The sequence below is a fragment of the Hemicordylus capensis genome, chromosome 2, assembly GCF_027244095.1.
Source record: "Hemicordylus capensis ecotype Gifberg chromosome 2, rHemCap1.1.pri, whole genome shotgun sequence".
In the NCBI taxonomy this organism is placed as follows: Eukaryota; Metazoa; Chordata; class Lepidosauria; order Squamata; family Cordylidae; genus Hemicordylus; species Hemicordylus capensis.
This window is the reverse complement of record NC_069658.1, coordinates 338,038,384-338,109,443: the sequence shown is the minus strand read 5'-3', so window position 1 is coordinate 338,109,443 and position 71,060 is coordinate 338,038,384. Positions and strand designations below refer to the sequence as shown.

At 43.0% G+C, this 71,060-nt stretch overlaps 3 protein-coding genes and 1 long non-coding RNA gene across 9 annotated transcripts in view; 2 read left to right on the top strand and 2 right to left on the bottom strand.

Annotated features, from left to right (window-relative positions):
• Positions 1–3,009, bottom strand: part of LOC128342864 (uncharacterized) — a 14,289-nt gene extending 11,280 nt beyond the window's left edge. Inside the window, exons 1-2 of the mRNA XM_053290908.1 lie at positions 2,570–3,009; positions 1,628–1,747 (exon numbers count right to left, since the gene is read on the bottom strand). Of these exons, the coding sequence (XP_053146883.1) occupies positions 1,628–1,646 (19 nt within the window). The 5' untranslated portion in view covers positions 1,647–1,747; positions 2,570–3,009. The remainder of the gene's footprint in view (positions 1–1,627; positions 1,748–2,569) is intronic.
• The window catches only part of LOC128342865 (uncharacterized), a 19,620-nt gene extending 14,001 nt beyond the window's left edge, over positions 1–5,619 (top strand). Inside the window, exon 4 of one of the 2 annotated variants that reach the window (XR_008315214.1) lies at positions 5,429–5,619. This is a non-coding gene — a long non-coding RNA (uncharacterized LOC128342865). Of the gene's footprint in view, positions 1–2,202; positions 2,424–5,428 lie in introns of those variants that run through there. The other variant, XR_008315215.1, reaches the window with a different exon arrangement.
• A 5,736-nt stretch (positions 5,620–11,355) lies between these two features.
• On the bottom strand, positions 11,356–41,781 carry FAM114A2 (family with sequence similarity 114 member A2). 3 transcript variants are annotated; one of them, XM_053290907.1, is made up of 14 exons: positions 41,359–41,778; positions 38,064–38,263; positions 34,858–34,957; positions 34,367–34,462; positions 28,611–28,726; positions 27,733–27,867; positions 27,387–27,545; positions 26,777–26,900; positions 21,486–21,565; positions 18,163–18,282; positions 17,624–17,763; positions 16,148–16,220; positions 15,420–15,473; positions 11,356–13,919 (listed from the first exon to the last, which is right to left on the bottom strand). In XM_053290907.1, exons 2-14 carry the CDS (start codon positions 38,247–38,249, stop codon positions 13,821–13,823), a joined length of 1,482 nt encoding a protein of 493 aa, XP_053146882.1. In that variant the 5' UTR covers positions 38,250–38,263; positions 41,359–41,778; the 3' UTR covers positions 11,356–13,820. The 3 variants fall into 3 exon arrangements, 1 of the variants encoding a protein (XP_053146882.1); XR_008315211.1 differs by lacking the exon at positions 11,356–13,919 and adding an exon at positions 16,808–16,914 and having other exon boundaries at positions 15,419–15,473; positions 41,359–41,781; XR_008315212.1 differs by lacking the exon at positions 11,356–13,919 and adding an exon at positions 16,808–16,876 and having other exon boundaries at positions 15,419–15,473; positions 41,359–41,780.
• A 14,664-nt stretch (positions 41,782–56,445) lies between these two features.
• MFAP3 (microfibril associated protein 3) lies at positions 56,446–63,266 on the top strand. 3 transcript variants are annotated; one of them, XR_008317254.1, is made up of 4 exons: positions 56,446–56,773; positions 57,176–57,608; positions 58,263–59,172; positions 62,272–63,266. XR_008317254.1 is itself a non-coding variant. In XM_053300625.1 (3 exons), the coding sequence occupies exons 2-3, from the start codon at positions 57,326–57,328 to the stop codon at positions 59,018–59,020; spliced, it is 1,041 nt and encodes a 346-aa protein (XP_053156600.1). In that variant the 5' UTR covers positions 56,446–56,773; positions 57,176–57,325; the 3' UTR covers positions 59,021–63,266. The 3 variants fall into 3 exon arrangements, 2 of the variants coding, with proteins under 2 accessions (XP_053156600.1, XP_053156601.1); XM_053300625.1 differs by having other exon boundaries at positions 58,263–63,266; XM_053300626.1 differs by having other exon boundaries at positions 56,772–56,911; positions 58,263–63,266.
• The last annotated feature ends 7,794 nt before the right edge of the window (positions 63,267–71,060 follow it).

The window sequence follows — 71,060 nt, the reverse complement described above, 5'->3', positions numbered from 1 at the left end:
ACCTGGTGTACTGATTGGCTGCCCTGAAGTTCATCAGCCTGTCAGTCACGACAAGGGTTCACTCCCTCTTAACTCTTTAGAGGGAGGAGAGGCTGATCACTACACTTGCCTTCCCCACCCACCCCTGGCAATAAAACAAAACCTTTCAAACTCTAGGTCAAAAGGTGGACAAACCTTTTGTCAAGGATGCCATACTTTAAGTCCAAAATGTAAGATAGTACCACTCTACATGCATTATAGGGCATAGCATCCCACTCATTCCCCTGTTCCTTGCTGTGGTTTTTCCTCTAGTCTATTGACAAGGACTGCAATAGCAGCATAGCGCAGGAGAGGCATGTCTTATATGCAGGAATGCAGCAGGCCCTTTCCTTCCAGTCTAGGGATGCTATAAGGTCCTGCTGCAGGTGCCACCCAGACTGGCCACGCTTACTTCACTGGATATGTAATCTACCAGCAGAAAAAGCAAGCAAGAACTTCCATTGTCAATTTGCCTGAAAATTCCCACCCTCTGAAGTTCTCTGTTTCCAGGAAGGTTACCATCTCTGATTATCTCTAGCTGCTTTAATTTATGAATGGCATTTCATGCTATAATGAGAGGTGATGTGATTTCACAAAATGGCACATTACTCATTGGAACAGAAATCTGAATGGTGCAAGAGCGCAAGGAGTATGTCAGATTCTGCTCCTGCACTTCATGACACCCAAAATACTAATATTTCGATAGAAACTAGAATTTAGAAGTAATAATACTTCTAATAGGGAAGAAACGCTCCAAGAGAGGAACTGTTAGCGGAGACTTGACTTTTGATACAAGATTGTTCTGAAGACCAGATGTTAATTCCTCCCTCCTTCTCCTTATATATGTTTAAGTAAGTTAGCAGTAGGATGAGCAATATTGAAGTGTATTTATTGCTGAGGACTGGTCAAATGATTGACCCTATCTCTGTTTCCAAAGGCATGTAGCATCCATGATTCTGGCACATCAAGCTCCACTTTCTACTGAAAGTAATATTCATGGCAAATACATTGGAAAGAGCATACAAATTTGAGTGGCTAACATGATACACAGCATTACAGCTCTGTAACACTGTGCCCTGAGGCAGCTGCAGACTTCTAAGGCAGCCTCAATGCTGTTCAGAAGCATCCATTGCAGAAGCAGCGGTTCCACAGATTTCCCTATTGTCATGAATGGAGAAACCTGCAGAAGCACCATTTCCACCACAATGTTTGCTTCTGAACAGTGTCAGGGCTGCCTTAGAAGTCTGCAGCAGCCCCAGGATACAGGGTTACAGAGCCATAATGCTGTGCATCGTGTTAGACAACATTAACAGAAAAAGAGGTAGCCTATGATTTTTGAGTGAGGAATTCAGTGTTACAACTGCAACTGAATTTCAGAATTTTTCTGTTATTGAGATACATGTGATCAGGTGTGGTCAGAAATCCAGACTTATGTACATAATCAGTTATATGAACAATACTGATAAAGTTAAAATAAAACCATACTGCAGTACAGAAGCATGTAGAATCTGGTGTTGATGATGACAGAGACTTTCTTATGGGAATAGCTTAGTTGAGATGGTGGGGGTGAGGGTGTTTTCCATAAAGATACAAAGCAAAAGCAACTTGCCTTTTAAGATTGAAGACATCCTTCAGTCGTTTTCCAGACCTTGCCTAAAAATTCAGAAGATCCTAATATTCCTAGGCCAGTACAGCGCAAGTCACTTATGTATTAGCAAGACTCACAAACCTGGAGGAGAAGGTGGAAATACATGTGAAAAGGACATTAGAGACAGGGAGGTTTCTGTGTGGAAGATGAATCTGACCCACTATGTTTGGAGCAAGCAACTTTTATGTTGTTTGCCTTGGAAAGGTAGATACAAGACTAATCGGTTTTCAAAACTATGCAAACAATCTGGTTTTGCCTGTTGGCATTTGGCTGTCTCACCTGCAGCCTCACACTCTACTATTACTACAACGACAATGACAAAGTTCATCAAAGTTCTCAAAGCAGTTTACATAGAAAAATAAATAAAACATAAATAAGAGGGTCCACACACACCTCACAGTCAGCAGCCTAATAATCAACAAAGGCAGGATACATAGCTCTGGGCAAGCAAATTATATGTAAGGTCAGAGTGGGACAAACTGGCTTTATTCATTTTATTACTTAATTTGTAAACATTCTGGGTTTCTTCCCCTTAGGGATCAATTAACCAAAACAAAAAGGTCACCAACAAAACCACTGCAGAGAAAATGAAGTGCATAAAGTCAGCACAAAGTTGTTGATCTGCATGTGCTTATGAAAATTTGTCAGGCTGTAACATTTGCTTCTATAGGATTGCCTCTGGCAAAATCTTAGTCCCTCATGGCAACAGCCTCTCTCACTCCTCTTAAAAGCTGAAGGGCCTAAGCCAACAGCAAAATGCCAGCTCCTGAGTTCCATGTGTAATCCACCCAATCCAGAATCTCAGTTCAACAGGCAAAAATCCAAAGTGCATATCCAGCCAAGCAAGAAGCTGGGCCGTAAATTCTCTAAAAGGAAGAGAGTGATAAAAGAAAGCAACCTTACCTGGTTGGGAAGAAAGACAAGCAACCTTCCAGATGCTCGACGGATCAACGGAGATGCAGTTCTTGCGTTTTTATTTCCACTGTCTCTACTCAGTTATGCACTGAAAGAGAAGAAAAACTGGTTTGAACACACTGCCCAAGGGTGTGCTTCCAACTTACGTAATCCTTGCTCAGGCATGCCTGATTTTTGAACCCTATCTCTAACAGAAAGTTAGGCCAGGCCAGAGTTCTCTCTCCCTATTGTTGGAGATGCAGCTCCTGTTGGCATCAGCTCTTAGAACCAGCAACTCTATTGACCAATAGGAGCACTAGGGCTAGAGCTAGCGAGCAAGGGAATCCCTTCTCTCTATGTTTTCTCTACTCTGCCTCCTCTTTGTCAGACAGATAGTATCAGGTTTCATTCTCTCACCTGCAGAGAGAAACTTGCTTATTCTCCCTTCCCCTATTCCTCTATCTAGTTAGCAGCAAGGCACATAGGCCTTATCTGTCTCCCTGATGGATTTCCTAAATACACAGCCTTATTTAGAACTTTAACTCCATGTCTCCGGACAATATTAATTAGCAGTGCTCTCCTTGCCTGTGCACTACTGCTGCAGCTAGGGTAAAGAAATCTCCTCTCCAAGCTCTTTAGCACCTATCACCCCACAATGGGAACCAGGCCATTGAATCAAATGGGGGCTAGTTGAGCACACTGCTCTGGGTAATATTAGTTATAGGTCAACTGTCCTTGTTTCTTAGGCTTATAGTTTTTCAGCTTTCTCAGTGGGCTTTTGGAAGCTCATCTGTTTCTGTGAATTCTCTTTCAGCTCACCCATGGGAGGTCTCCAACCTTCCATGGTTGGAGAGTGGTGCCTAACCAGCTCCAAGTGGTCTTGGAGGAAACTTACCAGTGTTTCTGGATCTCTAGACCAGTGTTTCTCAACTGCCGGCCCGCAGACCGGTGCCAGTCCACAAAGCATTGGGTACTGGTCCGTGAGGCATCACTAATAAAAACCACCACCCCCCAAAAAAATTTAGGGCTGCCACCAGGACCTCTCCAGAGCTCATTTCCAGGCAGCTTTTGCTGTTGAAGCGAAATGAACATCATCCAACAGCAAGGGCTGCCTGCTTAGAAATGAGATCTGCAGAGCTCGCTCGGGCTCTGTGGATCCCGGGCAGTGTGGATCCAGGGCACTGCCCCCTTTGAATGTGACATCATGCACGGGGGTGAGCTCTGAGACCCACAGAGCCCAGGAGAGTTCTCTGGAGCTCATTTCTAGGCAGACAGCCCGTGCTGCTGGATAATGTTTATTTCACTTCCTCAAAATCAGGCAGGCAGTAATGGGCTGGATGAGGGAAATCCGTAATTTGAGTTCATTACTGTCATTCAGGAGAGCCCTTAAAACTTATCTGTTTTAAATTGTTTTAAATGGTTGCCCTGGTTTTCCAGGGGTTTTAGCTGTTTGTATGATTAATTGGTTTCATTTTGTTTTTATAGTTTTGATTTTAATTGTTAACTGGTTTTAATTGTTTTTATCCTGCTGTAAACCGCCCTGAGCCATTTTGCGAGGGTGTTATATAAATCGAATATAAATAAATAAATAAATAAAACAAAATAAAATAAACTGAAGCTGAATCCAAGCAAGTGCTCATTGTTGGAGGCCGTAATCTGCAAGATAGGATAGAACTTCCTGTTCTGAATGAGGTTACACTCCCCCAAGACGAATAGTTTTGTAGCTTGGGAGTGCTCTTGGACCTGGGTCTCACCCTGGTGCTTCAGGTTGAGGTTGTGGCCAAGAGTGCTTTTTACCAGCTGCAATTGTTCAACAATTCTGCCCGTTGCTTGAGCAGAACGACCTGAAAACAGTAGTACACCAGCTGGTAACCTCCAGATTGGACTACTGCAATGTGCTCTGTGTAAGGCTGCCTTTGTATGTAGTACGGAAACTTCAGTTAGTTTAAATTGCGGCAGCCAGATTGGTCTCTGTGGTATCCCAGAGAGACCACATTATGCCTGTTCTTAAACAGTTGCGCTGGCTGCCAATATGTGTCCAGGCAAGGTACAACGTGCTGGTTATTACCTTTAAAGCCCTGAATGGCTTAGGTCCGAGTTACCTGAGAGAGTGCCTTTCTCTACAAGAGCGCTCCCCATGGATATAAGAGGATTATCTTCCTTGTAAGCCTCCAGGAGAGCCTTAAAGACCCACCTTTTTAGCCTGGCCTTTAATGATATCTAGTTTTAATTTTAATTTGGTTTAAATGTATGTTTTTAAAAATTGTTGTATGATATATTTTTTATTTTAATGCAGACTGCCCTGAGCCACTTTAGGAAGGGCAGTATATAAATTGAATAAATCATAAATAAATGTTGGCACATGAACACTGGTGTTGTGCACATGCACTTTATCATTAAACTGTCCTCTGGGAACCACCATTCCCAGCACCATTTATGTCTGTGAAACATTTGGAAATTTAACTGGCTCCCCCCTGCTAAAATGCACATGGCCCCAAAACAAGAGGGAGTTTTAGATCTTTGAGGGAGATCAGCTACATAAAATGTTTGCAAGCAAACATAAAGGAGAATTGACCCACACTGAGAGACGAAGCTCACCAAACAAAAGCCTTCTGGTCAGGCGGCCTGCATAGTTCACAGCAATGAAGGAGAGGTTATAAGATAAGGAGCTAACACACTCAATAACTCCTGCTTATGTCCCTACTAAGCAGTTGGCTTTGTAATTCATGTAGTTTCACAGCAATCAGTGAGAGTTTCAGCTAGAGTGAATGGGTTAATATTAAAGAACTTTTGCACATGCATCTTCAGAGCACCCTGGTTAGTCTGTATGCCGATTGTGTACCTGACAAAGCTCTTTTCACATTCCAGGCTGGAAAAGAAATTCTAGGGGAAATTATGCATGATTCATCATAGGACCAAGCAGTATGAACTGTAAAGACTCATATTTGATATGAAGTAACAACAAACTTTGGGATATAGAGGACAAATACACACTTTCTGTGGCACATGGCTGCTGTGATAAACACATAAAGCACGAAGGGAAGATGCATGTTTCAAAACCTGAAGGAGACATATAGCGCATGCCCACTATATGTTGAACATGCCTGTTTGAGGAGGTCTGCTGTTTATTAGCATCACCCACCCACCCACCCACCCAACCATAATCATAATGCTGTGATTGAGGAGGAAAGGCTGAAGAGCACCTTCAAGTCACCTGGTCAAATCCATGACCAAAAAGTAAATGAACGACACTCGCTGGTTTTTCACATATGTAAAGATCTCTTATTTCAGCCTAGTTATAACCAGTGTTTACTGCCAATGTTCAGCATTACAGGTAGTATTTTATCAGATTTATTTATGGATTTGATTTCCTGCTTTTTGACCCATAAGGTGACTTATATAAAAGACGGTGGTTTAATTTATGTGTCTTCTCACACATAATGTTGTGAAATACATGTTGTTGTGTATGCCATCAGTTACCAGTCAGTTAGTTCCTGGGGCACAGAGGTTGTTTCTGATTGTGAGCCTTTGTTCCTGTGTCCCAACTAGTTTCACCAATTCCAGACTGGTGTTTGCAAACAGAGGATTCAATTGGAGTTTGATGAGAAACTTCAGACAACTACCACCATCCCGATGAGCCATTGTGAACACATCTGCTTCTAACGTTCAGTTTATAAGAACAGCAGCAGGTGGCAAAAGGAACATCAGAATCTGGGGAAGCATTCGACACCATCTTCTGACTGTCACTCTGAGACCCAGTCCAGAGTAGCAGTGACATCTTCCGGTGTTACCTGGCAACGTACTTCTAGAGAGAACTCTTTCCTGGGTTTGCTGCAGTACCTAAGGACAACACCCAGGGGCTTTAATTCCCACCCTTCCCCCACCAGGGTGCTATTTATCTTAGGATCAGCCTCCATTGAAAGGCGGCGTATCAAACTTTTAAAATAAATAAATAAGTTGACTGTTCATCCTCAGCACATTCTTCAGCTGTTTATCCTCAGAAAAAAATAGAATCGATTCATGACTTTAAAAAGAGCCTCTTTGCTCTGTTAACAGGGGTAGATTTTTGCACTGCTGATCTGAGAAAGATGTAAAGTTGTGCTTTTGCTGAAACACCCAAGGAGCAAGTTTGGGCTTGCTGTTGTTATTTTATTGATCAATTATATTTGTACACCCGCCCAAACCTGTGTCTCTGGGTGGTTTACAACATAATAAAACAAATCAGAACAAAAATTAAAATATTAAAACAATTTAAAAGCACAAGTCTGGTTAAAAAGCTTGGCTGAATAAATGTGTCTTTAGAGATCTATTAAAAGTTGTTAGAGATGAGGAAGCATTTCAACTTTATTTCCATTATTTCCCCATTATTTCAGCAGGGAGTGCATTCCAAGGTTTGGGGGAGCAACAGACTGTCTTCTGTCAATGAGCTGATGGCAACTTTGAGAGGAGAGCTGGTTTTGTGGTAGCAAGCATGACTTGTCCCCATAGCTAAGCAGGGTCTGCCCTGGTTGTATATGAATGGGAGACTTGATGTGTGAACACTGCAAAATAATCTCCTCAGGGGACGGAGCCACTCTGGGAAGAGCAGAAGGTTTCAAGTTCCCTCCCTGGCTTCTCCAAGATAAGGCTGAGAGAGATTCCTGCCTGCAACCTTGGAGAAGCCGCTGCCAGTCTGTGAAGATAATACTGAGCTAGATAGACCAATGGTCTGACTCAGTATATGGCAGTTTCCTATGTTCCTAACTGTAGACTAATTTCTCCAGATGATCTCAATGGGCTATGGGGCTCATCATGAAAAAGGCATTATCTTGAATAACCTGGGCCTAAGCTGTTTAGGACTTTATAGGTTATAACCAGTACCTTGTATTTATCCTGGAAACATATTGATGGCCAGTTCTTTTAATACAAAAATAATATTTAATATTGATTCTTTTAATATAGGAATAATATGGTCTGTTCAAGATGGCCCGGAGACCAACCTGGCTGCCACATTTCATACCAACTGCAGTTCCCAGACTACATACAAAGGCTGCCCCGCATAAGAGTGCATTGCAGTAGTTGTCTGGAGGTTACCAGCATATGTACCATTGTTCTAAGGTCGTTTATGTCAAGAAACAGATGCAGCTGGCGTATCAGCTGAAGCTTATTACACATCTAGGATTATCTTACTTCAGAGGACATTTGTATTTGCATTATTTTCAAAATTAGAACTCTTGTTTTCTGAAAATGGGTCATGCTTGTAAGATGTATGGACCTAATGGTGCAGTGGGGAAATGACTTGATTAGCAAGCCAGAGGCTGCTGGTTGAAATCCCCACTGGTATGTTTCCCAGACTATGGGAAACACCTATACCGGGCAGCAGTGATATAGGAAAGATGCTGAAAGGCATCATCTCATACTGCGCAGCAGATGGCAATGGTAAACCACTCTTGTCTTCTACCAAAGACAACCACAGGGCTCTGTGATCACCAGGAGTCAACACTGACTCGACAGCACACTTTACCTTTACAGTAAAATCAGTCTTCTTGCTAGGGCATAAGTAGTAAGCAAAACCAGTTCACAGAGGCTTTTTCTTTCAGTGAAACAGAACTGAAGCCAAACCTAACATCTCCTGGTTGCCTTGAATCTGAACTGGAACCAAACTCTTAAACATAAAAGTCCACTTCAGATGTTAAAAAGAGGGCAGGCAGGGTGGGGGGGGTGATGTACTCATAAGCAGTGTCCCAAGAACACAACCACAAGCCCTAGCCCAGTGCCAACACCTCAGTCCTGCACTGCTCATGTTTACAGTGTTTGCCTGAAGAGACAAATGCTTTAAGCACAAACTGATGAGTTCCATGATTGGAAGCACTGTCAGTACTGGAGGTGGGGCTTCAGAGCATGTTCTGAGCATGCTGTTCTTGCATATAGTGCATGCGCGTACACCCTTTTTAAATGTCTGGAGCAGGCTAAAGTGGAAACTGATTCAAAACCAATTAAATGATCAAGCCCTCGGAAGATTGCTTTTAGGGATGGGAGATATCCTTTCTGATCCAGCTGTATTAGCAGAACTATATTGCCCAGGGCGTCATTTGAAGAAGAAGAAAAAAGAGGAGGAATAGGCAGGACCTAGGAGTAGTAGTTCTGCTACTCACATGGATGCTTACATAGGCTATTGTTGTCGAGCAACAAGACCTCACTATGGAGAAGTCTTGAACTAATGCTGGAAGCTCCTTGTGGTCCCTTCACCCTGCAGCAGTTGTTCCTGCTACAATTTATCCCATATGGGAATTGTTTATTTCTTGCTCAGTTACTGTGACTTCTTGAAAGGAACAATAAAGCCCTAAGTAATTAGGGATTACAGGAAGGATGTGAGACTGCCTATGGAAGAAGACCAATCTGAAAGAGTATGTCTGTGTCGTGATGTTTATTAATTGAGTTAAACACACTATAATCACTTTTAGACCCCATGCCAAACTTTTTCTCCTCTGGCTTTTGTCCCAGAACAGAATCATTGCATGTTGTTTGCTTATTTCTTAGGTCTGTAACTTCATGATACAGATGCTATTTATTGGAGTAAATACAATATAGACAAAGTAATTATGCCTTCTATCTTCCTGCCAGTCTTGGTGAAAATCACCACTGAAACTGCCATTAGACTCAATCAGAGAACTCTCATAGGCACCTATGGGAGCTTCTCTCCCAGGAATAGCAGTACCTTTGAGGGGAAGCAGTTTTTACCAGTGGCGTGATGGGAAGGGGTTAGATATAACCCCTGCCTTTCTCAGCTTTTTAAAACTTGTTTTTAAATTGTTCTGATTATTTAATTGTTGTTTTATGCTGTTTTTAATCGTTAATCATTGTTTTTATGCTTTATAATTTTTGTTTTAATTATTAACTGATTTTAATGGTGTTTTAATGTAAACTGCCCTGAGCCTTTTGGAAGGGCGGTATAAAAGATGTAATAATAAATGAATGAATGAATGAATGAATGAATGAATGAATGAATGAATGAATAAATTATACCTTTCCTATGTGTCAAAGCCCCAATGCTGATCAGAGTTCCATACTTTTTAACCATAAAAACCAAACAAAAAGTTAGAGCTAATGATGCATCTAACACATGCATTTAGATCCTAAAAGAGCCAAAGGCCAAAGGAAGAATCAGTTCCTTAACTTTAGTTCTCTACCTCAGAACAACCATATAGCGCACTGCTGTAGTATGAGTGCAGGGGAAGGGGGGCATAAAACAACACTTGTTATTTTCTTACAGACTTAAATCAACTGAGAGCCTGTTATTGTTCTGTATGACATGTTCTTAAACCAGTTCATACGGGTTGAAACCTGACTGAAATCCTGAGCAAAATGTATGAAAGAAAAACATTAAGTAAGAGTTGCACAAATAAACAAAGGTGTTTGTTTTGGCTACTGAAGGAAATACTGCAAAACATATTATAGAGGCTATGTATATTGAACAGTTAAAGGTAAAGTGTGCTGTTGAGTCAATGTTGATTCCTGGCGACCACAGAGCCCTGTGGTTGTCTTTGGTAGAATACAGGAGGCGTTTACCACTGTCATCTCCCATGCAGTATGAGATGATGCCTTTCAGCATCTTCCTATACTGCTGCTGCCCAATAAAGGTGTTTCCCATCATCTGGCAAACGTATCAGCAGGGAATCGAACCAGCAACCTCTGGCTTGCTAATCAAGTCATTTCTCTACTGCGCCATTAGGTCCATACATCCATCTATTAACGCTAAGGAGGAAATGAGAGCCGTGATGAAATTTATTTGCCAGTAAAAAGCAAATAAAGGGCTAATTTTGGAGAGCCAGTAGTTTTGGAGAGCCACTCATTTCCCCCTCTCTCCTGTCCTTGGATTGGTTACTTCAGCTATAGTTACTGTATTTAATCTTAAGTATTTCCAACTGCTTGAAATAGAGCATTGATAATCATGTTTGGACATTGAAATGCCTTTGCTTGATTTTGGAAGATCTATTTTTTTCTAGTTCACACATTTAAGAGGTCTTCAAAGCTTATACAGTGTGTGTGTGTGTGTGTGTGTGTGTGTGTGTGTGTGTGTGAAAGAAACAAATATAGGTGATCCACTAGTAGACATATATTTACATGTGTGACACACTCTCTTGTGAAATCTTCTAGAACATGTTATGGGACAGTCCCTTTGTGGTTGGGAACAGGTTCAAAAACAGGAAACAGATGGTAGGAATCAAGAAACACTTTTCACAATGGAAGGAAATAAACATTGAGGTACTTCAAACAGGTGAATTAGGGTCAGTGATATTTAGCTAGTTCATACATTGTCTGGAGTAACGTATGAAAGGCAAATGACATGAAGTTATGCAGGACTGTGAAATCCCAAGGAGGCTGATGAAAGCTCCAAAGCTGAGCAAATGGGCAAGAAAATGTCAGATTAGACTCAATGGAAGTGAAAAATTAATTATTTCTCAGGACCTTGGGACTGTGAGTGAGTGTGTGTTTAATAGTGCAGTACTCTTCAGTCTTGTTTACAATCCTATCATAGTTGTTTTCAGGAAGCGTTCTACAAAAGCTACCAATTTCTGCAAAGTTCTCCAATTACAGGCTGCATAGAACAGAATTAGTGGTGCATATATGCTCTCATTCTCCTCTCTCTCAGTCATGCAGAACTGCCAGTCTACAAAGCACAACAGAACTGTTCCTTGATCCTTCACAGGAGTAGTAATTCTGTGCATGGAAGAAAGCTTAGGGCACTCCTGAGTGAGAAGTGTGGTCAGTGTTTTCCTGACCCATCCTGGATGAAGCACAAGTGGCCCAAGACAGTGGGTGGACATCCTTGCCTTTATAACATTACAGAACAACTTTTATTCTTATTATATAACATAGTGCAGATTTCACAAACATCATACATATTCAAAATATATTTTGCTAGAAAAAGTATCTTTCAAGAAGAACAGACTATACCTAAAGCTAAAGATACTAATTTTGTCCTGATGTATGTTTGTTGCCACAATTTGAGTGTGTCATTCCAACAATGTTTTTCTTGGTGAAGTATGCTACTAACGAGATTTAGCAATTACAGCAGTTTGAAGTGACGTTAAAACAGTACAACAAACCCATTCTACGTAAGACAGTTGCAAGTTCTCTCTTTAATGACAGATAACTGAAATCTGACTACATTCAAACATTTCCCCCTGCAGTTCAAGCAGAAGTTTCAGTCTGCAGCTGGAAAAACTAACTGATGAAGAGATAACACTCATAAGCCACAGGGGGGAAAGTCCTGCAGTAGTTAAAATAAAATAGTACAAAATAGCAGTTCTGTTATAAAAGCAAAGAATAAGTCTGTCTTAGAATCCTTGGGATGTCCATGAGGGAGCAAATCTATATCTGGAAGTATAGACGTGGCTTCCACCTTCTGAATAGTTCTCTCCACAGAACAGAGCAGGGGATTTTGCCCATTTGAAGCATGACTAAGAGAAGCACAAAAACACTACCTCAGCACCACACACGTGCCTGCATTAGATTCCTACAGTATATCAAAAAGCTCTGAATTACTCACTCGAATGGAACCAATCATCTTTTAGATACTTTTTATTTCTTGCTAGAGAGTTAGGCATTCAAATGTGTTGGGCAAGTCAACATTTCTGCTCTTTCCACATGAAATGTATCTACATAAATTTATTTATTCCATGTTCGTCACTGAAATACTGTCATCTGAGAGAAACGTTCTTAGGAATCGCAGTTTATCTCCAAGCTTTCAGTAACAGACATAAAAGGCTAGGGTCATAAGAGGTCAACCAAGCCTTTAAGGTCATCTCTTTTTAATTTGCAGTCTCCTGTGCACGTTTACTTGGAAGTAAACAATAAGGGTATTCACACACGCAGCCTAACCCAGGCTAGGGCAGTCCAGCCTTGGTTAGGCTGTGCACATGAAGCACCGGGAGCAAGGTCACTCCTGGGTGCTGCACCACCAAGCCCTACTTTCAAACCTGGCATTTAGTCGAGGTTAAGCAAACTTGTGGTCCACTTAACTGCGACTGGCGATCATCTGGGCAATCACTGCTGAATAAAACAGCTCCCCACCCTACTGCCATTTCCAGCAGTGAGCCGGGGAGAAGGAACAGCCGGACGAGCCAGTGGGGAAGGAACAGCCACCACACTTGTGTCCTGAGGCACCTGGGAAATGGAGGGAGGGATCCTCCCGCTCCCAGGGTCTCCCTCTGCCACACCACTGCTCGTGTGGGTGTATGGTGCGTCAGAGGGGAGGACGGAGACTGCTTGCCTGTAGGGATGTGCACAAACCGGTTTGGAGGTCCTTTTCTGGACCTTTTCCAGGGTCCGGAGGTCCTTTTCCGGGGGTTACCCTTAAGGGACCGGGAGGGTGCTCTAACCCACTCACCCACCCCCTGCCACATTTGCCCTGCCGGCACTGTCTCCAAAAGCTGGCGCCGTCTCCAAAATGTGTATGCATGTTGGGCACTTCCAGTTTGATACTGACCGGGGCGGCAAGGAGGTATGCTGCCACCCCACACCAGCTGTTTTGGAGACTTGGCTGGCAGGGGAGATGTGGGGGGGGGGAGAGCACTCTCCCTGCCCCTTAAAGGTACCCCCCCACACACTGAACTGGCCCAGCACCGGTTCGTGCACATCTTTACTTGCCTGCCGGGGGAGGCAGATGAACACCTGCGCCCGCCTGTCCTCCCCGGCGAGGTCGTGTGCACAACCCCTATATCTGATGGGGATTACTTTCATGTCACTGAGCACTGGATCATAAACTTAGGGAGCTTCTTATTTAATGTCTTCCAGGAGATCAAACTATTTTTTGTTTTGCAATAACTTCATCCTAGACAGATAAATATTTAACAAGATATCCTTTCATAGGGTATATGGACAATTTCGCTATGCAGTGAACTATGTCATTAGTTTCTCTAGGGTTAGGTTCTATTAGTGGAGCTGTACCACCCTGTCTTCTGGATCCAATAATTTTCTTAGAATTTACTTCATTATCAGAGAACAAGCAGCGGAAATAGAAACAACATTACTCAGCAAACTGATAAAGCCAATTTACAGTCCACAAGTCCACTTGTGAACTTGCTGTTCTGTCTATATTTCCATCCCTTCTCACAAACATCTAAGTCATGGCCATTTAGCCTCTTACTACTGTTCAGTGAAATACTAGCAGTCAAAGCTTTTGCCTCTTATTACGTGCTTCTATCCTTTTGCTGAACAAGAGAACCATCCTGCAGGTAAACTTGGAGTCTGCTCTAGTACAGTCCAAACTGATTTATTACTGTGTTAACTCTGTCTGAGCTTGGATGTGGGAGATCTGCAAAACTGGCAGGAGGAGCTGGAAGGCATCTTGGATATAAGAGGCACTGTTTGAAGCCTGTGAACAAAAACAAAAAGGTCAGTCATACTGCCTCTTCCTTTGGAGCACCTGTTCACCCACGGGATACTGTTTGCTCCTTCTCTTACCACCAGCAGCCTAATTTGTCATAAGACAATGGGATGATATTTTCCTGGCCCACCTGGCTAAAAGGGGGATATGGACAACTCCATGTCCTACAAGTGAGCAGGACTGTTCATCTGAATGGCAGCTCTACACGTGACCCAGATACTTTTTGGCCATGTGTAGAGCAACTTCTGGGTCATGTGTAGAGCTGCTGTTTAGACTGACAGCCTCCCAAGCAATAAAGAAACATGCCAGAAGTCTGTTGGGACATCCATGAAATACACCATGATGGGTGTGCTCTCACTGCATCCTCCTCCTAATCACGTGGGCCGAGGAAATAGCCAAACCAGCTAATTGACAATAGGCAAGTGAGGAGGACTGGGACACAGCTATATAGTTTGCAGAAACCCTTTAATGTTAATCCATTAACATGCCTCCCCACTTTTTTGAAACCAAAAATTCACACTTTCAACTTTCTCTTACAACATTGAGAGCTAGAACCTTTCTCACTTAAGAAAAGCAAGTTGTTCTGGTAAGAACTAATTCACCTACTTTCCTTTCACTATACTCTTAATTAATTACCATGCTCACAAGTTAGCCCACTTCAGCCTTAAACATTCACACGTCCACCATCTTGAACTGGGGTGGATGACATCATCACAAATGCCGTTGAGGTGTCCCCACAACAGTACCAAATCTGGTCCAAATTGGTTCCCACTTGCACCTCAAACGTTCACACACCTGTCATCTTCAACGGGGTAGATGCCATCATCACGAGCTATGCTGTAGAGGTGTCCCTTCCAAATTTGGTTCAAATTAGTTAGGTGGTTCAAAAGTTCGCCAGCTTATGCCTCAAATGTTAACGTGTCCACCATCTTGAATTGGGGTGGATAACATCATCACAAACTATGCCAGTGAGGTGTCCCTATATGTCCCTCCAACTGCACCCGATTTGGTTCTTATTGGTCCAGGCATTGTGAAGTTGGTAGGGACACACACACACACACTCACACAGAGTCACGTGATCTCATAAGTTTACTTTCCTTAAGGAAAGTAGGCTAATGATAATAAAATGGAGATATTAAAGGTTTATGATGAAGTCACAGATTTTGTGCCAATAATCCAGGTTAAAGTTCATACTGGAACTTCATACAGTCTGAATATACAGCTGCAAAATCATCTTACCATTCCATCTTCATCTAATCAACACAATATTGTGTGATGCAATGTATAATTATGTTGGTAATGAGATTTCAGAAACAGGTTTTCAACAATATAATATTAACCAGATGCTACTGTCTCATAATAATAAACACACCATATCTCCCAAATTCATAATCATCTCTCCATATAGAGACTTCAGTCAGATGCTTCAAAGTCATAGCCAGTAAAGATCCAGATTCTAGCATGAGTTAAAATATGGAAGAATGTTACCTCTAAAAATACTCCTGTGATTAAAGGGTTAAGGACATCAGCCTTCTCTTCAACCTGAAAAGATTAGATATTTTAATAACATTTTTTTAAAAACCCACTTGAAAGGCATCTGGCCTACAGTTCTATCCAATTCAATATAGTTCCACTGATTTCTATCAGTGAAGAACCTCTCTCATATGGTCTAAACATGCAGCTCTATAGAAGCACTCTATACCAAGCATGTGCCACATGCACACTGGAGTCGAATTCTCAGCTAAGCTGTAAAAACTAGGTGCAGTACTGGAACAACAAGTTATTTGACAGTGAAAGGATAAAAGGTCAACAAACTGACGATGGAGGGAAGCGCTACTCAGGGGTGGGTGGTGGCAGGCAGACATGGCTCATAATGTGTGGTCAATGTGAGCTTCGGTTTGGGGGGGGGGAGAAGAGGGAGGGAGAAAGAAAGCAAGTCCCTCAAATCAAGTGGACATTTTTCACAGACATCATCACATCCTCTTTCTTTGACAAATACGTTCAGTAAGGGAAAGAAAAGTGAAATTCAGCCTTGAACTGATTTAGTTGCAGCCATAAGGGCTTACAGGATGCTCCCCATCTTTTAAAAACCAACACATCCAGTAACATATATCAAAAGCAGGTCATGTTTCTGAGTCACTACAGAAAGCTGTGGTTGCATCATTCTCTCTTTTTCTTTTTTTTACACAATAAGCCTTTCAAACTTGATCTCTTACCCCTGCAGCTGTTAAGCTCGTAGCAAAGTCTTTAGACAGAGAGGACAGTTCTTTGCACAGCACAATGGTTATTCTAGAAAAGAATAAAGGATGCCCAGTAAACACAACCCATAAAGGAAAACCTCTGCCCCTCAGTCAATGTTTTTGAATCTTGTTCATAACAACAAAAATTATTCCATGTATGAAGCTTCTTTTTACAAAAAGAAATGGAGTGATCAATCACTGGCAAGCTCACAAGTCTGTAAGAGGCAGACTGCTGAGAAAATAGGAATGCCTTGAATAATCTGCATGAACTGTATAAAACATATCCACAAATGATATTTCACACAGGCGGTGACTTTCCCCCAAGAATTTCCCACTTGTTTTTACTAGGGATGCTTTACAACAATCTTTTTCAAAAACCCTACGCTTAATCCTTTCCACATAAACTCTTGCTCAGCTTTCATAGAAGCCCTGGACACCAAAGGTGATTCCAGGGCGTAGCACATTGGCCAGGACCTGGCTGTCCACCCCTGCAATGTGCCGAGGGCCAAATTAGATATCAAATGCAAGTGCAAGCAATGTTAACTTGATGGTATTTTTAAACCTGGAAAGGCTGCATTCAGAGGGACAACTGGAATTTTGCAGGGAGAGGAAATGGATGACCCCTTCCCTGCTCACCTTTTCACTGCTCCAAAGTTCCTCCCCAGCAGAGCTTTTACATCTGTGGAGTTTCAACTGTGCATTTCCCTGTATTTGAAACACATGGGGGTGGAGGAGAAAATATGCTTCTGGAGGTCAATAAGGATCAGAAACAGGGGGGGCCTGCTGCTTTAAGAGCAGGGGAGGATGCACTTACCCTTCCCTCTGCTCTTCCCCCACCAGTGCTCCATCCCCCCCCCCCAATGTTAATCAGGGCAGCAGCATACCTCCCTGCTGCCCTGTTGACCGGATACAAGTGAAAGTTTTTGACGCACCTGCACACACCGGCACATCGGATACTTCTGGCTGTATCCGGTCAACAGGACGACAGGGAGGTACGCTGCCGCCCCAATTAACTTTGGGGAAAAGGAATGCCGGCAGAGGAAGAGCAGAGGGAAGGGTAAGTGCACCCTCCCCTGCTCTTAAAGCAGCACACACACACAAATCATTGAAACACCCCAACCTTGTTCCGTGTACATCCCTAGCACACAGGAGGGGAAGAAGCAGCCAGGGGTATACATTTTAACAAAAACCATAGCAGGTTAGAAAACGCTTCTCTCTGTTCCCCTCTCCATCCTGTCTGCACTGGTCTTCTGCTCCAGCTACATTTGGCGAAAAGAGATATTTTTTTTAAAAAAATTACTATTACTGAGCACCACATGTAGTTTGGTCTGTCTGATTTGTCTCTTTTTACTATCACAATCACCAAGGAAATCTGTATAGTTGTATCAAAGTCAGGAAATAGTTTTATAAACTTTACATAGGAGTAAAGTATCAAAGAAGAATCAGTCTTACTGTGAAAGTGCTTTGGCTCGGTCTATGGCTAACACCTCTTGTTTCTGGCCATGAAGAACCAATGCTGCAGTTTTGTGGAACATTTCAATGGCATAGGCAGTCAATTCAGCCAGGCTTCTAATGGCAAATGTGTGAATATCCTGCAAAAGTCAGGAAAAAAATTCCATTCTACTGACTTAAAAAATAGCTATTCCTATCCTGTTTCATCCTGAAGACTTCATGCAGAGTTTATAACTGCAAGGACAAAGCAACTTGCTATCAACTCACAACTTAATTATTTAAGTACATAAGAACAGCCCTGCTGGATCAGGCCCAGGACCCATCTAGTCCAGCATCCTGTTTCACACAGTGGCCCACCAGATGCTGCTGGAAGCCCACAGGCAGGAGTTGAGGGCATGCCCTCTCTCCTGCTGTTACTCCCCTGCAACTGGTACTCAGAGGCATCCTCAGACTAGTAGCTGTTGATAGACCTCTCCCCCATGAAGTTATCTAAACCCCTTGTGTACATCCACATTTAGACTTCCTTTAGTTAAAATTACCTCCACTGATGTTTTATCCTCTTGTTCGGCATCCCCTGAGCCCTCTTGTTTGTGGCCGTCTGCTTCTTTTGCAGTATGCACACTGAGGTTCTTAGCCAATTCATGAGCAGAGTTCCTTGCCTGTCCAAGAGGTAGTAGAGGTACACCAGCAAATTATTTAAAACAAAGAGGCTGATCCTGCTCATACTGCACATGGAAGAAATTCAAATATCTTTGGAGTAACCCATCACTGTCCCCATTTCGTGAAGAGAAGCAGAATGAACAAGTTCTGGTTATTTATTTATTTAGAGACTTCGATAGTGGGCGGTATACAAATATGCTAAATAAATAAATATAAGTTGCAAGCCTGCTGACCATTACACAGAGTTACAAAGAAACCAGTTTCTCTGCATGAACAGCTCTCTTGCCTTGGAGCTTCAACAGAAGTCAATTCTGAAATATTTCAAGACACTAAAACTTTATTATTACTACTTCCAGCAAAAACCCAGTGTCCATGGGTGAGGGTTTTGCCCTCGTAGTAACAGTGTCCCTGCCCAATGCTTTACTTTTCCCCAAAGGAGTAAGGGGCAAGTCTTCACTGAGGCATGAGAAAGTAAAAGGCATGCTCTTAGAAGGTGACTCCAACCATTAAGAATCAAGCCTACTTCCATCTGTATGACCCCAATCGTTTCTGCTTCTTGGTCATTATAGTGAAGTGTTGGGAAATAGCGTGTATAGTTGTTGGTGTTGTATAGTTGTAGTTGTATATAATAGTTTGTTTGTATTGGACAGAGGCAAGCTGTTCATAGGAACATAGGAAGCTGTCATATACTGAATCAGACTATAGGTCCATCTAGCTCAGTATTGTCTTCACAGACTGGCAGCGGCTTCTCCAAGGTTGCAGGCAGGAATCTCTCTCAGCCCTATCTTGGAGAAAACAGGGAGGGAACTGGGAACCTAGATGCTCTTCCCAGAGCAGCTCCATCCCCTGAGGGGAAGATCTTGCAGTGCTCACAAATCAAGTCTCCCTTTCATATGCAACCAGGGTGGACCCTGCTTAGCTAAGGGGACAAGTCATGCTTGCTACCACAAGACCAGCTCTCCTCTCTGATTCGGTGTCAGAATCAGAGAGGAGATTCAGAATCATCTGTTTAATGATTCGGTTTTCAACCTGAGAGATTAGTGTGAGTCATGTGTACAACTGCACGCTCTTTGAGTTACTGTTTCTTGCCCTAGGCTTTAGAACGGGCCGGGCTATAGAACAAAGGATGAGTTTTTGCTTATAGATACAGGTATAGAACTGTAATTTTAATAATTATCATAATGTGTTGTAATGGTTACTGATGCTAAGGAAAACAGACTGGGCTGGGCTATAACATTCAGTACCTTAAAAGACAATTCTTTCCCTTTAGCACTTAATTTGAAGATTGCCTACAACTAGGAGCTGGCCCCAAAGAGGCTTTTCCATTCTGTTCTGGACTATAGTGCCACTCAGTGGCTCTGCAAGATACTGCAAGGTTTTGGGAAGAGCTCATTTACTGCACTTTAACTGATGGCTGAATTAACAAGAGAGGAGAGCTGGTCTTGTGGTAGCAAGCATGACTTGTCCCCTTAGCTAAGCAGAGTCCACCCTAGTTGCATATGAATGGGAGACTAGAAGCGTGAGCACTGGAAGATATTCCCTCTAGGGGATGGAGCCTCTCTTGGAAGAACAGAAGGTTTCAAGGTCCCTCCCTGGCTTCTCCAAGATAGGAGAAGATTTTTTTTATTGAACCAACAAACTACCAAAGCATACAGCACGTTGCCAAAGCACAATTATATACAAAGTGGTTGTTTGTACATGATATATCTACAAAGATTTACACACAAGGATTTAGAAACCCACAAGGTTATGAAGTATATGCAGGTAGTACTGTAACTCGGGGGTGGGGGATTTCAAGGCACATCAGGTAATGGGGGGGGGGGGTTACGTCCAACGTCCATTTCCACAATTTGTCCCATTGCTGTTTAGAAGAGATACTCTTGTCTTTTTGCACATAACCATACAAACTTTTCCAGAAGAGATTTGTTGTCTCATCTGCGTGAACCTCTTGGTCGCATCTTCCCTCCCTATTCCTTTGCACGAGCATTGCATAAATGACATACAGGTTTACTAACTTGATTACAAGAAGGGGAACATTCCAATTCCCTAGTATGAGTGCACCCGTTCCGTCCCGTTTCCTTGAAGGTTTCTTTCTGGGACCTCGAAAAGAGGTTCTATCGCTCAAACCCGAGGTTAGTTCTTCCCAAGTCTGTTTTTCCAAATCAGGCCACTCTAACAGCTTACTTACTCCTTGCCACACTCTTTTGGCTACCACACACTCTTTTAAGAAATGTGAGTGGGTTTCCCTGAATGTTTTGCCTAGCTCACTAGCTTTCTGTTTGCAGGTGATTTTAGGGCACTCTTGCTGGTCCTCTGGGAGCCATGGCTTAGCCGCATTAAGTGGTAGTACTTGATGGTATAAGCGCCACCTTGTTTCCCATAAATGGAAAGGGACTTTTTTCTCTTTAAAGAGAGCGATAGGGTGATCGGATTGCAACAAGTACTGTGAAGTGCGGTGTTTGTAGCGTTTACGTTCTAAATCAGGTTTTAAGAAACCCACTTCTAGAATCTCTCCATAAATTGTTTTCCTTAGCTGCTTAACTGAGGAGGATCCTTTAAATCAGGGTTTCTCAACGTGTGGGTCCCCAGATGTTATTGGACTTCAACTCCCATAATCCCCAGCCCCAGTGGCCTTTGGTTGGGAATTATGGGAGTTGAAGTCCAATTACATCTGGGGACCCACATGTTGAGAAACCCTGCTTTAAATAGATCCGGTTCAACCTTCCATTTTTAAAGTGTGAATAACAAATCTCTCAAGTAGTCCGGGTGTTCTCTTTTTAATACTTGTGTGATATTACCATTGAAAGATCCTTTCCCCCACCATGCTATGCCCCATGCTGACTTGTGCCAATGCAGAGCGAAAAGCGAGACCCAGGTTTTTTGCAGGAGGTTGGACATATTATGGACATTCACGAAAATCCAGATAGGGCTGAGAGAGATTCCTGCCTGCAACCTTGGAGAAGCCGCTGCCAGTCTGTGCAGACAATACTGAGCTAGATAGACCAATGGTCTGACTCAGTATATGGCAGCTTCCTATGTAACTGCAACTACAAGTGATGACGTACTTTTTACATTCTATCACACAAGACCTATAAGGTGATAAATATCACAGGAGTGGAATTTAGAGGCCTGGTCTCCTGAAAGCAGAATGGGGCACAGGAACAGAAGTACACAGAAGATGGCAAAACAAAGATTAACTCGCCTGGGTCAGTTTTTCTGGCTTTGTAGAGACCTGCAGTTGTGAAAACAGATCCAATACTTCTTTTGTGAAGTCTTCCTCTTCTGAAAACAAGGGAGAGATGAGGAATGCTTTGCACCATTTTACATAGAAGAGCTATTTAGCTGTGTTTGATTCCTAGGACAGTTTACCCATCTGCCTTCCAGAGGCTATGGCTACTCTGTGGCCAAGAGAATGGGTCTATGCATGGGGATGCCTGTAGTGCCATGGGGCACCGATAGCAGCAGTGCTGCGAATGCCACTGTGGTGCAGCAAGGATGAAGGCCTTTGCAATGCAATGCTAATACCACCTTGGAGTAAATAAGGCCTTATTCAAAGCCTTTAATGGCCTTTTCTTTGCTAGGCAAAAAGGCAAAATTGTACTAGCAGGGACTATACAGTACAGGCAAGCCTTCACCCCACCTCAATGGTAGTAGCAGCTGAAAAACTACAACTGAGAATCTGTCTCCATTATATCAGGGGGTGGGCTGGAGGTGAAGGTCCATCAAACAGAAGGGCAGTTTTCCAGTAGTAAGAATATCTGCACTTTCTATCAGAAAATAATACATGGTATTTTAAATATATTAAATATTTCATATTAAAAATATGCTTCAGCTCACATTCGGCTCTAAATTAAATAATTTAATAAAGATAATAAAGGCCATGTATTATTATCTAAATAATAAATGTTATCTTAGTTTTTGACTAACATTCAGTGAACAGTTCATATCAGTAAGTGTTACATGCGTGACATTTGTTCATATGCAGATCTGTATTTATATACTAAACTCAGGGGCTGAGATTCAAAAAGCTATTTTATGTGAACCCAAGGATCTAGTTGGGTTTTTACTTTTGGGGGAGGGGGGGTTACGATTGCAAGCTCCCCATGCTCATTCACCAGGGATCAAGAAATGCTGGTTAAGTTCACCAGCCAAAGTATTTTACTTATCAGATGGTTTCTTGAGCTGTGTTGATACATTACCTGTTAGGGTCGTCTCCTCCGCCTCACCCTGCCACTCGTCAGGCATTTTTCACGTGTCATGAACAAATAGACTAGTGGATTGTCTGAGTCCTGTCAATCACAGACTGCTTTTGCATATTCTCTTGCTTTCAAAAGCAGTTTTCCATGTGGTGTAGGGACTGCTGCTTGAACAATACATGTCCAAATTCTCTTTGGGTGTATGGAGCTAACTGCATAGTTCTTTAGATCCATTCCTCAGCACCTACTGCATATTTGGTAACATGGAAGTGGCCAACCAGCGTATTAATTAAAAATAATACCGAAGTGACTGTTCCAACACAGGGTTATAATGAACAGTTTTCCCTTTTACAATTTCAGATTTCCATCATGAGGAAGGAAATGCCTTTGTTTTCTATAATGTAGTTTCTTGCCAAACAGAATCCAGTAACAGTAGAAAAGATGCTCTCCAGAAGCATCTGCCTGTATAGTGACTTCGAGTATTTAAAAAGTTTTAAAAGCCAACTATTTGTCCATTATACAAGCAGTTCCATATGCACACGCCACAGAAAGAGCTGCTAGATGTTCATAAATATCTAGACCAGTTCAAGGAAGGCTAGAAGCCAAGTTCAGTATAAGGAAAAACCCTTGCTAGACCATTTGGATAAACAAAGATTTTTTTTAAAACCCACTAAACTCTGAGGCAGGTCTCACAATCAGTGAGACCCGCTTTTGCGGGGAGAGCGGGCTAAGCCCGCTCTCCCTGCACACCATCCCAGCAGGAGCCCTGGGCAGCCAGATTGGCCACCCACACAATTGCCGGCTCCGTGACAGAGCCGGTGGGGACTGGGGAGCTCGGGGGCCACACAGCCCCCGGAAGCTCCAGTATGCCCTGCACGAGTGCGCAGGGCATACTGGGGAGACCCCCGGAGCTGGGAGGCGGCTTTTTGCCTCCCCTCCGGGGGTCTCCTCGTGAGTAGCCATGGTGCAGAGCCAAGGCTACTCACGATCAGAAAGCCCGGATTTGCGGAGTGCTTGCTCTGCAAACCTGGGCTAAGGGGAGGGCTTAAAAAGTGAGCTAGCCGCTTGTAAGCCACCGGGCTCCCCTGCGAGTCCGGTGGTTTACGCAATCAGCCAAAATCGGGCTAGGCTCTCCTAGCCTGCTTTTGGCTGATCGTGAGAATAGCCCCATTGTATGTTTGATGCAAGGAAAGCTCTGGCAGCAGGGTGCTCTCTCCTGAGCAGGCCCTTTACAATAGGGACCAGAAGGTGGCAGCCAGTAAGCTGCCTCCAACATGTGTGGAAGGAAGGAGCTGGGGTCAATGCTCCTTTCCCTCCCTCCATGGCGCTATTGATGTTGCTGTCTTAAATTAGGCATAATTTAGCCATTGCACTTAAGAGAAGTTTTTTGGTGGGGGGACACCACTACCACCAGTCATTGCTGAGCAATTACACACTTGTTCCCCATTCTCCCAACCCCTTGCTGGCTCAATCCTTGCTAGTTCAAGCAGCGAGAGAACAACCGAAAAGTGATGCAACTTCTGCTGCCCTAATTCAGAATGGAAATGACGGCAGGGCACACAAAGGGAAAGAAAGCATTACTCCCAAGCCCTCCACTCTACAAGTAATTTTTATTGTGATGGCACTGCTTAATACAGGTGGAAGGGGCAAGGTGAGGAAACAGTGTGCAAGCTGTTAATTGTATAATCAGAGAGAGTGTGGCAAATATTATAAATGCTTCTTTGAGGGAGGGCAGGATGCCTCCTTGTCCTGAGGAGGCTATTGTTAGAGCTTATTTGAAGAAACCTGCATTGGATCCCTTGGAATTGGCTAGTTACAGACCTGTTTCTAATCTTCCATGGTTGGGCAAGGTGATTGAGCGGGTAGCGGCCTCTCAGTTCCAGGCACTTTTGAATGATACAGATTATCTAGACCAATTTCAAACTGGCTTTTGGGCAGACTATGGGGTTGAGACTGCCTTGGTTGGCCTGCTGGATGATCTCCAATTGGCTATCGACAGAGCGAATGTGACTCTGCTGATCCTTTTTGATCTCTTCGTGGCCTTCAATGCCAGAACCATGGTATCCTTCTGGGTTGCCTGAAGGAGGTGGGACTGGGTGGCACTGTTTTACAGTGGTTCTATTGCTAGCTCTCTGGCAGATTCCAAATGACGTCACTTGAAGACTGTTGCTCTGCAAAGTGAGAACTTTAAGTATTGAGTTCCACAAGGATACATACTGTCTCCAGTGCTCTTTAACATTAACATGAAACCGCTGGGAGAGATCGAGGGATTTAGTGCCAGGTTTTATCAATATGCTGATGACACCTAGATCTATTTCTCCTTATCAGCATCATCAGGAAATGGCAAAACCTCCCTAAATGCCTGCTTGGAGGCAGTAATGGGTTGGATGAGGGATAATAAACTGAAGCTGAATCCAAGTAAGATGGAGGTACTGACTGTGGAGGGTCAGGACTCAAGAGATGGTTTAGATCTGTCAGTTCTGGATGGGGTTACACTCCCCCTGAAAGATCAGGTATGTAACTTGGGAGTGTTCCTGGATTCAAAACTCTCTGGTTTCTCAGGTTGAGGCAGTGGCCAGGAGCACTTTTTATCAGCTTCAGCTGATATGCCCACTATACCCATTTCTCAAGGTAAATGACCTTAAAACAGTAGTACATATGCTGGTAAGCTCTAGGCTTGACTACTGCAATGCACTCTACGTGAGGCTGCCTTTATAGATAGTCTGGAAGCTATAATTGGTACAGAATGTGGCAGCCAGACTGTTCTCTGAGCCCACTCTATGAGCCCATTCTCACAACCAGGAAAAAGAGAGTAGGAGGTAGTATAGTCAGGGATTCATATTCACATGAACCCACAGGAATCCCTCCAATCCAGCTTGCTCAAATCTAGATAATCCAGATCCTCTATCATGCTCTTAATCCAGGTAGGACAAAAAGTGAGCGCTCCTACCACAATGTCTGGGTGTGTTTGCCTTTGGTAGCAGCTTTCCGGAAGCAGAAGCAATGTTTGTAATAGAGTACTGTGGCTACAGGGGTGGCATCTGAACATCTGCTCTGCAAAGCACACTATGATCCTTTATTTGCAATGCTTCAGTAGGACTGGTCCCACCTCCTGCCTCTTGTGGCCAATCAGGGGACAACTGATGATGTAATGAGGATTCCCAGGCTCCTGGTAGTGCAACACATGGTGGGATAACTAGGACCCAGCTCCCAATTAAAAAAATGGAGACCACAGCTGCCATGTTTGTCTGAGTGCTGGACTTATAGACCCAAATGGAGGTTCTGCTCATCTGTGGAGACCGGGGTAGGAGCTTTTTATGCATACCCCCCCACACACTTACCCCCCATATGATTGTGTGGAAAGGCTCTATAACTAATAGTATTGTAAAAAGTAACCAATGTATCATCTCTTTTGCTTCATGTATCTCCTGTGCTCCAACATAAGATCTATCCAGGCTAATTTCCTCCTTCTGAAGGACTTGAATTGTAAGGGCCATTTTCCCTTCTACAACAGGAGCACTGGATGAAATTCCTCCATGGAACCAACCAATGTGATTCCTGCACAGGGCAACTAGGCTCCTCTGCAGGAGTTGCACAGGATTCCTGTGGTCCCCACATTCCCACAGATTAAGTCCAACACCATGCATTTAAAGTTTAGCAATTACAGATTCAGAGGAACTCTCTGCTAGTGACTAAGGCAACAGAACATAGTTCAAAACAAGAGAACTAGACAGTCAAGGGATCAAGTGTGGTATAGTAGCTAGAGTGTTGGGTATGAGTCAGAGAGACCTGCTTTCAAATCCCTGTTTAGTTATGCAGTCCACTGGTGGCTTTGCACTAGCCATTCTCTCTTAATCCTAACCTACCTCAAAGGGTTGCTCTGAGGAAATAAAACTGGGATAACTCCATCTATGCTACCCTGAACTCCTTGATGAAAGGATCAGATACAACTATAATAAGGGAAAATAAGAATAGCAATAACTATTAATAAGGATTTTGACTGAATGCATAATCTTGCCAAGAGCATCCATAAAACATAGCCTACTAAAGGTGGAAGTGCATCAAGTACTCACTCAATTAATGTCATGTCATTCCTCTAAGGATTTCAGAGAACTGGCCACTGTCAGAAAGAGAATAATGGCCAAATAGATCACTAATCTGACTCACTAGCTTGCTCTTATGAGCAATATCTATCCCTCATGTGTTACTGTGGCAACCTCACTAACCACAGAGCAAATTAACATTCAATTACGTTAAAAGCCTGCATTTACCCTTTCAAGCTGGTTCTCATAATTACCCTTTTTTTCTTCCTCTTCATCATCATAAAATTCAGTCAATGAAAATGCTTCTTTGAGCTGTTCCAGTTCTGCCTTTAAAGTTTCAAACTCATCTCCAGAAAGCGCACTTATAACTGACTTTACCTAGTGGAGGGAAAGAAAGCCACAAAAAGAACTGTAAACCCACAGGCAGAAATGCTTTATACTGAGCATGAAAAGGTTGGTAACAGAAAAAATGAGAGGCCAATGAGTGAAATCAATTCTCTTTTTGAGAAAGGGAGCACTGAGTTTGCATGCACTCTCTTCCCCAGTGTGGGAATCAGAGTATCAAACCTGCTCCATTTCCATAGATCTTTCCTATCAATAGCCCAGTCAGTCACAGCAACAATGGTGGAGAAAGCTCTTACTTCACACACACACACACACACACACACACACACACAACACAAAGGGGAAAGAATCTGCAGCCTCCCAAAAGAATTGGGAGGTTGATTTTCCTTTTACTTGGTTTTCATTTACTGTGCATGATGCTTGCATGGAATCTATAAAGGACTTATCCCCCAGAGTTTATACAGATACCTAGCCTTATTCCTCCACAACGGTAAAAAGGAAATTGCTCAAGGCCATTACCTTTGATTCACTTTCTCTGGAGAGCATCTCTAAGGCTTCCAAATGAGAAAGACCCTGAAACTCATCAAAGAGTAGTCCGTAATGGGCTTTCTTCTCTGTAGTCATGGAAACCTCAGTAGCTGTCCGCTGCTCCTCTTTCTCCTTTGCTTCTCGTAAGATCTACAAACAGAAAAATCAAGGCATTAAAACTACTGCTTAAAAAACAGGAGACACAAAGAAAAGATTCATGCCTGGAATATTTTCTGTCCTACTATCAGAAATTGTAAGGACTGATCATTTGTCATTTAACATAACCAGGGGGAAACCACCCTCAGCTCATGTGTGGGAGCTTGAAGGGAACCAGTACCTGAGAAAGTGTGGCGTTTCTGCTCATCAGGCCTTTAGTTTTCTTAAATCCAGGGTCACCTTCAGCTATCACATCCATGGTCTTCTTGCCAATGAATTCTAATGCATCCAAACCTCCGCTAATAACTGTCTTCCCCTAGAAAACACATCTGCACATTTTAAGGAAAGGCAAGTACAACTCAAAATTAACCTTGAAAAAGAATGCCTAAATTTGTGTCAGAAATAACACACATATTGGAAGTTATGGCGGACAAACATCTGAAGGACAGGATGGCCTTTCCTCACTATTGCTATGAAATAATTGTCTCAGTGCAATTTCCAGGTATCCTGCCCCCTCTCCACTTCAGCCACTCACACCACATCCCTCAACAATGGCTCTTCAGGCTGTAGGAAGAACAACTGCATGAATTCTATCTTCTGTGAGTACTGCTGTGGATGCTAGCCATTGTATTTTACTGTCTCTTTAAGTGTTTCATTGTGAGCCACTCTGAATACATTATTATGCAGAAAGGCTAATCTAAATGAAACCAACTGAAATTAAAAGCTTAATGCTAACTAAAAGAAAACAAGTTGTTCTAGTAAGAACTAATCAGCCTACTTTCCTTTCACTGCTTCTACAACTAGACTAAATTTGGTACAAATCAAGGTCCACAAGTTAGATCTTTTGCACCTCAAATGTTCATGTGTCTGCCATCTTGAATCAGGGTGGATGCCATCATTACAAACCGTTTTGGGTCGTATTAATCCAGGTGTTTCCAAGTTGGTAGGTGGGGACATACACATACACACAAAGAATGCTGGATGATCTCATAAGCCTACTGGAAAGTAGGCTAAAAAATGAAAAGTGAACATTAACATATTTCTTTCAGTCTCACTTACTGTGCTATGGACAGCTGCAGAGAGGGTAGAAAACATTCCAAATGCACCACTAATAGGTGAGGAATTCTCAGTGTCTCCTTTGCCATCATCACTTACAGATTCAGAATTTTGGCTTTCTGAAACAAAGGGATAAGTTAAGCAATACATTTTAAGTCCCCAACTGAGAAGTGCACATTGCACATTGATATTGGATAGCATGTGGGTACTTAAGAGAACATCTTCTTTGCCATGAGACCCACTACCAGTTGAGATCATCCGGAGAGGCTCGTCTGCAGTTCCCACCAACTGGTCTTGTAGCAACACAGGGACAAGACTTCTCTGTTGCTGCTCTGAGACTCTGGAATAGGATCCCTGCTGAAATAAGAGCCTCCTCATCTCTGACAACTTTTTAAAAGTACTTAAAGACTTATCTCTTCAACCAAGCTTTTTATTTGATTGTGGTTTTAAATTGTGTTAAGGTTTTTATTTTCTGTGTTTTAACTCGGATTACCCGCTCCCTTCTTAGGAGAGAAGAGCCGGTAGATGTTCAATCTGGCTGCTGTGATCAATTTGCTCAATTCTTTGATGATAAAGTCTTCAGCCTTCGGCTAGAGTTGGACTCTACTTCTGTAGGATCTGATCAGATAGAGGAGATTCCTCCCTGTGATGTTATATGGGACACCTTTGAGTTGGTTGAAGATATGGACACAATTCTCTCGGGTATGGGTGCGGCAACATGTTGCTTGGACCCTTGTCCCTCCTGGCTGGTTAGAACAGCCGGTGGGAATGTTAATTCTTGGCTACGGGAGTTGGTTAACTCTTCGCTACGTGAGGGTTTTGTACCAGGAACCCTTAAAGCGGGGATAGTTCGCCCTCACTTGAAGAAACCCTTCCCGGACCCTTAGGTCCTTGACAACTATAGGCCGATCTCCAACCTCCCTTTTGTAGCGAAGGTGTTACAGAGGGTTGTATGTGCCCAGCTTGAGAGGGTCTTGGAGGAAACTGGTTATCTTAATTCTTAACTGTCGGGTTTCAGGCCTCGGCATAGCACAGAGACAGCATTGCTCGCTCTGGTAGATGACCGTCTTCGGGACCCTGATGAGGGTAGTATACCTCTCTTGATCCTTTTAGATCTCTCAGCGGCTTTTGACACTATCGATCATGCTATCCTCCTTGACCACCTGCGTGGGTTGGGTATCGTGGGCACTGTCTTACAGTGGTTCCGTTCTTACCTTAGCAGGCATGTCCAGTCGGTATGCATTGAGTACAGATGCTCTGACCCATGGCCACTCCTTTATGGAGTTCCCCAGGGTTCAGTTCTTGCCCCTGTCCTCTTTAACATCTATATGGAGCCGCTGGGTCAGGTCATTTCCCAGTTTGGGGTGAGATTTCATCAATACGCTGATGATGCTCAGCTGTATATTGCCATCCCAGACCATTCTGGGGATGCTGTTTCTGTGCTTTCTCGATGCCTGGAAGCTGTTAAGGTCTGGCTGAATCAAAATAAGCTCAGACTGAATCCCACTAAGACTGAATCCCACTACTTTTACTCAGCCCTCGTACTGGCCAACAGCTGGATGTGAACCTTGTTTTAGATGGGGTGGCGCTGCCCCCGAAGGAGCTTGTACGTGATTTGGAGGGTCCTTTTGGGCTCGCACCTCCTGCTTGAACAGCAGGTGGAGGCTGCAGCCAAAAGTGCCTTTGCCCAGCTCCATCTGATTCATCAATTATGCCCTTACCTTGATAGGCAAGCATTAATGACAGTGACCCATGCCCTTGTTATCTCCCGCCAAGATTATTGTAATGCCTTCTGTCTAGGGTTACCTTTGAGGACGATCGGAAAGCTACAATGGGTCCAGAATGCAGCGGCTTGTTTACTTATGGGTGCCAGAAAATATGACAGGGTAACACCTCTCCTGCAGTCATTGCACTTGTTGCCTATTCGCTACCGAGTTCAATTTAAGGTACTGGTTTTGACCTTCAAAGCCTTGGGGGGCTTGCCGCCTGTCTACCTACAGACCCACCTCTCCCATCCAGTTACATCCTGTCCGGTCAGATCTGCTCAGATGGCCCTTTTGTCGGTCCCCGATTTCTGAGACGTTCGGGGTGCTAGGACCCGTGAAAGGGCCTTCTCGGTTCCTGCCCCACTTCTCCGGAATTCCCTTCCCCTGCAGATTCATTTAGCTCCTTCCTTGTTGATTTTTAAATCTCTATTGAAGACTTTTCTTTTTCTCCAGGCTTTTACCCTGTAGTTTACCTATTTGGTTTTTTTTCCCCCTTGTTTGTTAGTTACTTTAGTTTTAGTTAGAGTGTAATTTTAATGCTGTCTTTTTTTTTTAACATTTATATCCCGCTCTTCCTCCAAGGAGCCCAGAGCGGTGTACTACATACTTGAGTTTCTCCTCACAACAACCCTGTGAAGTAGGTTAGGCTGAGAGAGAAGTGACTGGCCCAGAGTCACCCAGCAAGTCTCATGGCTGAATGGGGATTTGAACTTGGGTCTCCCCGGTCCTAGTCCAGCACTCTAACCACTACACCACGCTGGATCTGCATGCTGGTTTTGCATGCTTTTGTACACCACCCAGAGTCTTCGGAGTGGGCAGTATATCAAATGTTTCTAATAAATAAATAAATAAATAAATAAATAAATAAATAAATAAATAAATAAAACTTGTTTTATATTGTTGTAAACCAACCAGAGACTAAAGTTTGGGGTGGTAAACAAATTTAATTAATAATAATAATAAATGGTTCAGAATGGGCAATTTAGATTTTAAAAAATAAGGTGTGAAGGAAAAGTCTCTAGAGCAGACATCTTGCTCTGTTGTGGGGAAAAAAGTTTCCATTAACTCCGATACTCCTATGAATGAATCCATGAAAGCTCCAAAAACCTGAATTGTATTTTGTGATATCATGAGATGAAGATATATCAGTAAAGAAACAGTTAATCTTTGCTTCATTTCTATTATCTGAATGAAGTCTATTGAATAAAATCAACCAGGCTTTAATTATAATATCTAATGCCTCTGTTTCTATGGCCAGCTGTGCATTTTATCTTCCTCAAGGAAGGTATGTACTGTTGTGTCATCTTTTGCCTGAAATACCACATGAATTGATCCTTTCCATCATTACCAACCTTTGCATCATATAAGTGTATACAGAGCTTGCTCTAGAGATACTTGACTGCAAAAAAACATTGGATCAAGTCCAAAGAGCTACTTTAGGCTCACCCAAGAGCTTTTGCATGGCCAGTGGGATTTGTGTTAACTTTTTTAAACAGCAGACCCACACACAAACTACTTTCCGAAGTCCCTACATGTTCAATAGCACTTTGCATGGAGAGCTGCTGCTTGAAGTAAGTCCAAGCCCCTTTGGCTACATGGAACAAATAATGGATTTCCCTGGATCCCAGCTAATGTACGTGACTAATACCATATGCAATAATCTGACAGAAATATGCATTCCCATGTGGATCAAGGTCAATACTATTTGCAGTATAAAACAGAGGCAGAACACTGGTTGCCTTTTTGCCCATGTACAGAGGCATTAGAAAATAAGAACAGCCCTGTTGGATCAGACCCAGGAGCTATCTAGTCCAGCATCCTGTTTCACACAGTGACCCACCAGATGCCTCTGGAAAGCCCACAGGCAAGAGCTGAGGGCACGCCCTCTCTCTCGCTGCTGCCCGCCTGCAATTGGTATTGAGAGGCATCGTGCCTCTGAGGCTGGAGGTGGCCTATTGCCACCACACTAGTAGCCATTGATAGACCTGTCCTCCATGAATTCGTCTAAGCCCCTTTGAAAGCCATCCAAGCTAGTGGCCATCACCACATCCCAAAATAGAGAATTCCATCGATTAATTATGCGCTGTGTGAAAAAGAACTTCCTTTTGTTGGTCCTAAATTTCTCAGCCTTCAGTTTCATGAGATGACCCCTAGTTCTAGTGTTGTGAAAGAAGGAGAAAAATTTCTCTCTGTCCACTCTCTCAACTCCATGCATAATTTTATACACCTAGATCATGTCCCCTCATAGTCGCCTCTTCTCCAAACTAAAAGTCCCAGATGCTTAGCCTTGCTTTGTACGGAAGGTGCTTCAGGCCACTGATCATCTTCGTTGCTCTCTTCTGCACCTTTTCCAGTTCTACAATTTATTTATTTGTTTGTTTATTAAAAGATTTAATATACCACCCAATCCACACGACTCAGGATTATACAAACAAGAATAGCATCCGAGGGCAAATGCCTGGCGAAAAAGAAATGTCTTCAATAAGGTTTTAAAGGCTGAAAGGGAGGAGGCAGAATGAATCCGGGGGGGAGGGGGAGAGAGAATTCCAAAGAAAAGGGGCAGCAACAGAGAAAGCCCTTCCACGGGCCCTAGTACTATGGACCTCTCTGAGACCAGGGACAGAAAGAAGGGCAACCTGAGATTTCACAGGACGGGACAGGAGAGGTGGTCCTGCAGGTAAGCAGGTGCTACGCCATGAAGGGTTTTAAAGGTGAGAACCAGTATTTTGAGTTGGACCCGGAAGCAAATAGGTAACCAGTGCAGTGACCACAAGAGAGGTGTCACATTATCATATCTCCTAGCGCCCATAAGCAGGCGGGTCGCCGCATTCTGGACCAACAGAAGCTTCCAGGTTGCCTTCAAAGGCAACCCCAGGTAGAGCACATTACAGTAATCCAAACGAGAGATGACGGGGGCATGAGTTACCGTTGCCAGGGCCTGCCAGTCAAGATAGTAGGGATGTGCACGAAGATCGTCGCTGCGTTTCAGCGTTTCATTGCCGACGGGGGCTAGCGCTTTAAGCGCGGGGGAGGGTGTACTCACCTCTCCCGCCGTATTTCCCCCGCCGGCACGCTGTCATTTTGAAACCCCTCGGGGCGGCAGCATTCCTTCCTGCCGCCCCGTTTGCCCCGTCGGCTGGAAGTCGCGAGCGCGCGTGCGCCCGCCGTACGTGCGTGCCCTTCTGCCATGTGCGTGTGCACACACGACGGGCGCACGCGCGCTCGCGACTTCCGGCCACTTCCGGCTGACGGGGCAAACGGGGCGGCAGGGAAGAACGCTGCCGCCCCGAGGGGCTTCAAAATGACAGCACGCCGGCGGGGGAAATGCGGCGGGAGGGGTGAGTACACCCTCCCCCGCGCTTAAAGCGCTAGCCCCCGTCGGCAATGAAACGCCGAAACGCCCCCAGTGCCGAAACGTTCCGGAGGCCTTCATAATGGCCTCCGAAACATTTCGGGCACATCCCTACAAGATAGGGCTGCAACTGGTGGACCAGCCAAGCAGGAGCTGCGAGTCCAAGAGGACCTCCAAGATGCGGACCACCTCCTTCAGGGGCAGCGCAACCCCGTCCAGGGAGAGACTCAGACTCCGCAACTGGCAAGATTGAGGAGTAAGCAAAAGCAACTCAGTCTTGGAGGGATTAAGACTGAACTTGTTTTTGCAGTGATTTCCCATATACAGTGAGATCTGGTGCAGGTTTGCATGCATGAAAGAGTCAAAGAGCTCAATAATAGTAGCAATGCGGCTTGAACTTGACATTCCTTTTGGGGAGCTATATATATAAATCGCAGAGAAAAGCAAGAGGAGACAGTAGCAACACTTCTGAAGTGTCTCACAGCTTGTAAGTAAAGCAATGATCGGAGGGAAGCCAACTTCTCTGGCAATATACGACCAGCTCCCCAGAGTATGAAGTAACAGCATTAAAATAACACCATCCATCACAACAGTACAGGTGGAAAGCCGGAAATAAGTTTTTATTTTTAATAAAAACTGACCTTCTGTAAAATCTTTGGCCTCAGTAGATAATTCATTAGGGCTAGGGATCCCAAGGGATGTCTCTGCTTTTTCAATAACATTTGAGATTCCATGACCTAAAGAAGGCAGAGAGATTACTTTTAGTCTTAAGGGAAAGTGAATTTGTTCACCAAGCAAGCAGAAAGCATAGTCTGAAAGATGAACTGCTCAATACAGCAGGCTGCATTTTAAAAAGTGTGAATAAACCTATCAATTCATGTCCACTTAGCTTAATACTAATTTAGAAAAAAGGTATCTTTCCCCTCAGTATGAATAACATTTTGTTAACAGCTTGTCATATCTCTACTCATGTGTTTCTGCTAGATTTGTTTCCAGTTTTGATCTTACAGATTTCTTTCTTTCTTTTTTTGCTAAACTCTAAAAGCAAAAAATCCAGTGCTGAGCAATAAAATCCACATTTATTTTACTGGTTGCAAGATGCACTACATAGTAAAGTTTTAGCCACCCTTACCTACTGTTGCCACTGTAGCAGAAGCAGTAGAGAGCAAAGATTTTCCCCAGTTCCCCCAGTACCCCCATCCTGTATGTGACTCCTCAATGGAACTGGACACCTTAAAGAGAAAAACAATCATATTTACTGTTCACCAAACAGAAAATAATACAAAAGGGTGTATACCATCCTTAAACTGAATCAGAATTTGCAACCATCAATTACCTGCTGTGGTGTTTTTAATGAGTTTTTTGTGGACAAAATCTCTTGTATTCAGGCTAACAGACTGAATTACTGCACTGTCTGAATTCATTTAGCATTCTTAACCAAAATAATATATTAGAAATCAAGATAAAAGTTGAACTCAAATTTATCAGTTGAAAAATGTATCTTATTTATGGTGGTTTACAACAACATAAAACAAGTTAAAACATATAAAATAAAAACACTGAAATAATTTAAAATCACAGTCAAATTTAAAAAAGCTTGGGTGAAAAGAGAAGTCTTTGGGTACTTTTGAAAAGTTGTCAGAGATGGGGAGGCTCTTATTTCAGCAGGGAGCGCATTCTAGTGTCTTGGGGCCTGTCCCTGTGTGGCCACCTGATGAGCCAGTGGTAACTGTAGACTAACCTCTCCAAAAGATCTCAACGGGTGATGGGGCTCATGGCAAAGAAGATGTTCTCTTAAACAGGTTTTTACTAAGCTATTAATAGTGGAGGTACTGGAAATTTCCAGCATGAAGCAATATATATTTTTGAAGTTTATTAATAAACTGGTAACCAATTCAAAAAAATTATCTGTGACAGTATTATTTAAATATCACAAAGGTAATTAGGATAACTATTTTTGAATCAAATGGAATTTTGTAATCTGTCATTTGTTCAGTTATCATTGAAATCTGATTGCAGAACACCTTTAAATGATACATCCAAAATATATGAAAAGTGATCAATCTAATCATGATAAATTTAATCATAACAACAGGGAGAAGATCAAATTAAAAAGATGAAAACCACGCTCAAGCCCAGACAAGGCAGGATTTCACAGCTACTGGAAAGCATTCACTCTCAGACTTTTGAGTCTCAACAAGGAAAACAGAGTGCTATCACCGTTGGTCAGCCATTCTCTACACCAACTTGCTGTTTGGATTTTTACCATATTTCCGCTAGAAGCTAGCTTTCAAAATGACATACATCAGCTAAAAGTATAAAATAGCAATGCACTTGCCACAGAGACTGAGCAGTCAAGAGAGTGCTCTTTGCTGATTTTAAATGTCATAATGATGGGCAGGGAGGGAGCAAGAAAGGTAGGTCAAATAGTATTTTACAGTGCAGCAACATCTAGGCCACATAAGTAAGGAAGTAATGCAGAATTCAAGCTATTCATTTGTGCTAGGAGAATCAGCACCACAACACCGGTGTAATGTGCTCTCAGCATCCTTCTTTCTACAAAGAGTAGGCTGCAGTGTTTGGCACCAGGTGGTATTCCCAGGGCTACCATTAAAGCCACTCCACTTAGAACATATTATACTACATATAGCAGACAGGCTGGCACTTCTCTGCTCTCTCTCAAAGTACATAAGTCAACATTCACTCGAAATAATGTGGGCCATCATGCAGCTGTTCCTGTTCACTGATCTTGAGTCTTAACTGCTCTCCCAGGTTTAGAGACAAAGCCCACCCCATCTACCTAGATTCAGCTGCTGCTTCAAACATGAGTGTGTCGACCACAGTGGGCAGACTTTCAATCTGCAGGCTCTACTTATTCCACACATACCCCACACCGCCACTAGACTAGGCTCCCAAGTTCTAACAATTGGAGCCAGGTGCAAAATAGTGACATGTCAGTAGGTAGCCAATTACCTACTATATCCTACAAGCCATAGACTGGCATGGTCTGCTTATGCAAGCACAAATCTACATCTGAGTTACTACAGACCAGGGATTCCAGCACAAAAATGGCCAGCAGACTGTACAAAGACTCTGATGAAGGCAACCAATTAATTCGCACATTTTACAGGTGAGGAACACAGAGGCTAAAAGAGAAAGGCCCGCTATAGGGAAGAATTTTCAAGACACAAGAAGTTGCATCAGCAGTTTTAAGCATAAAGTCCCATTTTACACCTGAGAACCACTGAGATCCAAAAGGTCTCACACTGTTTTCTCCCAAGCATTTGTTTCAACAGTCTAATTTTTTGTGGGGAGAGGCAATATTTTTGCTGCTGCTACTGTTAAACAACTAGGAGTCAGAGATACTTGTGAATCTATTACAAAGCACCCAGCTGCAGACTCTGGTCTGCATTCTTGTATCACTAGAGACAGTTAAAAACATGCCAAGGTAACTGCATATAGCAGTGCAAACAGGTTGGAGGTCCTACCCCCGACCTGTCAATCACTGTTGCTCTCCACCACTCATGCTTAGACCAGGGTTTGTCTGAACAGGGAAGCACCCTATCCATGATGGTGGGCACTTTTGTGATTATGAGGCCAGATCACCTCCACTGCACAATTACAGAAGTGCCCACCACCATGGACAGGGTGCTCTCATATTCAAACCACACTCTAAGCATGAGTGGCAGGGGAAAAAGGTGATTGACGGACTGGAGGAGGGACTTTCAACCGGTTTACTCCACATACACGATTACAGCAGTGCATTTTTAACTGTCTGAATGGGGCTGAGATTTATATCAGGTCTACACAAGGAGTGAGCAGAAAGGCCTGCCTGTAGAACATGGCTAAAATAAGATTTTTCTCTCGCCCCATCAGCAACCAAACATAAGCAGCACTGTCTAGGACCATTCTTTGCCCACCATTTCTCTGTAAAGCATCAGATATCCACAGAATAAAGAACCAGTAGCTTTCTTTTTTCTGCATGAGACAGCTGCCATCTGCAGCCATGTGATTCATAGTGATTTCTCTATGCTTACCATAGTGATTTCCCCTTTTTGTTTGCAGGGAGAAAGGTACAACTCTTCGGTCAAAAAAAAGTTGCAGGTTTGACTCTTGCAGGTCCAGCTTTACCAGCATCAGTGCCACATTGTATAATCTTATGTACAGAATAAATTAAAAATGCATATATCCACTTAACAGTTCCACAGTGGTACACCACACATCATATTCCAAGGGATTTTCTGCACCCCCAAAACAGGCTATGGAAGAACAAGTATTTAAAAGGTGACAAGTGCAAATAAAATTAGGATTCATGGGTTGTAGGCTTAGCACAAATACCTGTAGATTCTGTGCCAGTGGTTCTTGTGCAAGGGTAGGCTCAGGGGTTTTGGCTTCTGGTCTCTTTCGAGTCACAGCCACAGGTTCAGCTTTCGCCTCATCAGTCTCCACTTCCGCAGTCTTCTGATCTTTTTCATCAAGTTCACTTGCATCTTCTTTCATGAATTCATTATTCTTTTGGGACATGACAAGGGCATATCCTAGATTTATACAGAAGCACTGCTATAATTTATACAAGAAACTTAACAAGGCATACAGTCTTTATTTATCTTGTTTGTCCTTACAGCACTCTCATGAAATGGGTCACAGTGATCAGAAAGTTTTCCAGTGCCTTAAATTGCATGAGAACTAGATTAGATTGTCTGGATTATGTGTGCATTTTTGTTTTAACCTAATTTGCAAAGAACAGGTTGTGTGTGTGTGTACGGGTGCATATAAGATTTTATAAATGCTTCCTAGAACAGCCACCTGGAAAAAAAGAATTAGTTCAAACTTTGAAACTACCCAATTTGACTGGTACTGTATCCATTCATCATATTACCAATTCATTTTATGAAACAATGCATCTGTAGCCATTAAATGTTTTCCACAGAAAAATATAACAGTGGACAATGTTCTGCCCTACATCACTAGACCATTAAAGGTTTCTAGAACCATTAAATGCGGGGGGTGTAAGGTAGTGACAAGGCCACTCACAGTGCAATCTTATGCAAGTTAACCCAGAAATAAATTCCACACACTACAATAAATGGGGCTTACTCTCAGGCAAGCATGTATAGGATTGCAGCCTCAGTACAGCAGGATTTTAAAGCTTAAGCCAAAATTACATCTGTGTCTAAAATTCTAACCACTAAAACAAAATGTTCAAATTAGTACATTGAGTATTTCAAACAAAATGCTTACGCATTTTTGATATACCATATAGCCAAGGGGGAAAGTAGCTTTCCCCCCTTCTCCTACCTATATCTAAGTGATGAAATACGTACTTTGAACAACTAAGAGATAACATTAGCTTGGAACTTTAGACTAGGGGTGTGCACAGACTGGTGGAGGCAGTTCAGTCTGAATTTGGACTGACCCACGGGTCCCCGAACCAGTTTGGTCAAACTCACTGGCTAGGCCAGTCAGGTGGTTGAACCAGCTCAAACCAGTTTGAAGCAGTTAACGTTCTAACCTCTGGAACCAGCCTGGTTAGCAGTCAGACTGGTCCATGCACACCCCTACTTTAGACTTCCACAGAGTCCTCTGATTATTCAAATATCATCACAAAATGTACCACACAAGAAAGCAACATTCAGGAGAATAATAGTCCACAAAGGAGTGTGTGTATGTGTGTGTGTGTGTGTGTGTGTGTGTGCGCGCGCACATGCACACACACTCTCAAGTTCATATCATGCCATTCCAGTGCTGAAATGACTAATCTTTCATTAAAAAGTAGAAAAGTACCTTCCATAGAAGTACCTTCCATAGAAAAGTACCCACATTAATCTTTGTACAACTGGCATTTCCTTAACTTTTTATGGTGAATATACATTCTGTCAAACAAATTATTGTGCTAGAAAATGGAAGCCATGTATATAACATTACATTAGAATAACCAAGATGTGTCCCGTGGACAGAGAGGGACCCTGGACAATAGAGGAAGGATGAAGCAATGTATATAAAGCAAGGACAGCAGGGGCCTCCTCCAAAGCGTGATGAGAACACAGTAAGGACTGCAAAGTGCTTTGCAGTTACAAGTGAATATAAACAACACAGATCATATCATAATCACAAATGAGGTTTCCAATCAACAGTACAGGGATTGAGATGACCGTGGTGTGGGCCTGGGAGGGGAGAGCTTGAGACCACAGGAGGTTTTACAGGTCTCAGCCACAACCCTATTCTGCTCTTCAAACTGTCATTTTTATTTATATAGTGCTATAGATATGCATAATTCTTTCAGAGTATAAGGGGACATACAATTTGACACAAAGGAGGCAGCAGAGAAAGGGTGAGAGAAGAGGGTGCAGGAGTAAACAGAGAAAGACTATGGAATTATTTCAGTCATACTGTACTTCAGCCTAGTTACAGTGCAGTATAAGAATGAAGGGGGTTGTGCCAAAGGTTTCACAAAAAAGGTGGGTTTTGAGGAGAAATTTGAAGGAAGAAAGGAAGCATTATACAGGAATTTGAAATAAATAAAAGAAAGAGCATAATGTGGGGACGTCAAGGAAGGAAGAGAGGGAGCATCATACCTCATTCTGGAAGGTGTTCCAAATGTAAGGGGTAACAACAGAAAAAGTGGAGATTCATTTAAGGGACAGGATGCTTTCATGTGTCTGAGGGCGATGGAGCTGAAGAAGTGAAGGTCACAGATGTGATATAAGAGTGAAGAGGTGCAAGGGCAAGCCATGGATGACTTTGAAGGCAAGAACAAGAAGTATATGTCAGACCTGAGAGCAGACTGGAGCTGCTGAAGAGATGAAGGAGAGCTTTCTTGGTCACAGCAAGAGAGATTAATGATTTGGGCAGCAGGATGCTAGGCACAGGTGAGGGGACTAAGGTGAGAAAACAAAACCAGAAAGGAGGAGGTTGCAGTTACCAAGGCTAGAGAGGACCAGAGAACCAACTAGGCACATTTTTGCAAGAGAAAAAAGAGACATCATGACTTGGATACAGGCTGAATACAGGAGATAAAGGAGAGGAACAATTCAAAGATAAAGCAAAGGTTTCATGACTCCAAGGTGTGTGATTACACTGAAAAAAGAAAGAGTATGAGGAGGAGGATTTGGAAGGAAAAATTAGTAGTTCAGTCTTGGATATGCTGAGTTTGAGAAAAGGATGAATCATCTAAGTGGAAGTACCAGACAGGCAGCTGGAGATGTGCAACTGGACGGAAAGAGGAAGTTATCCGAGAAATAAATAGTGGAAAAGAATTTCAAGCAAGCAGTACACTCTGTATGGAGAAAAGAGCAATAATACTACACGCAACGTGGTTAACTCCCCCGCCCACCATATTTTTCTCCATTTCTAGGTTACTGCTAAACACCACCACCGTGAGAGAAGAGTGCTCTACGTTTACGGTAAAGTGACTAACATAATGACCTATGTAGAACAGGGCCTGTTCTCTGCACTGTGCCACTGACGCCCCAACACCAAGTAACAAAGAGCTGTCCTTCAAATACTGGAATAGATTAACTCGTGGTCCTACAGTAAGCACAGAGGGAGCGAGAAGTGATTAGGTCCAGCGTTATGTTAGTTACCTCTGGCGGCATAAACATCACACATTTTACACACTCCCAAGAACAGCTACCTTTTATTACGGTATAATAACGCTGTCCTTAGTCATTCGCCAAATCTGTTGTAGGCAACCTGGAACCGAGGTGTTTTTTACTTGGGCGAGCCGCGGCGGCGCCCCCCAGGTCCGGTCTGTCTTCCAGTTCACCACTCGCCGCCGCCAGCTCTGGCTTGCTCCTCCCCAACACGACGACAGCAGGCGTTCCCGTGCCTCCTCTCGCGCCGCCGTGACGCGACAGCGGCGGGGGAAGGGAACGCGACTCGCTCAGGCTCTGACCTCTCCTCGGCCGGCCGCCTGTATCTTGCTCCTCCCCTCCTCCTCCTCCCCGGCGCAGCGCGCACAGGAAGAAAAGACGGGAATCGGCCTGCCTGCGGTGACGCCAGGCGATGGGAGGCAGCAGCGACAAGGAATCGAATCTGCTCTTAGTCCGAATGTCTCGCGAGTGTGAGACTCCCCCAGCCACGTGCAGCAGAGCAGAGAGCCTTGCGGCCGGGAGGCAGATGAGGGCGTGCAAGCGGGTTCTTCGTGATGCCTGTGTTTTCTGCTTGTATTGGCTGTACAAAGCAAGTTCATCAGATAAAATCCTGGGGGCAGTAAACCTTCGGCCGGTTTGGCTTATTTTTGGTTGGTTGTGGGGGGCGCTACAAAAAGTTCTTCAAAAGGAGCAAGCTAGCTGAGGTGTTTGCTTCTGTAGTCTTTGTGCTTTGGGGAGGGTTCAAAGAGCAGTTTATCGAAGGGAGAACATATGGGATCTGGGATCTGTGTGTGTGTGTGTGTTTTTCCTTTTGCTAAAAGAAACCAAAAAGCATCTCGTCAAGGAACAAACGGGGGTCTGAGTCGGGAATATCTTTGCACCTTTTTATGGTTGCAAAAAGTATTTCTTCATGAAAGGGAACAAACTGGCAGCAGTGGAGCATAGGCAGGGCTTGGCAATAATCAAGGACTGGGTTTCTGAGTGGTGCCTGTCTTCTCCTTTCTCCTCCCCAATCTCCATTCCACACCCCCTTGAATCCCATGTGCAGCCTTGGCATGGTGGGATATGAGCTGTTCCAGGCTGTAGAATGTAGGCTCTTGTACTTGGCAGCCAGACTCCTGCTTCTGGGGCAACCTCGGAGGTGTCTGATAGCTGGGCTGCATTGGCTGTGTCTCTTCCCTCCTGGCATCTCGTGGCTGTCCCTACAATAGCCAGGCTGCATTGGCTAGGTGCCTATCTTTGGCCCAGCTGCACTGACTGGTTGTCTGCATCTCTGTACTCCCTGTCTCCACTTTGTGGGTATCACCTTGATAGCTGGGCCACATGACTTTTTTCTTCTGCTTCCAAAGTGACTCCCTGCATTGGCTTTCCCCTTTCTGGACTGTCATTGGCAGCTGTTGGCAGGGTTGCCATGGACACTGGGGATGTGGCTGTACTATGTTTTTTGGCTGTATCCTCTTCTTTGTTTTGGACTAGTATAGCATCCTGATGGTCGCTTAATGGCATAGCTACCATTAAGCAAGAGAGGATAATTGGGTCCACAGGTCTGGAGGGCACCCAAGGCTTCCCCTCAGCCAAGGCACCAGCTTGCCCCCTCCCACACCCAGTTGGCAAGAAAGCGCAAGGCGTCTGGGAATGTGAGGCACGCCCCCTCCACCTCACCCCACCTCCCGGGCATTGGAGAGGATGGACTCTCCTCCCCCCCCACCGGCATTGGCCCCTTCCCCTGCATCTGACGTCAGATGTAGGGGGTGGAGCTAGTGCAGAGGACTGGGCTGTCATGGCCCCCACATAGTTTCATTTCCTCATTTCCCTTGTCAGTGGTTGGTGGAATCGCTGAAAGGGAGCTCTTTCCAGGAAAAGGAGCTCCTTTTCAGTGATTCCACCAAATGCTGACAGGAAATGAAACTATCCCAGGGCTGTGACAGCTCTGTTCTCTGCACTGGCCCCACTCCCTTGCATCTGATGTCAGATGCAAGGGCGTGGCTTGAGGAGGGAGGAGCCACTGGTCAGACTTTGTCCACCACCCTGTCCCCCCCAAATCTCCCTATCAGTGTTCCCTCTAACAGGGATTCCCAGATGTTGTTGACTACAACTCCCATAAATCCCAAAGCAAAAGCCATTGCAGCTGGGGATTCTGGGAGTTATTGTCAACAACATCTGGGAATCCCTGTTAGAGGGAACACTGCATCCTATGTCCCTGACTGGCAAACAAAGACATTTATTAATTAATTTATTTAGGCAGTGTACAACAATCATTTAAAACCATTCATTCAAAACAATATGAAAACAAATTTTAAAACAGTTTAAAACCAGATAAAAACATTTAAGAACAACTTAAAACCCAGGCTTTTAATTAGATTTACAGGCTTTTTCTCCCAGACTTTTAATTAGATTGCAGTTTTAATAGATTTTAACACTTTTAACATGTCTTAAATTTTAAATTATTTTAATTTTATTTTAATTCTATTTTTATTGTAAACCACCCAGAGAAGTGAATTTTGGGTGGTATAGAAATTTGTTAAATAAATACTTTGGAAGGTCAGGCCAAACAAATATGTTTTCAGGGCTCTCTTAAAGGTCAACAATGAGCCCAAACTACACATTTCTGCCAGAAATGCATCCCACAGCCCAGGAGCAGCTGCAGAGAATGCCCAGTTCCTAGTCGCCACCAGACATACCGGTGATAGCCGGAGATGGACCTCTCGAGATGACTTCAGCGTGCAGTGGGGATCATACAGAAAAAGGCGCTCTCTAAGGTAACCTGGACACAAGCCGTTAAAGATAATAACCAACACTTTCTATTTTGCCTGGAAACACATCAGCAGCCAGTGCAACTGTTTTAAAACAGGTATAATGTCTCTCTGGGTTCCCCCAGAGATCAGTCTGGTTGCTGCATTTTGAACTAACTGAAGTTTCCAAACTATGTACAAAGGCAGCCCCACGTAGAGCACATTGCAGTAGTCAAGCCTGGAGGTTACCAGCTGATGAGCCACTGCTTTGATATTGTTCTCTTTAAGGAATGGACACAACTGTCAAATCAGCCAAAGCTGATGGAAAACACTCCTGCCCATAGACTCCACCTGAGATACTAGGGTGAGGCCTGGATCCAAGAGCACCCCCAAGCTGTGCACCTGTTCCTTCTGGGGGAGTTTAACCTCATCCAGCACAGGAAGCTCTAACTCATCCCTCAAATTCTGATCCCCCACAATGAGCACCTCCGTCTTGCTTGGATTCAGCTTCAATTTGTTGTCCAACATCCAGCCCATTACTGCCTGTAGGCAGGCATTCAGGGAATGAGTGTCATCATTTCCTGGATGATGATGGTTATGATGACAAGGAGAAATAGATTTGGGTGTCATCAGCTTACTGATAATACTCTGCACCAAATCTCCTGATGACCTCACCTATTGGCCTAGCTAGAGTATAGGATTGCCCAGTTAGGTTCCTTTTGGCCTCATCTGGCAAGCACAAAGTTGAAAATGCAAAGCAAAAGCAGGTGGCTAACCAATGTAGCTACAAAAGCAAACAAATAGTACAAATACAATGTTGGGGGAAAGGCTTGAGCTGCAATAACACTTAATTGTCTGTGGCGGGGGAACTCCAATAGGGGAGAAGTTCCAACTGTCAGGATACAATTTTGGAAAAGAATTCAAGGAAACGGATCTTGAGGGGGAAACAGTGGGCAACAGGGCTTTGGTATTTTCAGGAGTGTGGGCTATTTGTTGCATATAATACATCCAACTCAGGAAGGGAGTTTGCTTGCTTGACTAGCAGCACCACCAGCTTGTGTCTCTGATGCTTTACAGGAATGCAACGGCAAAACTGCCAGAGATGCAGCTCAAACACTCCATCCTCTATAGTCTGTCTACCTCTGCAGTGAGCCCTTTACCGAGCATCACGGCTTCTTTTAAGTCCAACCTGAGTATCTCCTTGACACACACCATTTCTCTGATTCTTTCAACAAACTTCTTTCATACCAAGACATATGCAACAATTTCCTAACTGACCAAAAAGCCAAGTGAAGACTAAGGGTGGCGACAACCAGCATAATAATTAAGCCAACAAGACTGAAATTGTCCTTGGTGGACATAAGTGACTGAAAAACCCAAGTTCGTACATCAAAGCAAGGTTCTACTATAGGACAAGGGGAAAGGGGTTCCAGTGTAGGTACAGGCTCCACAACTGGGCAAGAAAGGTAAGGTAAAGTTGTGCTATCAAGTCGGTATCGACTCCTGGTGATCCATGTGGGGTTTTTTTGTAGAATACAGGAGAGATTTACCATAACCGTCTCCCATGCAGTATGAGATTATGCCTTTCAGCATCTTCCTATATCGCTGCTGCCTGATATAGGAGTTCCCCAAAGTTTGGGAAACATACCAGTGGGGATTTGAACTGGCAACCTCTTGCGCCCTAGGCAGGTTACTTCCCCACTGCACCATTAAGTGGCCTAACTGGACAAGAACACTCCTTTATTTATTTCTTATTTTGAGAGAAAAACATCCATGCATCATTTAAACTACCAAGAAAATTCACAACACTTCTATATAACCACACATTGCAAAGACATTAAGAGCAGTACACACTTGAGCAATATAGGGAGAGCCAAGGGGAAGTGTCACAAAACTGCTTTCTAACAAGGCGCAAGATCTGAAGCAGGGGTGTAACTACCATTAGGCAAGGGGAGGCAGTCGTCTTGGGGCCCCACTGCCTCGAGGGGCCCCCCCAGAGGCACATCACATGACTCCCTACCCACCCATGTTGCACCCCCTATGAATTATGTTGAGTCTCTTGGAGATCGGCAGGAGCAGAGAGTTAAAAAAACTAGATTATGAAGTGTGTTTGTGTGTGTTTATCAGCGAGGGGCCCATTTTAAAATCTTGTCTCTGGGCCCCCTCCAACCTTGCTACGTCCCTGATCTGAAGCCTACTTGCTTCAGCCATACATTCAGGTGAAAAACTTCATGAGGTAGTCAGTGGGTGGGAGATCCAATTGGGTGCATGCTTGCTGGCTTCTGTGCAAGGTAGGGTGAGGCTTCTCGTTACCAAGTGGCAAGCAAGAGGATCCTCCGTGGACTCTGTCCAACTTATGCGGCGAGGGAAATTTTAAACCCAGATAAGAGTCCTTCCTCTCAAATGAAGCTAAATTGCCAAGTTTTCAGGCTTACTGGGGCACGACATGTGCAAGGTGCAGCATTTCTCTGCAAAATGTGCTAACTTGAGCTGCTAAAAGCAGGAACACAACATATGCTTGGGGTATAGGAGGCAAAACTCCTGTACTGAAGTCTGCAAGCAAAAGGGTTTTGGTGCCACAGCGGCGCCGCATCACTTAGTTATTTACTGAAGCCTGCAAGCTAAGGGAGGGTGTGTGTGTTGTCACTGTGTGTGATGGAGCAGCATTCTACTGATGGAACTTGCAAGTTTAGGAGGAAGGGAGGATCAGACACTTCTCTAACGAAGCCTGCAAACTAGGGAAATCTATTGGCTATGGCAGCACCAAAACACATAAAACTTAGAACACAAACTTAAAGCACAATGCAACCTGGGAGTGGCACAAACATTTGTCTAACTAAACTTCAACTTGGAAATTTAACTTAGAAACTCAAGGATTCAAGCGTGCTTGACTAACAAGCAGAAAGTTGCCAGTTTGAATCCTTGCTGGTATGTTTCCCAGACTATGGGAAACACCTATATTGGGCAGCAGCGATATAGGAAGATGCTGAAAGGCATCATCTCATACTGCGTGGCAGGAGGCAATGGTAAACCCCTCCTGTATTCTAACAAAGAAAACCACAGGGCTCTGTGGGCATCTGGAGTCAAAATTGACTTGATGGCACACTTTACCTTTAAGCTAACTTATTCTCCAACACTCTAACCTTAAGTGGCACAGCGAGGAAATGCTTGACTAACAAGCAGAAGGTTGCTGGTTCAAATCCCTGCTGATACTATATTGGGCAGCAGCAATATAGGAATATGCTGAAAGGCCATCATCTCATACTGCGTGGGAGGAGGCAATGGTAAACTTCTCCTGTATTCTACCAAAGAAAACCACAGGGCTCTGTGGGCGCCAGAAGTTATTATTATTTTATTATTTATTCGATTTCTATACCGCCCTTCCAAAAATGGCTCAGGGCAGTTTACACAGAGAAATAATAAATAAATAAGATGGCTCCCTGTTCCCAAAGGGCTCACATTCTTTTTTTTTTTTTTTTAAGATAAGACACCAGCAAGAGTCACTGGAGGTACTGTGCTGGGGGTGGATAGGGCCAGTTACTCTCCCCCTGCTAAATAAAGAGAATCACTGTGTCAAAAGGTGCCTCTTTGCCAAGTTAGCAGGGGTTGAAATAGACCCCTGCAAGTTGAAATAGACCTAATAGCACACTTTAACCTTTACTTTTATTCTCCTCCAACCATGTCTTGGAGGGGTTAGTACAATAGACAGAAACAAACAGCATGGAAAATCAAAGCAAAAAGTTGGAATTTCCCATACCAAACCTTTGCATAGCCAATTTTTGGGTCTTCGGTTCGGCCTGGCTTAGGGGTTCAAATGTACTGCACGCACTGTTTTCACCAATTCTGTTAATGGAACCACTCGGGGGTGATTGGCTAAATGTGTTCAGGCTGGTGTGGGGGAATTGGGAGCTAGGGTGGAGCAGTTCCACGTCAGAATAAATTTGTGCCAAGTTCTGGTCCTGGGGAAATGAACTTACAGAGAGTAAATTGAGATTCACAAATACAATTGATTATTGAAGGGTTTATGGGTACAGCAGAAAAAGAGTTAAGGCAATATTATTACTAAAATACATCACAGAAATTAACCAGATAACTTACAAAGAGGCAATTTAGCTTGGTGTCTGAGTTAGCTAGACTCCAGGTTGGCTAGAGAAAGGAGACTTCAGAGAAACAGGTTTTGGGATTTAGGGAAGATAGGGAGAGACCCAGAGTGGTTATTATACTACCTCATTCCTTAGGGCTCAGCTGCAGCCAAAGGACCTCTTTCCTTTGGAACAGACCAGGAGTTGGCAGGCAGCAGTGGAGAACCAAATGCCATTCAGGGGTTAGGCAGCACACGTAAATCTGGTCTCGTGTAGCCAGCTTCTCGTAGCAAAAAGGTGTGCTGGGCAGATCGAGCCAGTGAGGAAGTCTGATCTGGAGGCTGAGAGTAGGAATGGCGTGAAGAGCAAGACATGTCCAGATGTTATTATAGTGGGTGTCAGGTCAACCACCCAAACAGCAGGTGGCTCCAAGGTGTAGAGACCAAACAAGGCACACTGATTCATGAAACTAAAACTGCTCTGGGGCAAAATGCTGATTCCTCCTCTTTTCTGAGGAGGGGGATTCCTGTGGATCTGAAAAGAATCCATTGTCTTTGTTGGTAGGGATGTGCATGAACTGGTCCGGAGGCCATTACAGAGGCCTCCGAACCGGTTCGAATGTGGCCCAGTCCGGTGCTGGGAGGGTGGTTCTTTAAGGATGGGGGGGTTGCACTTACCCTTCCCGCTGCTTTCCCCCTTCTGGCTCTTGGTTCTTTTTCCGAAATGTTTCCGAATGGCATTTGGTTCTTTTTCCGAAATGTTTTTGGGGTGGCAGCATTCCTCCCTGCCGCCCTGCCCTCATTGTTTGCCGGAAATACCGGAGGTACGGATCACACCTGCGCCCGCCACCGCACACACGCTGGCCACACATGTCGCATGTTGCATGTGCATGTCAAATGCAACGTGCACACGCAATGCGCAATGTGTGCAGCAGGTGCGCGTGTGGCGGTGGGCACACGTGCAATCAGTACTTCTGGTATTTCTGGCAGACAACGGGGGCAGGGGCGGCAGGGAGGAATGCTGCTGCCCCAAAAACATTTCGGAAAAACGGAGCACCGGTGGGGGAAAAGCGGTAGGAGGAGTAAGTGCAAAAACCCCACCCTTAAAGGGAGACTCCCGCCAGCGCTGGACTGTGCCTCCGCGGTTCTGTGCACATCCCTATTTGTTGGGTGTGCCAACAGCATAAGCATAATGGTGTGAAAAGGTCAAGAACAACCTGTATGTAAATGGACTGAATGAATGGACTTGCAAGGACTTATCTGTCAGGTCTGAAGGACCCATTAAATCAATCAGTATTTTAATGAGTGCATCTCCTGAGTTCCTATGAGCCATCAAACTCTTTTGTTGGGGAGGGGAGCAGCATTCACATACCTTTACTGCTGAGATTATTAGTTAGCTTGTTTGAGGCAACCAAGGAGGGAGAGTAACAGGGTCAGTCTCTGGGAAGTGAGACCGTGGTTAACTCAGGTTTGCTTAGACATTTCCAATAGAGGGAAAGGCATGAGGTTAATCCCCTTTCAATTTGTGTGATAGCTGGTGAACCTGGGGGTGATTGTCCCATTGCCTGCTAAGTGACTGGTCACATGAATCAACAAATGGTAAGCCCACAATCCTGTTAGGCTCTGAGCATATTATGAGTGAGAACTACAAGCCTGTTGTCTTGAGACATGAACAGAGAGGCTTCTGGGAGCCCGTAGAAAGGCAATGCTGGCAACAAATTCCCTTCCCTTTTGTCTCATTTATTTATTTAGATTGCAAGCCTGTGGGCAGGGACCTGGGTATTTTATGTATGTGTGTTCTATGTATTCTTTAGGTGTTTTTACAAGTTATAAATTATGATTGTGATGTTTTACAAAACATTCCTAATCTTTTTTTTCACCTTGTAAGCGTCTCCCTTACAGCTTATATTATGTTAGTTAAGAAATTAACATAAAACCTAAATCTGTTATTTGTAACTGAGAATCATTCCGCTACATTTCCCTTTTTTAAAAAAAACTTAGTTATCTGCAGTAATTGCATAGTCTATTGTAAGAATTTGCATAATATGCAACACCAGTGGTGATGGGTCATTGGATTTTGCCATTAAATATTTCAGTGTTTGATTTATTAAACTGTTTATCCCATTTTCTTTTATGTAAACCCATTACTATTAAGCAAAGATCTCTCACTGTTGAGTTTTTTTAAAAGCCAAAATGTTATTTTTATGAAAAAGCCATCATATTGATATAAAACAGCTGCTGCTGTTGATAAGACTCATGAAGGATACAATAATACACTGTGCTAAACCCAAGAAAACAAAACCATGCATTGCACATAGCCACTACTGTGACTACATTAACTGCTCAGCATATTTATCTTTATTGAATAATATCCAATATGTACAGAGACATACAATCCATACCATATACCTTCAGCTGTAGAATATAGTCTTTTCTTTTGATCCTACATAGTGTGAAGTTAGCATAATTTCTATTTTATGCAGTGCAAGACCATGAGGACTATTGGAGCACAGAAAGGCATATGTCATGCTTTTTCCTCACAGTGAATGAATATGAATAATTAGGGCTATTTGCTAATTATTGATCCTATTAAATATTTTTTATAACATGTCATGAAAGTATATCAAGTGTTCAGCATCTGGACTCTTCTTCTTTTATCATCAAGATGTCATGGCTTGATGATAAATGCCTTAATTTCACTGACAGAGATCCAGAAAAGTACGCAATCTTTACCATGAGGAAAGTAATGGAAATGGATTTTGCTCTTTTAGAAGCCTCCATATCTTAAATCTGCTTTTTGAACTCAGGGTATATTCTTTGGAGATATCTTCCAAAATACTAACAGTCTGGTCCTGCACAGAGTTAGGTGTGCCTATCTTTGCACAGGATCAGGATGTAACTCTCAAGGTACATTTAATTATACAGTATTTACATAGGGGCCACCTTAAATGGTGCAGCAGGGAAATGCTTGACTAACGAGCAGAAGGTTGCCAGTTTGAATCCTCACTGGTATGTTTCCCAAACTATGGGAAACACCTATATTGGGCAGCAGCAATATAGGAAGATGCTGAAAGGCATCATCTCATACTGCGTGGGAGGAGGTAATAGTAAACCCCTCCTTTATTCTACCAAAGAAAACCACAGTTCTGTGGGCACCAGGAGTCAAAATCAACTCAACGGCACACTACCTTTATTTACATAGGACTGAGATGTCAACTGATCAACCACTTGACTGCCTATTTTTATTTATTTATTATATTTGTACACCACCCCAAACTTAAGTCTCTGGGTGAATTTATTTAAATTTATTTTAAATAAAATATTTTTTTATTTTTAAAATATTAAATTGTAGACTACCTACCCAGATGGCTCTAACATGAGTCATGAATAACTGCCTATGATCTGATCACAGTCATATATTGTTAAATATTCCATGAAGACAAGCATGACTTTGAGCATGTGCAAGCATACAGTTTTATTGCATCATAAGAACAGCCCTGCTGGATCAGGCCCAGGGCCCATCTAGTCCAGCATCCTGTTTCACACAATGGCCAACCTGATGCTGCTGAAAGCCTATAGGCAGGAGTTGAGGGCATGCCCTCTCTCCTGCTGTTACTCCCCTGCAACTACTATTCAGAGGCATCCTGCCTCTGAGGCTGGAGGTGGCCTATAGCCCCCAGACTGGTAGCTGTTGATAGACCTCTCCATGAAGTTATCCAAATCCCTCTTAAAGCCATCCAGGTTGCTGGCTGTCACCATATCTTTTGGCAGAGAATTCCACAAGTTGATTTTGTGTTGTGTGAAAAAGTACTTCCGTTTGTTGGTCCTAAATCTCCTGGCAATCAATTTCCATGGTCTGGGGGTCTGAACATGGCTGGTTCTAGTGTTATGGGAGAGGGAGAAAAGTTTATCTCTATCCATTTTCTCCACACCATGCATGATTTTATAGACCTCTATCACCTCAGCATGGTATCACTAACAAGGCTGCAGCTCATCCTACAAGGGGAAGGGAAGGGCTAGTGATAAGCACAAGTTTTGGCTTGGCTACCAAAGCCAATCAAAATTGTGATGTCCTGGCATGAGGTATGCACATTTGTTCCTCTGGATCATGACCCTTGTGACAGAGCTACTCACCATGTAATGATGCAAAAGAACTTTCAAGCACCAAAGAATATGAATATTTGAATACTATTCAAATATTAAAAACACCATAATGCAACATTAGTTAACCTGTGCTTACTATTGGATCACTCTGTGCTACCAAACACTAAGATGTAATAGGAAGAAGCTGGTTTCAAAAGTTCTAATTTAATAGATTTCAAATGCTGTTAAAGTTCTAATTTAACAAATACTAGTTCTGCTTGATTCTAACATTAAGTAATGTTGTATTTGTTGGAAGTTAAAGGACTTTGCGCTGTCTCTTTGCCTCAGACAGTGGAGGACAGACTAGTAAGTCAGAGGGCTAGAGGGTCAAGACATTTGTCATCACTTCTCCACTGCTCTGATGCTATCCCTTTGAAATGTAGATTGCTACTCTTAGGGGATTCAACTTCCTTCTTTCTCTCTCTTCCTACCTGCCCACCTACCTTGCAACATGGCAAGCCTCTCTCCCTGCACCATATATGCAGAGAGGATGCAGAATCCATCTGCATCCAGCTAGATAGATAGATTAGAGATCCTAATTCCTCACTTTCCTATCTAGAATGGAGTTCCTTAATAAATGCCTTTTATATTGATTTGAAACTATGAATTGGCTCCAAGTTACTTTACTCTCAGGATACACGCATGCTTAACTAAACTACCGCTGTGTTGTGCCTCTGTGCACTCTGCTATAATGAGAAAGGAATTCTCTCACCACAGAGAATTTCCAACAGTATTGAAGTAATGTTGTATTGATTTTAGGTTGAAGATCCCGTTGTGAATGGTATGGAGAAAGTAGTATGTGATTTCTTAATTCCTGCAAGGCTTAGTAATTTGTTGATCAGTCTGCTCTCACAAATCCCTTTCTTAATCAGAGTAAATAGCCCTATTTACACATTTAATTCAACACTTGAACAATCTGTATACAGTGTACATTGGTACAGCTATAGTGTACAGAAAGTACAGTTATTCACTTGTTATGTTTAGTGTAGGTACGGCTGTAACCTTCCTATCTGTACTATGCATTTGAGGGATCTTTATACAAGTTCATTTTTAAAATGAATGCAGGTTCACTCACACAAAAATATCTGTGTGTATAGACATCTTAATGCAGGTTAAAAATAATGTCTGAATATGGCTGGGAAATCTATAACGGACCAAAAAAATCTCCCAAAGGATCTTGGCCATAACTAGAAGGATATCACTGATGTTCTCACTATTGAAAGGTGCTCAGTTGACAGGGGCAGCCAATTTCCCTGAGAGAATGGGAATTTCTTTGAATGCATCCAGCACAGTTCTTGCAATATATGTCTTTGTTCACTCATTCTGAGCCAATAGAATTTGGCATGAACAAGATCTTTCTAACTGTGCTTGGTTGCTGGTCTCTCCCTGAGACTTAGAAACCAGGCCTACTACAGTACTAGAGATCTTGGAGAGTGTCTAGAGCTGAGGCAGATTATGATGTTTGTAACTGTATGTGCTTGGTCTCTCCCACCCCCAAGACTTATAAAACAAGGCTGTCCTGCCAGAGGTCTTGGGGAGTAGAGTATCTAATCTACACCAGAAGCAGTGTGTCATCTTTGGAACCATTTGCCAACAAAATGTATGAAGAGAAAAGTTGTTAGCTCATCCCAAGAATTCTTGTAAGATGAACTTCAAGAGATTGTTCGGATTCTGAGAGGACAGCACCAAGAGAGCAAAAGGTAGGGCATATGAGGGGGCAATGAAAGAAATCTAAAGGATGTGATGAATTAGGATCCAATAAGCTTCCAACACCTTGCCAGGATGGATTCCTGATCAGCTGTTATAAAAACAAGTTGTTCTAGTAAGAACTAATCTGCCTATTTTCTAGGGATATGCACCAAATTGCTTCGGTGCACATCCAAGGGCGCCCCTGCCGGCCTGCCACAGCACTATTGTTAGGGAAAGAATTCTGTGCACGCGGCAGCTTGTGCTGCTTGCCCCTCTAAAATGCTGCACTGCACCGATGAGATGTGTCCCCAACATAGGAGAGGAGAGCTGGTCTTGTGGTAGCAAGCATGACTTGTCCCCATAGCTAAGCAGGGTCTGCCCTGGTTGCATATGAATGGGAGACTTGATGTGTGAGCACTGCAAGATATTCCCCTCAGGGGATGGAGCCGCTCTGGGAAGAGCAACTAGGTTCCAAGTTCCCTCCCTGGCATCTCCAATATAGGGCTGAGAGAGATTCCTGCCTGCAACCTTGGAGAAGCCGCTGCCAGTCTGTGAAGACAAGACTGAGCTAGATAGACCAATGGTCTGACTCAGTATATGGCAGTTTCCTATGTTCCTATCCCTCACATGTGTTGGCACGTAAATGGCATTGGCGCATGCGTCAATGCCATTTGTGTGGCCAGCAACAGCATGCTGGCCCCGTAAATGGCGTCAGCGCCATTTATGTGCCAACGCTGCACAAGAGATGCTGGGGACACATCCCATCGCCATGGCGCAGCATTTTAGAGGGGCAAGAAGCACAAGCTGCCACTTGCACGGAAGTCTTTCCCTAACAATAGCACCACGGTGGGCTGGCGGGGGCTTGGAGGACCAAATCAGTTCCCACTTGCACCTCAAATGTTCATCTTGAATCAGGGTGGATGACATCATTACAAACTACTCCCTTGAGGTGTCCCTATGTGTAATGCACTACAACTGTACCAAATTTGGTTCAAATTGGATATACAATCCACAAGTTAGGCCACTTGTGCATCAAAAATTTATGCATCTACCATCTTGAATTGGAGTGGATGACATCATCACAAACTGCCATTGAGGTGTCCCTGTGTGTCACTTACTAAAACTGTACCAAATTTTATTCAGATTGGCTAGACAATACACAAGTTAGCCCATTTGCACCTCAAATGTTCATGCATCTGCCATCTTGGGGTGGATGACATCATCACTACGCCACTGAGGCATCCCTATGAGTTCCTACAGCTGTGCAAGTTTGGTTCAGATTGGTTAGACAGTTCACAAGTTAGCCCACTTGCACCTCAAAAGTTTATGTGTCTGCCATCATCACAAACTATGCTGTTAAGGTGTCCCAACAACTGTACCCAATTTGGTTCATATTGGTCCAGGCATTGCAAAGTTGATGGGGTGGGAGGGGGACGGACATACAAACAGACACACACAGGATGCCAGGTGATCTCATAAGCCTACCAGAAAGCAGGCTAAAAATGGTATCTAGCAAGTTTCCCCAACCCTGTGCATCTTGAGAATGATTTGGAAAATAAATTGTGTCAGTTGCTGCTAATGAAGCATAGACTGGCCTTTATCGATTTTCCAAATCCTGTGGGAGCACTCTGCTGACCCAAGGATACTGCAAGCAGGAAGTACAACTTCAAAAGATGATGCTATCAAAAGAGAATAAAAGTGTATTAAGGAGGGGTGTCCTGCACACATCATTGGGGTAAGGAAATGAAAGACTGGATTATAGACTGGTCTCTAAACTCACACCAGAGGGATTTTTAGTTGATATGTGTGATGTTTCCAGGAACATACCAGGAAAAGAGAAATCATCAAGTTATCTCCCTGATGGAATTAAAACAGCTCTTGCTGACCCATTTTGTGATCTGTCAAACAGAATAGCAGAACACTATAAAGCTCTCCTTTTTGAAGGGAACCTTTATTTAAAAGTGTTCCCTTTGATGAACTGCTTTTTGTAGCAAAAAAACAAAAAAGCAGATTACAGGACAGGCTCACAGTGTGGTACAACCCAGTTTGTTCTCTTTGAGGAATTACTGGTTGTGGGTTTGTTTTAAAGCACAGAGGTCCTACATTCACAAACGCGGAGCACCCCCGTTTGCTCCTTTTGACGATGAAGTGCTTTTCGCGACCATAAAAAGGTGCGAAGACATCCCAGCTTCAAACAGACCCCAATTTGTTCCCTTTGGCTTTTTCAGCCAAAGATCAAAGAGTCATAGATGTTTGTTGCCTTTGATGAACTGGTTTTCGCCCACACAAAATACAGAGAGAGAGAGAGATTGCAGGAGCACAAACCCCAACTTGTTCCTTTTGGAGAACGGCTTTTTGCAGCCAAATGGAAGTAGAAACCCCCAAACACTGCCCACCACTCCAACTCCCTCCCTGTCCCCTCTGCCTCGCGCAGGCGCTCCGTAACACAAGCACACGTGACGGGGGAATTGCACTCGCGAGACATCCTGACTCCAAGCGGATTCTGCTTCTTTTTGTCCCCGCCTCCCATTGCGTGGCGTCACAGCTGGGTGATGTCCCTTCCTCTCTGTCCTTGCTGTGTGTGTGTGTGTGAGACCCGTGGGTAAGGGGGAGAGTAAGCCACGGGAGGCCGAGCGGGGTCCGCGGGAGTAGCTGCCCCCGCCGCTGACTGTGGTGTCACGGCGGCAAGGAGGAGGTGCCGGAAGTGCGCTGCTGTTGTGTGGACTGGAGGGAAGAGCGGATGAGCAAGGCAGCGCCGGCGGCGACCGTGTAGCCCGGAAGAGGGGCCGGTGGGCGCCTTAGGTGTCCCAGGTACACACATCTCTCTCGCTTAGCCTTAATTCCCGGTTGTTCTTAAAAGAAGTAGTGTAAGTGATTCATACGGGATCACTTCCCTCTAGTATTTTAACGTATTTAACGTGTAAAGTGGGACTAGCACACTTGTCACAGGTGAGATCTTCTACACGCCTCCCACTTATGGCATAAAGTAGAGGTGGAAAGGGGAGTGGGAATCATGAGATACGCGTGTTTATTTGGCTGTTTCTAATGTATGTACTAAGTAAATTGATAACTGTGCTAACACTTGCTTATCTTAACCTCATCTCATGCACAGGCAAGTGACATTTTAATGTCATTTTGTTCTGGAATCAATTTGACTTTGAACTATAAAGCTTTGAATTGTTGTTAACCTTTACTCATGTTTTTAAATTTCAGTTGGATTTTCCATTTATGGGGTTAAATTGCCAAAACTCTCTGTTGCTGAATCAATCAAGGTCTCTGGTGACTGGCATAATACAGATGGCTTCACTTTAAAGAACCTGCCCTGACTCTTAAATTAATGAGAACACTTTACTGTAAGCTTCCATGAAGCTCAGTTGTTGCTTGTTGACTCTGATTCTTGGTGCTAGTGTTCTTGCACTTGAAAATGTGGCCTCCAACCTGACAGTTACACCTGAGTCAAGGTCCTTTTCTCTCAATGTGTCACTTCTTCCCATTTTACAAGCCTTGGCAAAATCAGCAATACCTCAGGATATCATTGTGAAGGAGGGGAACTATGCTTTGATTGAATGTAAGCTGAACAGTAGTCAATATGACTCCATTCTTTGGTACAACTCAAAAGGACATCTACTGGAGCAAGTTGGAGCAGGTAAGAGATACTTGTTTAACTAACTGTATACAATTACCATCAAAGTTATAAAAATATGCATATAGCACTTTCCAGCCCCCCCCAAAAAAAGTTCTGAAAGCTTTACATAGCAAAAGGAATGGGGAAATGGTTCTCTGTTCCAAAATGACTCACAGTCTAACTCTAAAGTATTGCTAGGGGTCACCAGCAACAGCTACTGGGAGACCCACTGTGCTGGAATTAATGGGGTCAGTTGATCTCTCTCCACTGTGTGAGAGAACTGCCACTTTAAAAGTGTGTCTTCTGAAGGGAAATGAAGGGGAAACTATTCTCCCTCGACCTCCTTCAGCTAATAATCAGTACTTGTTTATCTATTGCTTTGCCTGTTATTTCTGTAATAGTGCAAAGTAACAGTTGGAGTGACTTCCTTAGTTATACATCAACATCGTTATCTGGATTGTTGACTTCTTTGGTAATAGAATTTTTTCTTGACTAGGCAAAGATTTTTGACCTTGAATAACTATCAGGCCCTCAGATGATCAGTCACATATTGCATATTGACTGATCATCAATATGCCATTCTCTCAATCTTGTGTTTCCTTTGCTGAGTTAGTTCATAGGGCACATCCATATCTTTTAGTTAAGGAATAAGCTTTCTTTTGTTTGTGTCTTCAGATGGAAGATGGTTGATCTCTGAGAATATCCTTAATATCACAAATGTAACTTTTGGTGACCGAGGGCGATACACTTGTGTTTCTGCTAATGAAAATGGCACTTCATATTACACAGTCACCCTCAGGGTGGTTTCCACTTCTGGGGACATGGGCATCTACTACATGATTGTCTGCCTGGTTGCCTTTACTATCACCTTGATCTTAAATATAACACGTCTGTGCATGATGAGTAGCCATCTCCGCAAGACAGAGAAGGCCATCAATGAGTTCTTCAGGACAGAGGGAGCTGAGAAACTGCAGAAGGCCTTTGAAATTGCCAAACGCATCCCTATAATTACCTCTGCCAAAACGCTAGAACTGGCCAAAGTCACCCAATTTAAGACGATGGAATTTGCTCGGTACATTGAAGAGCTTGCCAGAAGTATCCCTCTTCCTCCACTAATCCTTAACTGTAGGGCATTCATGGAAGAAATATTTGAAGCAGTGCGGATGGATGACCCTGATGAAATTGGAGATGGAGTCAAACAGACCCAGGCTCTTGGTGCTCAAGAGGCACTCTTTCCCTTAAACCCAGAAATCAAGCGCAGTAATTCACCAGCAGGAGATTCAGATGATGGTTCTGTGAATGACCATGGCAAAGAAATAGCTGTTGAGGTATCTGTCCACCTTCAGTCAGAAGCACAAAGCATTGATACTGTTTCCCGTGAAAGTGTCCCCTCCATACCTTCTGAAGATGAAACATGTGCTGAAACCAAATAGAGCTGCAAAGGCAAATGTGTCTTTCAAACTTGCAAGAAGAGAAAACAAGAAGAGCCAAAAATGCAGCTATGGCCATAAATGCACAAAAAACTGGTCTGTGAGTCTTTAAATTTCTCTAGATGTTAAAAGGTGCCAAACAGTTAACAAAAAAGGTGAATATTTGTTCTGTAATGTTTCCCCCCGCTATCTACTTATTTGAAAACCAGTTTAGATGAAGCTATCCTGAAATCTGCCTTAGCAAGAACTTTATTTATTACTGGGAGCATTTTGCCAAAGGGGTTATTTTGTTCCATTATTTGATAATCTCAAGTACTGTATCAGAAAAAGCTCAAAACAAACAAAAGAATACATTAACATGAGCTGTTTTTGTTATGTCTCTAGGGAGGCTTAAATTCCTCTGCACCCCCACAATGAATTCACAGTTCATGGTGGTATAGTTCACCAGGCCAGCATATCTATATTTGTGAGATATGTTGATGTATTATAAGAAGAGTACAGGATTATTACAGATTCCATGGTTTTGAAACAATGCCTGTTAGTTATGAAAAAAGCACAACTCTGACTTCTCAATTACTACAAGTGTTGCACTCCAATGCCATACTGGATCTAGAAATTGGAAATCTGAATGCAGATGTTGGCATCTGAATATCTCATTGCAGCCAAGAACTGGTAATTTTAATGTGCTGATTGCCAAGCCATTTTTTGTTTGTTTGTTGAGACAGCTTAAGATGTCAGCATTACAAGTATTGTCTGTCCTCTGGAGCTGTACTGCTGAAATGCCAAAGTACTCTGGTGCCATTAAATTTCTTTGAGGATGGAAAGCTCAAATCATTGTGATCTTGTTAAAAGGTCTGCAACACACCCATAAACTTTTAAAAAGAAAAAGAAATGCACACTCAACTTTCCCTATGGGCAACTGTTCCCATTAACCTGCCATGTAATGTCTGTTCTGGCTATTAGCTGGAGCTAAGATTTGGTGAGTGCCACATAGGAAGAGGCTACCACCTTGAGTAATCTATGTGGTGGCGGCGGCGGGGGATGCTATATTTTTGAATGCTCCCCCACATAAATCCGTACAAACAGAAGACTAGCATATTGAGCAGAACGGTTCTAGCCAAGTCTTTTGTTAGCAAGTCCCATTTTCTTTTTGCAGGAAGTTCTTAGCACATCATTCAAAAATGTTTCCCACCTGCAGTCTGAAATGGTGCAGTCCACCCTATGTCCTCATCCTGTTTTATGTGTAAGCCTCCTTCACTATGTTGTTGGCATATGACAAATGTGGGTCCTGTCCTGTCCCTTTCTAGCCCCATGAAGCTAAATTTGCCATCAACTACCACATGAGGAGTAGTACAGTAACCATTTTATTTTGCCACATGTTTGCCCAAAGCAGGGATTCTTGGGACCAGATTAAGAATCTGAGTGAGCTAATGATTAAATAACTGGAAGATGACAAGATTAACTCCTGGTGTTTGTCTCTTTGCTTAATGGAAAGAATGTGGCTATCTCTTCACCTGTTTGGTCCATGCCCTCTTTTTTCCCCCATAGCAAAATTACCCCAGTGTATTACAATTTTTGTGGTATGTGAATGTGCCTCTGCTGCTCATTCTACTCTCAAAGACATGGAAAACCAATGCAGACTTCTTTTATTACTTGGTATTTCCCCCCTCCCCTTGTACTTTTAAAACTGTATCATTTTAATTGCATTTTATATTCCATTTGGCTTTAATATATATAGGGCTTGTCTGTGCTGCACAAATTCATTTCTTTAAATTCCTAGAAACATATTGCCATAACAGCTATTAACAGCTTGGCATTAAGTCCCATTTAATTTCTCTCAATTCTTTCTCTGCCACTTTCTTGAACATCTCATTTGAACTAGCAGTCATTGAAGAGGAATGAGCAAGATTTTCAAGAGGATTTAATGTTACATATATAGCAACAATAATAATACCTTGGAAATCTAGATCATTGGCAATAACACCCAGCTCTGTAAGCAATAAGGTTCATCTCTCAGTATTTGTGTTGTTTCCCCCCATTAAAAAAATAAAGCCAAACAGAGTTGGTGCAGGCATTAACCAGACAGTGGTTAGGTTAGATAAGAATATGTGCTATAATTTGTTTCTAACCTCCGAAGGTGCTCTTCACACTAGATTTGCTAGCTCCTGACCCAAATACCTTGTCAAACTGCAACCAGTCAGGAAGGCATTAGGCAGGAACAGCTGTTCATGGTCCAGTGCTCCAAGGGCTTCTCCCTTACACACTATTTACTGTGAAGCATAAATGGAATCCTGCTTGCTACAGCAGACTGAAATGTGTCCTGCCTCAGCATCATGTCAGGATTTGCTGTTCCACCATAAGACCTTGCTGGCTTGGAACTTCTAAATAACAGGCATCGTCTCTAAGTGAACTTGATGCATACATTCTCTACCCACCATTCACCTGACCAGTTCCCACCCCTCTGAACTGAGTGTCCTTGTAGTACCCACCTGCATCCTGAAGTACTACTGTATAATAGTTTCCCTTGAGCTAATACAGCTTTATGAGACTTTGACAGACTTGGGTGATAAATATGTAGATAAAATATAAATATGTAGATAAAATATGCTTGGGTGATAAATATGTAGTTCTGTCCTGGATGAAAACAGCAGGCTATTCTGATTGAATCAATTAATGCTTCTGTTAATGGCCAATATAGCTGTTGGGTTAAGAAATTCAAAAGTATAGCCTTAGAGCCCTGTGATCCTGATTCTGCACAGTTACTGTATCAGCAGAACCAATGAGTTAAGTATTTGAATGTTTAATCACACACTATTTTACATTAAAAGAAGGTAATGCTTAGTATGTTCCAAGAGCTTAGTATGTTCCAAGAGTGTATTCCAAGGCTCTTCTAATTCTGGATTCAAGGAAGTTAAAGGATTTGAACCCTGCTAATTGATGCCCTCAAATGTACTTTGCAGCAGTGAATTTCATGTGCTCTGCTGGAAACTATTTATGTTTTTTAATATCCTTGTTTAAGTAATCTGTCTTGAAAAACCAGCTGTGCCCTATTGACATTGTTCTTGGTATAGCAACAGTGACACAGTAGTTGCTGAGTAAACTTGTAGGCCAAGTAATCATATCAGATTATCATAATTACCCTTGTGGTCCTGTGTATATCTGCAAAAGGTCTGTGTATCTACAGAATGTGTTTTGTATATATAATTTGGAGTTAAAACCTAGCAAATCACTGTTTCTTGTTAACATGTTTGCAGGTTAGCAGACATATGGAATCAGTGAATGATGGCTCCATCATACCAGCAGCAAGACAATTTGCAGCTAGCTTCTTTGCACTGGAACTAGGTGTGTTTTGTGCAAAATAATTCAATACATCTTGCTTTTTATTCTTGATTTCTCATTATGGGGGAAAAATAATGTAAGTTCAGGTGTGCTTTTGTCCTCCTCCTGAAGCAGTTTGTTTAGAGATGGTATAATAAAGAGAGTGTCTACCAGGAGTGTCTACCTAAAAATACAGGCAGTGTCCTTTGTAGCTTATGAAGTCATCGGCGTCCCCCCGCCCCCCGCCCTAATTCATGGAGATAGTCACATATATATCTCCCCATGTATACATGTGTGGGGAGGGGCATTTTCTTCTTTCTTTTGTAAATAATTGGCATTTCTGGACCTAGAAAGGAGTAAAACCCCTCTTGTCAGTGTAACAAAGGCAAGACTGTCAGACATAAAGTAGATTTTCAAAGAGTAGGTTTTAAAAGCAATTTTTATTAGAACCAGATGCATGATGAATATGTTATGGATATAGTTTAACAGATACCTCTGCAAAGTGTTGACATAATGTATATGGAAGAGATTGATGTGTTTGCATTTGTTTACAACTAGCTAAAAATTAAGGTAAGATAACAGATGGCCATCATTATCTCTGTAAATGACAGAGGGCTAGTATCTTTCCATAGAGCTGTCTCTTGCAGAATGTCCATCGACCAATTAGTGGTAGAATTCTAGCTGTTTACTTTTCTTGGCTTAAACGAATGTCTTTTGACAGTCATTAAGTTGCCTTGTTTTCTTAGCCATTTGATTTCTATAGATAGCATTAAAAAAAACTATGCTGTTGTTTGAAGCAATGTCTAAAATAACATTGAGTAATTTGTGTTCTTGAGATTGCAATGTCAGTGTTTTCTGTAACAGTGTAGGATTTCATACTTTCATATAAAATATAACTTTTTTTCCTGAATAAAAACCATCATTAAAAGCCTGCAGTCTGTTCTTGAGTTTACATTGTCTCCTATCAGAAACTGACAGAGAACTGAACTGTCCAATAGAGAGTTCTTAAGCAGCTGGCTTTAGCCGTTGCCATAAACCATCTCGTGTAATCTGGGAAAGTTTGCTGGAATATTTGATGATTTGAATGTCAGTCCATATCATAACATCTTTGATTGGTCATTCTAATGTTCTAAAGTCCTGTGGGTATCTGTAATAATTCATCTCACGTTGAGAGACAACTGCCTGTAGCATAATTGAGCTGCAGGGGCTGTGTTACAGCATATACATCTAAGCTATAAAATGCCCTTTGCCTTGCTTTGCTAAGCACACATTCTCATTTATTTTTCATAAAATCCTGCTCTGTGACAGAAAATTGGATCTGAGTGGGCCACAGAAGGTTAGGTCATAACTATCACAACCCTAGTGGACTAGAATTATTATTATTATTTGCCAAGGAGGGAAAAACTCAAAGAATTGGCTGAGCCAATATCTTTTAATTGGATCACAGTATTCATAATACAGTATATAATATTTATACTGCACTCTTACTTAGACTGGTTGTTTTGAGGAAAAGGAACAATTTGGTGGTAGGGGGAGGGTTTTTTTGGCTTACCCCGTTTATCTGTGGACTTTCTTCAGATTTTGACTGCATGGAGGATGTGTGCCAGCACTCCATTGCTGGATTTATTTATAATTAAATTTCAAATTTTACAGAGATCTCCAAGGACAAATTAGTAACTGAAAACCTAGGAAATAAATACTGAGCTGTAAAATCAGACCTAAAGTTTGGATAAATAGAAAATCATTACAAGTGTTTAGAATTTGTAATGATTGTTACCTAACCTTGTGCTTAACAAAAATGTATGCTATTCTTTTTAAATTTAAACTAAAGTGATGCCTTTAAAACAGCTCAAATATTGACAGCCCAACTATTTCTTCGATGAGTAAGATGTTCAGTCCTAACTGAACCCTACAAAAATAAGGGAGGGGAAGAGGAACATTTAACTTACTATTATGTACCTAATTTGCCAAGGCTCTTTATTACAAAAATAATACCTTTACCAGTACACACGTGGGCAAATGTGTTGGTACCCCTCTATGAAAAAAGAACCCACAATTGTCTCTGAAATCACTTGAAACTGACAAAAATAATTGGCATTCATCATTGTTTGTTCTGCACTTAACAAAAATCAGACTTTGCTTTAGAGTTTTAATACTACAGAATATTTCAAATAATAACACAAATGAAAATGGCATGGACAAAAATGATGGGACCCTTAACCTAATATCTTGTTGCACAACCTTTAGAGGCAATCACTGCAAACAAGCAATTCCTGTAGCTCTCAGTGAGACTTCTGCACCTGTCAACAGGTAGTTTGGTCCACTCTTCCTGAGCAAACTGTGCCAGGCTTGAAGGGTGCCTTCTCCAGACTGCATGTTCCAGTTCTTTCCATAGATGTTCAATAGGATTCAAATCAGGGCTCATAGAAGGCCACTTCAGAATAGTCCAATGTTTTGTTCTTAGCCATTCTTGGGTGCTTTTAGCTGTATGTTTTGGGTCATTATCCTGTTGGAGGATCCATGACCTGCCAGTGAGACAGTGCTTTCTGACATTGGGTAGTACGTTTCACTCCAGAATGTCTTGATAGTCTTGAGATTTCATTGTTCCCTGCACAGACTCAAGTCACTCCATGCCAGATGCAGCAAAGCAGTCCCAAAACATAACTGAGCCTCCTCCATGTTTCACAGTAGGTATGATAATCTTTTCTTTGAAAGCTTCATTTTTTCATCTGCAGACATAGAGCTGATGTGACTTGCCAAAAAGTGCCAGTTTTGTCTCCTCTGTCCAAAGGACATTCTCCCAGAAGCCTTGTGGCTTGTCAATATGCATTTTAGCAAATTCCAGTCTGGCTTTTTAATGTTTTTCTTTCAACAGTGGAGTCCTCCTGGGTCTTCTTCCTTTGAGCCAACTGTCACTCAAAAAGCGATGGATGGTGCGATCAGACACTGATGGACCTTGACCTTGGAGTTCAGCTTGTATCTCTTTGGAAGCTGTCCTTGGCTTTTTGTCTGCCGTTCTCACTATCCTTCTGCCCATTCTGAGGTCATTTTTCCTCTTGCGGTCACGTCCAGGGAGGTTGGCTACAGTCCCATGGACCTTGAACTTCTTAATAATATTTGCAACTGTTGTCACAAGAACATCAAACTGCTTGGAGATGGTCTTTTAGCCTTTGCTTCTACCATGCTTGTCTATAATTTTCTTTCTGATCTCCTCAGACAACTCTCTCCTTTGTTTTCTCTGGTCCATGTTCATTGTGGGACACATGATGATACCAAACAGCAGGGTGACTACTTTTCTCCATGTAAACAGGCTGAATGACTAATTGCACGATTGGAGACGTGTGATACTAATTAAAGAAAATAGCTAATTTGAAAAATCACTCTAATCCAATTATTTATGATCTTTTCTAGGGGTACCAGCAAATGTGTCCAGGCCATGTTAGACTATCTTTGTAGAATAAGCTATCTCTTTTCACACTTGCTTTGCTTTACTCAATGACATATCAAAGGCATGCAGGTATACATGGGACAATTGCTTTTCATTTAATCGCTTTTCAGGAGGCATAAAACACTTTTTCAATGAGCTGTATGGGTAACAACAAATTTGTCCATGTGTGTATATGGCTCTGTAGATGCAGCATGGCCTGAAAGCAAATCTTTTGATGTTGTGGTTTTTAGAGCACTGGAGTAGCATTGGGGAGACTGAAGCTCAAATTCTCATTCAGCCATGAAACTCATTGAGTGATTCTGGGCCAGTCCCTTATCTCTAAGCGTAACCTTCCTCACAAGATTGTTGTGAGGATAAACATGACCATGAACACCTTTCTGGATGCCTTGGAGGAAGAGTGGGACATAAATGTAAAAATGAATAAGCCAGAGGCATACCCTTCCTACACATAAATACTCCAGTGGTGAAGACTGGAAAACCCATATCAGATTCTAGAAACCAACATTACATTTTCAGGCCCTTAACCCTAGAGAGCTGAAGAATTGTTCCTAATCTCTAGGTACTGTAATTCGTTGCTTAGGATTATTCCTGGTCTTAGTGCTATTGATCAAAAGAGAGCATGATTCACTAGACGCAGTGAGGACTGACTGTCATTTGTTGAAGAGAGAGGGGTTGCCCATTCCTTCAGCCCTCTAGCTGGGGAGTACTGATACAGAGCAATAAGGGAGTGTGGGCGATCATATCAGTTCCAATGGGAACTGATATGTGATAGCAGAGATATGTGATATCTCTGAGATATCTCTGATCACATATCACTGATCACTACATCAGTGGGTCAAGAAGTGTGAATTATGTTGGAAAGGCAAAGGGATGTGTCCACGTCCTTAAGGAAGCACCAAACTGGCTTTGGCACCCACACCTGAACCGGTTCAGTGGGACAGGTATCAGGACCTTTAAAAAGCAGATAAGCAGGTCCTTACCTGCTCTTCCGCCACCCCACTGCTTTTCCAGGCACGGTGCTTGCTTTTCAAAAGGCCGCAGCACTACTCCCAGCAGGCTGTGCACAGCTGAAAAGTGAGTGCTGTACCTTGGAAAGTGTTGGGGTGGCGGTGGAGTAGCTAAGGACCTGCTTTTTAAGCAACCCGATCCCCAGTCCGACTGCGGCTGCCTGAGGCAGCTCAGCCACATCCCTAGCAAAGTGGCATCCGAACAAGCATTTGGGAGACCTGGAGGAGACCTCTGCGGCATATTCTATGAGTTAGCTTTCTGATGTTGCAGTTTTATGGACAAGAAGCCATGTGGTGTCTAGACCTGGATTTCAGTTCTTCTAGGTCTTAAAAGCAAATTGCTACTACCTCTCTTTAAAGGTGTTGTTGGGACAAAAATCATGAAAGAATGCTTGTGCTAGGCTCTACAATGTCCTGGATAAGGCTGGATTTCTTTAAAAAGTGTCCACCTGATTAAACAGAGGTGCTCTGATATGAACAACTTTTCACTCTAATCCTAATACCGGCTGATACTTTAATGGTGCATGTGTTCTTCTAACAATGGCACACATGTAGTGCTCACCTCTATGCTTCTGAAGTGCCACTTCATGATTTGGCCACATGCTGAAACAATCAACCAACCATATGGTGTGTTAAAAATTGGAGTTGATTCTGGGTGAAACTGGGAAGCAAAAAAATACTTCATTATTGCCTTGATCATGAATGCCCAATTATCGCATTTCAAAGGTGGTATAAAATCACAATTGGACACAAAAACATTACTAGCTCTTTTGCACACTTGATATTATCAGATTTATTCTGGTAATGAAAATGTGCCCGGGTGCATATCTACAATGCTTGAACCATAAAAAGGGCAAGTATTTCTAGATGGATTCTAAATCTAAGTTCCTTTTGAATGTGGCCATTCAAAGGAAGGAGAATTGTTCGTGTGAGTATGATCACAACCTTTTAGAGGCTTTCAGCTTTGCAAAAAGTGGTATCTGCGGGCTCCAGGAGTCGAAATCGACTTGACGGCACACTTTACCTTTATGATAATATGACTAGCTATGTGATCCTTTTCATTTTCAAGGTGTGGAAGCAGCTAATTAATTAATCTGCTTATTGCTTTCAAGAGAAAAAAATCTTATTAGGAAGCTATTTGTCCTCAAAAGTAATTTTATCTATCATATTGAACAAAACTCTCAAGGATCTTAAGTTTAAACTGCCTTATAAAGCCAATTGCTTACATAAAGACATTTAAATTAGCCGATGCAGATTATACACATGTCCAACCATCTGCCAGGAAGCTCCATATGGTATTCAAAGAAGCTTTTGAGTGTCAATTAATTCATTAAAGTTTACAATTTTTAGCAAATAAATTACATAAAGCAGTCTATCCCAGTGCTACAGACATTATAAGATATACAGTGTAAAGAATACTGTTTTGGGGCATCATTGTAGCCATTCTCAGATATTTTAAATTGTAAGCTCGTGAAGGAGAGAGGAAAGACGTTCCCTCCTTGTTTTGCAGCAGGAGCAAAGCTGCTATACAATGGTGTAGTTTTTTAAATTTTCACTTTCTGAAGTAAATCGTGCCAAAGGTGGTAGGAAATAACGTTGTTGAATTCAAGTAGGTAAGAATTGTGACTCATAAGCCCACCCTCACAGAAGTAAATCTCAAAGTTTGTGAGAAAAATGTTACAAATTGATATAAGAATTGTTACACCCATAAAAATTTCCAGCAAACAATGTCCTTACTATTTCCTGCAAAGAAAAGCAAATTTTTTCCCTCGTCCTAAAGCCTTTGCTGGGCCCGGCCCCACCCCTCTCTCTCTCCCTCTATTCCAGATTGGCTGCCTATTTTGCTCAGACTCAGCCCACCCTCAACTCCTTCAGCCTAACTGACATGTTCAGCATCAAAGGAAAAGCTGGCTGATGGGTGCGCTGAGCCTGAACACATAGCCAGCCAATCAGGAGCAGAGGAGGGAGGGAGGGAGGGAGGTGTGTCAGGCTGCCTGACACACCTCCTCCTGCTGCAGAGGACTCATTGTGGAGGACTAAAGCTGATGATTCTCCGATAGGGAACCTCTGCATTATGGGGCAAGGCAACGCCAAAAGTAAGGAGTTTAAACTGAGTCAGCACTGCACATGTGGTATGCCAGTTGGACAGCACCGGTGTAGGCCTTGGGCAGCGAATGTTCAAGCCACTTTCCTCTTTTCTGTGAATTGTTTTGTTAAGACTCAATTCACTGGGTGATCTTGACCACTGACTATTCTCAGTCTAGCCTACCTCAAAGGATTGTTGTGATGATAAAATGCAGAGAAAGAAACTAGAGATGTGCCTGAATGTTGTTTGGCGCCAGTGGGGGTAGTTCTTTAAGGGTGGGGGAAGGTGCACTCACCCTTCCCGCTGCATTTCCCCCGCCAGCACTGCGTTATTTTTAAGCCCATCAGGGCAGCAGCGTTCCTCCCTGCCGCCCCATTTCCCCCATCGGCCTGAAGTGGCCGGAAGTAGCAAGCGCACGTGCGCCCATTGCATGTGCGCGCCCGCCTGCCATGCATGCGCACACGTGCTTGCTACTTCCGGTCGATGGGGGAAACGGGGCGGCAGGGAGGAATGCTGCTGCCCTGAGAGGCTTAAAAATAACAGAGCGCTGGTGGGGAAAATGCTGCGGGAGGGGTGAGTGCACCCTCCCCCGCCCTTAAAGAACTATCCCCGCCAGCGCTGAAACAGCCCTCGGTGCTGAAATATTTCAGAGGCCTTAATAATGGCCTCCAAAATGTTTTGAGCAATCCCTAAAAGAAACTTGGGATACTGTACATATAGAGTCATCTGCTCCTGTGAGGCACTCTCTCTCTTCCTATGTGACCAACTTTACAGGTTGTTGTGAGGGAAAAGATGGCTTTTAAAACTTAAGAAGTTTTTAATCCAGTTCTCTTGCACTCAGAATCCCATGAGAAGGGAGCTGCTCCCACTCCCCACCCCCCACCATGGACTCCCATGACATGTTCACCCCTCATTTCCTATTTGACTTAAAGCGACAGTCTCTCTCTCTTTTCGCTTTGATTTTCAAACTTGGCTGGCTGACCAGTCAGCAGTAGAGTAAAACTATTCAAACTTCAGGGGGCAGAGACCGGGAGAAACAGAGCACGCACATGAGGATGCTTGGAAGCCAATGGACTGCCTGCTTGCAATAAAAAGGCAGCCCCTGAAGCAAGAAAGCAAAGCAGTGATTGGCTGAGACATTGGCTGAGACATTTTGATTTTGGCAATATATTTTAAAAATACAAAATACCTGAACAAATGTATTTTAGATATAAAATAGTTTTCTGAAAAGTATTTTAGATAGAAAATACAAAAGTATTGAAAATACGTATTTTAAATATTTGTGTTTTCACCTCCTGTAGTCTACCAAAGACAGCCACAGGGCTCTGTGGTTGCCAGAAGTCAACACCGACTCAACGGCACACTTTTAACCTTTTATTTTAGATACTGCCCATCTCTGCCCTCATCGCATCTTCTCCTCCACTGTAATTTGATTTTCCTCTACCCAATTCTCATTGTGAAATCATAATCTTCTCTGGCTTATCTGACTAGTGAATGTTATAAACCTATGCAGGGGCTGGCCCTTTGTTTTGTGCAGAACCTTGCAATCTAGCAGAGCTAAAATAAATGTTTAGTATTGATAATGATGGCCTTTAAAATGGGCTATGTTACCAGTGGGAGCAATTCATGAATTGCACTTACCAAAAGGATGAAGGAATTCCAATGGGAAGATAAAATCTAAATAAGCAAAGAATAAAAGTAGGGGAAATCTCCTTTGTAGTATAATAACCTGTGTACTTGTTATTTTCAATTGCTTCTGTAATTTTCCTACTGAGGACTTGTAGATACTGAATTATAAAATGACACCAGATCTTGTTGGTGATTTATGCATCATAAAGGCTAGCAAACACACAGTGATTTTCATTTCAGCATCTCTAAACCAAAAACGTGAGATTTTTCAAACTGTAATTACATGGTTTTAACACTAGAGGCAGCTGTTGGTCTGAACATGCAAGAGATACCAGAGAGACTGGTTGAAAAGCTATGTTACATTCTCAGCTTGCTTTGATGTATAGAAATTCAAAGCTACAACATGGGCAAGGTTTCTAAGTCTGGGTCCACCATAATAACTTATATGCTGACCTATTTTTCATATGAGCGTTTTAATAAATAGTAATTGGATTTCTCAGTAGCTGCAGATGAATTGCAAACACATTTCAAACCATGTTGTAAAGACACAAGAAG

Bases quoted from the DNA above. Each gene is read 5' to 3' on its own strand.
- FAM114A2 (XM_053290907.1), bottom strand. From the start codon at position 38,249: ATGTCCCAAAAGAATAATGAATTCATGAAAGAAGATGCAAGTGAACTT. The intron at 26,901-27,386 runs GTAATGGCCTTG...TCCCTCCACTAG, and splicing joins CCAGAGAAAGTGAATCAAAG to GTAAAGTCAGTTATAAGTGC. The intron at 16,221-17,623 runs GTAAGACTGATT...ATTCTTTTCTAG, and splicing joins CGAGCCAAAGCACTTTCACA to AATAACCATTGTGCTGTGCA.
- MFAP3 (XM_053300625.1), top strand. From the start codon at position 57,326: ATGAAGCTCAGTTGTTGCTTGTTGACTCTGATTCTTGGTGCTAGTGTT. The intron at 57,609-58,262 runs GTAAGAGATACT...TTGTGTCTTCAG, and splicing joins ACTGGAGCAAGTTGGAGCAG to ATGGAAGATGGTTGATCTCT.